This window comes from Maylandia zebra, linkage group LG15, assembly GCF_041146795.1.
Source record: "Maylandia zebra isolate NMK-2024a linkage group LG15, Mzebra_GT3a, whole genome shotgun sequence".
Lineage (NCBI taxonomy): Eukaryota > Metazoa > Chordata > Actinopteri > Cichliformes > Cichlidae > Maylandia > Maylandia zebra.
The window spans coordinates 32887684-32959772 of NC_135181.1; the positions used below are offsets into that span (position 1 = coordinate 32887684).

General features: G+C 40.8%; 1 protein-coding gene across 3 annotated transcripts; it reads left to right on the forward strand.

The window, feature by feature from the left end:
* The first annotated feature begins 31471 nt into the window (after positions 1 to 31471).
* map3k7 (mitogen-activated protein kinase kinase kinase 7) lies at positions 31472 to 59393 on the forward strand. 3 transcript variants are annotated; one of them, XM_004564705.3, is made up of 18 exons: positions 31472 to 31759; positions 32283 to 32402; positions 32521 to 32631; positions 32710 to 32775; positions 32855 to 32900; positions 35326 to 35464; positions 37538 to 37662; positions 38443 to 38571; positions 38898 to 39028; positions 44822 to 44903; positions 48545 to 48675; positions 49035 to 49182; positions 49923 to 50003; positions 54037 to 54104; positions 54693 to 54792; positions 55464 to 55525; positions 57461 to 57576; positions 57829 to 59393. In XM_004564705.3, the coding sequence occupies exons 2-18, from the start codon at positions 32310 to 32312 to the stop codon at positions 58007 to 58009; spliced, it is 1809 nt and encodes a 602-aa protein (XP_004564762.1). In that variant the 5' UTR covers positions 31472 to 31759; positions 32283 to 32309; the 3' UTR covers positions 58010 to 59393. The 3 variants fall into 3 exon arrangements, with proteins under 3 accessions (XP_004564762.1, XP_004564763.1, XP_012778327.1); XM_004564706.3 differs by having other exon boundaries at positions 32332 to 32402; XM_012922873.3 differs by lacking the exon at positions 49923 to 50003.
* The last annotated feature ends 12696 nt before the right edge of the window (positions 59394 to 72089 follow it).

Below are 72089 nucleotides of genomic sequence, written 5' to 3' on the forward strand. Positions count from 1 at the left end.
TCTCCGCGTCCTCTCCAGCGGCTTCTGGAATACCAGAAAATACCAGATTATCACGCATGCTACGAGCTTGTAGATCGATAACTGTTTCTTTTATTTTTTAATTTTCTGTATTGAGCTGGGTAACATTTTCTGTGAGACAATTCACCGACTCCCTTAGCGTGGCATTTTCAGCAGCGAGTGTTTAAATTCTCAGTGAAGAATCTCCACCAAGGACAGCCTTGCGTCGAAACTGGACAATCGTTTGTCGATTGACTCCAGTATGTTGGCAATATCTTTGCCGGCTGGCGATGTTGTGCCGGGGGAATCTGCTGGGTGTTGTCTTTTCGACGACGGCGTCTCAGATTTGGCTGGGGAAGCTGCACTCTGGGCCTTCTTCACCACGAGATCCTGAAAGCACTGATCAATATAATCTTGGAGAGTCTCTAAACTCTCCCCGTTGTTCTCCAGGGTGTTGGAGATTATTTAGACAAATATTGTTAGCTATAAGACAATTGATAACTGTATTTGGTAATACTGAAGCTTAAATGAATTTGTTCAAATCTAAACTACCATTTGCTTTAATTTTCCGCCAAAATCTCCGGCGTCTGACGTCAGTTACAACATGAGTCGCTTACCTTGTCCGTCACTTGATCAAAATCACCACCAGGTGGTGATCAGTTGACAGCTCAGCCCTTCTCTTTACCCGAGTGTCCAGAACAGATGAATCAATATGGCTAGGGTGTCCTGGTGCCACATGCACTTACGGACACTGTTATGTTGGAACATGGTGTTCGTTATGGACAAACTGTGGTTTGCACAGGAGTCCAACAACAAAACACCACTCGGGTTCAGATCCAGGAGGCCATCCTCCCATTCATGACTTTCTAGGCTGCCGAAACAGGCTCCCATTAGCCAACACCACTGCCACACACACACACACACACACACACACACACACACACACACACACACACACACACAGTCACACAGTACCACACCTAGGTACCACCAGTCAATCACACATACACAACAAAGTAGAGATCAAAAGATTTCACGTTTGCACAGCTGTTTTATAAGTACGTAGCCAGAGTGTCTTAAAGAAATATCCACACGCCACAACCAAGGGGGCGGGGGGGTCCTACCCTTTACATATGGAGTATGTAACGGAGCAGAGAGATAGTCTCGATATGATAGAGAACACTTTTGCAGGAAAAGGAAAAAGGTTTACAATGGCAAGGAGCTGGGAAACACTAACTGATTCACATTGAGTCAACGCCACAACCTCATGCTTGCCTGTTGCTGCTTTCAAACTGTTTCACACTCTCCACACAAGTTCCACAGTCCTGAGGAAGTGAAGGAGCTCTCTGTTAGATAGTTGTGTCAAAGCGCTTAGCTGGACACGTAAACACAGCAGGGTCTGAACAACATGTCTCCTCAAATGAGTTCTTTAAATCTGGATGAAGTATGGTGTGCCAGTCTGAGGCCAGTTTGAAACTCAACTTTACTATTTGAGAATGTTTGCCAACATAAAGAAAAAAAAGACTTTGTTCTGATGGCTGTTTTCCTTAAAAATCCCGTGGTCATTTCTGGCACCAACAGGCATCCACCCCTTCTTCTTCTGTGGGCAAAGAGTGTGAAAATGAAGCAGTCAGATAGCAGGTGCTAGATAAGTCACTTTGGTTTGTAAAAGTGTTAAGGGAAAATAAAATTAATGCATCAAACATTTTCTGGAATTCATACTTGGGCACAACTGGGCGTAACTGCGGACAAAAGTTTTGGCCTGTCTCAGTAATCTAAATCCCCCAGCATCCAGCATCAGCATGGAGGAGAGGAAGGGACTCACATCGATTAGTAATGACAACAACATTATCATCCTTCTGGCAAACAAGGGTTGGTGCATGGTTTTGTTAAACCAGAAAGACTATTATGTTTCAGGGGCTCATAAGTATTTTTCTCACTGAGCAGTGACAAAAATTACTTACATGAAACAAGACCCAGGAAGTGGTTACAGGAAGAGAATGACAGATTGTCTGAAGCAGTTAGAACAAGACAATGCTATTGACCGGATATCATACCACAGGCTATACCAAGGGGAAGGTACACCAAGTCTGTGTGGTTTACCGAAGATACATAAACAGGGTTTACCTTTAAGATCAATTGTCTCGATCACCTATAGCATCTCAAAGTTTCTGGTTTCGTCCCTCAGCCCAGTGGTAGGCAGCTCTAAACACCACATCCAGCACACCATGGATTATGGAGAACAAGAACACCTAAAGAAAGAAGTTGGAGGAGAGATTACAGGCACACAGGGTCGTTTTGAGAGGGTTGAGAGATATCTTTGGCCTCCAGAAGAACGGTATGGGTGAAACTGGGGGATGTGCAGAGGGCAAATGAGTGAAACCAGTTTTCAACAGGTTAAACTTCATCTCCCCCTCCTCAAACATCAGAACCCTCAGCTGCCCACCTCACCACACTCACTTCTACTCCCCACCAGCCAAACCCATTACCAGCATCCCATCAGCAGCCCCAGAGACCATCTCACCTGCCATCAGCCAGAACTGCCTGCATATCACACCTATTCAGGTGAGAAGAGAGATGGAGAGGCGCAGACAGCAGAACCCAATGTCATAAGTCCCAGAGTGCTGAAGGCCTGTGCTAGCCAGCTGCGTGGAGTACTCCATCACCTATCCAACCCGAGCCTGCACCTCCGAGAGTCCCAGTGCTATGTACAGTGGAGTACAGAGGACTGATTCATCGCTTTGTGAGGTGGTGTGAGATAAACCACCTGCAGCTGAATATGGCCAAAACAAATGAGCTGGTGAGGTGGTGGACTTTGGCAGAAACAGATCCCAATCCTCCCCTGTCTACATTGGTGGGATTGATGTCGAAATAGTCACATTCTATAAGTATCTGGGAGTCCTGAAAATCCTGAAATCCAGAATCCTGAAAATTAAGAATTACAATAATCTAACCTAAAAGTAATAAATGTGTGAACTGGTTTTTCAATGTCACTCTGAGACAGGATGTTTCTAATTGTATTTGTAAGTCTTTTAGGGCTGAGTACAATAGCCTATGTTTTATCTGAATATAGAAGCAAAAAATAAAAGGTCATCCGGGTTTTTTATGTCTTTAACACATTTCTGCACTTTAACTAATTGGTGTGTGTTACTTAACTTGTCACGGTGGTTTACTGAGTAGACTCAGGTGCGGAGCTCAGAATAAAGACAGTGCATTTATTTACAGTGAAGCAAGGTTGACAACAGTTCGAATGTGCAATAATGATAGTTAGTGCGTCCTTCTTCCCGTGCTCAGCCCGTGCGTGGTAGTGAGTGCCCCTCTCCTCCAAGTGCTTCCTTCTGCCAGTGGATCCTCTGTCCCAATTCCTTGGTGCACACAAACAACAGCAGAGATGAATATGTTGAGCAATCAACACTGAGAGAACGCAAGCGGCTCGTAACACTACCAGGCTTAGTGCAATACTCCAGTGCTGTCTGTCTGCCACACCATTAAATAGCCCTGCCCAAGATGGTAGATGATTGGCAGCAGCTGGTGAATTGATTGCAGGTGCGGCAGCACCGAGCGACAGAACTTCCGGTCGGAGGTCCCCTGTTGCTAGGTTACCTCCGTACACACCACAGCGGAGCAGAAGGGGAAAGACAGAGCGAGAGGAGAGGCACACACATATATACACACCAGCAGGTCAACCGGTTGGGGCACAGTCAGATCCTGACAGTACCCCCCCTCTAATGGGAACCTCCCAGCGACCTACCAAACTTGTCAGGGTGCCGGTGGCGGAATTCTCTCACCATGGCATCATCAAGAATTGCGGACCACGGCACCCAGGAATGTTCTTCTGGACCATACCCATCCCAATTCACCAAAACCTGGAAGCCTTTACTGCAGCGCTGGTGATGGAGTATGCCGGGGCAGCGTTTATAATCCAGGCCGGTGGCGGGGTCCTGGGAGGCAGGCACAGTGGGCTGGTCCGAACAGGTCTCACCTGAGAGACATAAAAAACATTGTGAGTTCGCATATTACGAGGCAGGCTCAACCGAACTGTCACCGGGTTCAACACAGCTTGGATAGGAAACGGGCCAATGAACCGGGGAGCAAGCTTCTTTGATTCAGTTCTGAGGGGAATGTGTTTGGTCGAGAGCCATACCTGTTGGCCCACCTGGTAGTCCGGTTCCGGGGTGCGGCGGCGATCGGCCAGTCTCTTGTTTTGTTCTGCCGTTCTCAAGAGGGCTGCTCTGGCGGCACACCACGCCTTCCGACAGCGCCACAGGTGGAGCTGGACAGATGGGACGGCCAATTCCCTGTCAGTGATGGAAAGCAGCGGGGGTTGATAGCCCAAGGAAGCCTCGAACGGGGATACTTTGGTGGCCACTGACGTGCTGGAGTTGAACGCATATTCCACCCATGCGAGCTGCTTGCTCCAAGTCGACTGATTGGACGAGACGACACAATGCAGCATAGCCTCCAGCGCCTGATTAGCCCGTTCTGTCTGACCGTTGGTTTAACCCTCTGGGGTCGCCGGATGCGCCGGCGCGTCAAAAATCACATGACCACTTTAAGACGACACAGCTACAAGATGCAGCACGTCAGAGTCTCCATTTCAACTTGGTTCGAAAGTGTGGACTTCAAACTATATACCAATTTTTGAATTGTGTCAATGGGCCACGTAAAACCAGAGTTATGATAAAAAATACACGCAATGTTTTTTTCTGAACAAAACAGTGGCGTTTACAGCGGGAAGAACGGTAAAAACGGCGTTTTCTACAGACAGCACTAGCAAACACTCTCCGCTTGCGAGTGAAAAAAAAAAAGAAAAAACACCCCTTCCCTATTGGTGTTAGAGTTTACCATGTCAGCCAATCAAAAATATGATATGGCAACAAGTGACATTTGGTTGTTTAGGGAGAAGGGGAAGGAATGACAAAGTCGGAACATGGAATTCGCATTTCTCGGCCTTCACAGACGATTCTCCAATAGGCGTTGCCGCACAAGCCTCACGTGCTCCACATGTTCCACCTAGCTCTGGGAAAACACGAGAATGTCGTCTAGGTAGACACAGTGGTTAATGAGATCATGCAACACATCATTAATCATAGCCTGGAAAACAGCAGGGGCATTGGTGAGCCCAAAAGTCATCACCAGGTATTCAAAATGCCCAAGGTGAGTGTTGAACACCGTTTTCCATTCATCCCCCTCACGAATCCGCACCAGGTGGTAAGCATTGCAGAGGTCCAGTTTGGAAAAGACCGTGGCGCCCTGAAGGAGCTCAAAGGCAGACGCAAGCAAGGGCAAGGGATACTTGTTCTTGATCGTGATCTTATTCAAACCCCTGAAATCAATGCACGGCCGAAGCATCTTGTCCTTTTTCTCCACAAAGAAAAATCCCCCGCCTAAGGTTGACATGGAGGGTCGAATGATACCGGCCGCCAAAGAATCATTAATGTACCATTCCATCTACTTCCGCTTGGGCTTAGAGATGTTATAAAGCCAACTGGTGGGCAAGGGAGTGCCGGGAATCAAATCAATTCCACAATCGTATGGTCGATGGGGCGGAAGCGAGGAGGCTTTGACTTTGCTGAAAATCTGGGCCAGGTTGTGATACTCAGGCGGGACACCAGAAAAATCAAGGGGTTCAACGGGCTCTACGGGATTAGCAACTGCCGCACCCAGAGTGGCGGAGCGTAAGCACAAGGCATGACACTGACTGCTCCACCCAGAAATACGGCCCTTTGCCCAGTCAATCTGCGGGTTATGTTGCTGCAGCCAGGGATAGCCCAATAGAAGAGGAGCATCAGGAGATTTAAAAAGAAACAGGCTGAGCTGCTCCGAGTGATTGCCAGAGAGGGTGAGTGTGATGGTTTGAGTGCGGTGAGTAACCATAGTCAGCGGGCTGTCATCAAGAGCCGAAACTTGGAGAGGCTCAGGGAAAGGAACAATGGGTAAGGCTAATTTAAGAGCTAGCGATTCATCCACAAAGCTCTGCTCAGCTCCAGAGTCAATTAGCGCAGTACAAGGGTGAGTGAGGGAATGAAAAATCAACTTGGCTGGACAGCTGAGATGAGGGACAGAGTTAGCTGTGGCACTCGCCAGTATTCCCACTGCTACTGGCGGGCGGATTCTTTTACTTGCTCATGTCTCGGCCCAGTGTCCCCTTTTCCCACACACAAAGCACTCACCCGTGCACTGTCTTCTCCTCCGATGAGAAGTACTGAATCGAGCCCAACCCAGCTGCATCAGTTGTACCTCATCCTCCGCTGGTTCTTCTTCTTCCTCTCTCCACTGAGAAGGAAGCAGTCCGATAGGCGCATTAGTGCCCCCTGCCGGTCACCGTCCCTCTCCTGCCTGTCTCCCAAATTCTCTCATATGATTATCAAGCTGAATGCACATATTAATTAAAGCACTAAGAGTGTCGGGTAGCTCTTTTGTAGCTAACTCACGCTTGATTTCTTCATTAAGGCAGTTCAGGAAGGCTCCCCGGAGTGCGTTCTCCGCCCAGCCCGTCTCCTCAGCCAGGATCCAAAAGTCCATGGAGAAATCCGCAACACTCTTACGTCCCTGCTTCAGGGTAAACAAATGGTTAGCGGCACCATCTGTGTCTGTCCCTTTATCAAACACACAGCGGAACTTGGTTAGAAAATCTTGATAGGAGATATTAGGTTGAACATTCAAAACATTCCACCATAAGAGTAATCTTAGCACAATCTGAGCCATAACCCTGTGTCTGTTGTCTGAAGATTAATGAACACTGCATCAGAAAGCCTCTACTCTTAGTTAAGTCCCCATCAAACTTCTCCGAGACTGGTAATGTGTGTTCTCACTTAGGTGGAGGTGGCGGTGAAGGAGGTAGTGGGCAAGCTGCGGCCGCACTTACTGATGGAGTGGGTTGTGGATTTTTAGCTGAAGTCCTGGGGGCAGTGAGTAACATACCTTGGAGGTCTGCTAGCACCTGTCGCATCGCCAATTGTTCTGTCATAATATGCTTCATCATGCTCTCATGGCGGTCCAAAACTTCGCCCTGAACAGAGAGCTCTCGTTGGACAGGATTAGAGTCCGCTGAGTCCATGGCTGGCTGGAGTATTCTGTCACGTTGGTGACAGAATACTCCAGCCAAATGGTTTACTGAGTGGACTCAGGCATGGAGCTCAGAATAAAGACAGTGCATCCTTTTTCCCATGCTCAGACCATGCGTGGTAGTGAGTGCCCCTCTCCTCCAAGTGCTTCCTTTTGCCATTGGATCCTCCATCCCAATTCCTGGGTCCACACAAACAACAGCAGAGATGAATACGTTGAGCAATCAACACTGAGAGAACGCAAGCTCGTAACACTACCAGGCTTAGCAATACTCCAGCGCTGTCTGTTGCTCTGCCACACCATTAAATAGCCCTGCCCAAGATGGTAGATGATTAGCAGCAGCTGGTGAATTGATTGCAGGTGCGGCAGCACCGGGCGACAGCACTTCTGGGTCGTGGGGTCCCCTGTTGCTAGGTTGCCTCCGTACACACCACAGCGGAGCCGGAGGGGAAAGACAGAGCGAGAGGCACACACGCACACACAAATATATACACACCGGCAGGTCGACCGGTCGGGGCACCATCAGATCCTGACATAAATAAATGTGGATATCATCTGCATAGCAAATGATGAAATGTATGCTTCTAAATATACTGCCTAAGGGAAGCATTTATAATGTAAACATAATTGGTTCTAGCTCCGAATAACAACAACGGGTTTTCCCCAGAAAGTTTCCCAGTTATCTATAGAGCCCACATCATTTTTTGGACACAATCCAGACAGCCAGCAATTTAAACACAAGCAGGATAGAACCCTGCTGCTGCATGTTTTTGGCTTTGAAACTGATGGTGCAGCTTCTCTGATATGCCAATAGAGAGAAGCAGTCACACTCCTGGGACACATTGCTGATAAAAAAAAAACAGAAGTGATGTTTTCATTGTAAATGGTTAAAGCTGTACTGAATGCAGAGAAAGTAAGGTAAAAGATTAAATTAAACTTTTCATGATACTGTGAGATATGCAGGAACTGAAAAGGGAGAAATGAAAATGCTGAATCTACTACTGGAGGGAAATACAAAAAAATGTAACTCAGTTATGTTTTTGTAAAGAATGAAATATACATTGATTTGGGATGAAGGAGTTCTGTGTTTAATCCATGTAATCTCATGAGGCTGGCTGAACCCACCACAATGAGATATGTGGTTATATATGGCATAACAGCTTTAACGTAAGCCAATTTACTACACTGAAAACCAAATAAATACAGGTTAATAAGGTGGGTTTATAAAACTTTTTGTGTTTGAAAGGGTTTTATGATGAGTGTAGACTTAGGAAAGGAACATTTTGTTTAAATGTTTTAAATGATAGCGAAAGAGACAAAACCACACCAACTTGAGCAATTGGAAAAAACTTATTACCAAAACAAATAAATAGAATTATTTGATAACATCATTTGTAAATGTTGCATCGCCCTTTGCATTTGCAAAGTGAATTGTTTATTAGATGTCCTTTGTTGTATCATACTGTTGTTTCTGTGTTTAACTGCAGTATAACAGTGATTTCACAGGAAGAGTTCTTTCCATAGAACAGGGCCTGACAAGTTCTGATAAAAGTGCTGATCTACTGCTTGTACATAGGAATAGATGTCTGCTCCTGGCCACAGAGAATACAACATCCCTTTGGAGCTGGAAAATAAGCAATTTTCTACTTGGCTTAGGGCCTCATCCATAAGAAGCATGGATATATGTGACCTCTGCTTGACAGTTTTGCTGATGTGCTGCTGACACTGGCATGTATAAATGATTCTCAATTTCCTTTATTAATTTCAAATGCCACTATAAATTTGCCTCTAACTGGACCTGACCCAACATTTTAGTTCACCATCACACACAAGAGGAGATGACCACACACGCACACACATTTTGGTCATAGTATTGAAAGTATAGAATAGTACTGCAGGTGAGCTTAGAATAGGCACATCTACACCTGTTCTTCACCTGCTGCATGTGGTTAGAGTAATCCTCCAGCTCACAGCAGGTCTCCCAAGCAGAACTCCCATTTCTGGGGAATGCCACAACAGCAACCTGATCAGCCTGGGGGCAGGGAAACATAAACCAGGCAGAGTGCTATGTTTTACCATTCAACAGAACTTTCAAAATAAGAATGTGGGATTCTCTATTAGTAAATTTAAATGTGTCATAACTGCACTGAATTTCCTTTCATTAATAGCGATGATGACCAGCTCATCACTCAGAGCACGAGGGTCTTGTATTTTCAAGCTTTCAGTGACCACTTTTAATCATAGCGCAGTTGCACAGCTGTGTATTTCTGTGTATTTAATATAAGTGTCTTTTATCCTGTCTTCCTTCTCTTTCCCCAACCAGTCGCAGCAGATCACCACCCCTCACTGAGCCTGGTTCTGCTGGAGGTTTCTTCCTTTTAAAGGGGAGTTTTTCCTTCCCACTGTTGCCAAAGTACTTGCTCATAGGGGGTGTGATTGTTGGGTTTTTCTCTCTATGTATTATTGTAGGGTCTACCTTACAATATAAAGCACCTTGAGGCAATTGTTGTTGTGATTTAGCGCTGCATAAATAAAATTGAATTGAATTGAATTGAAAAACAAATTTGCAACTGATAGCAAAAGGTTTGTGATTTTTGCTTATTTATCACAAACAGATTGCAAGTCATCTAATAAGAACTAATGAATGCAGCCTATCAAGTTCATTAGTGTGTATAACAAGCACTTAACTCAGTAATACACAAGTTAACATTTTCTAAAAGACTAGAGACTGAAATCCTTGCCCATTCTTCTTTGCAAAACAGCTCCAGCTCAGTCAGATTAGATGGACAGCGTTTGTGAACAGCAGTTTTCAGGTCTTGCCACAGATTCTCGATTGGATTTAGATCTGGACTTTGACTGGGCCATTCTAACACATGAATATGTTTTATTTTAAACCATTCCATTGTTGCCCTGGCTTTATGTTTAGGGTCGTCGTCCTGCTGGAAGGTGAACCTCCGCCCCAGTCTCAAGTCTTTTGCAGACTCCAAGAGGTTTTCTTCCAAGATTGCTCTGCAATCCATCTTCCCATCAACTCTGACCAGCTTCCCTGTCCCTGCTGAAGAGAAGCACCCCCAGAGCACGATGCTGCCACCACCATATTTGCATCGCTGTGTTCTGGAACCTAAAGGCAACTAGAGCAGCAGCAAGCCCCAGCACAGAACAGTGCATCACTGACAACTAATATTATATTGGTGTAGTGTAGTGTAAATAGGGATGGGTATTGAAAACTGGTTCTTGTTGAGAACCGGTTCCTACTGTTTCAATTCCTTGGAATTGTTTGCCATTTTTGCAAACGATTCCCTTATCGATTCCAGTCGCCCCGAATGACGTCACCACATTGCGGAGCGTCATTTACCTGGCAGGAAACATGGCGACTCAAACGCTAAAAAGTTTGGTTATACTTTACGAGAACGGATGACAACAGGGCAACTTGCAATACTTGCAAAGTGGATATTTCATTTAAGGGAGGAAACACTACGAATATGCAAAAGGATTTGCTCACAAAACACGCGATAACCTTAAATGAATGTTGTGTTTTTAATTCCGCTCCAGACTCGTGAATCTCAACACAGCAGCAGCAGTAACGTTTGCACATCCCGTTAATGCGGCAGGTAAATAATCAACTAACAGTGCATATTATGTTAGCGCTATCTGCCTTATTACAAAACCTGCCATTACTGTGCGCTGCATTTAGGTGACCATGATGAGAGAGACAGACAGAGTCTGGCTCAGATGCTGGCATTTCTCACTGCAGTCTACCGGTAGCGTCTCCTTTCAGGCCAGAATAGATGAATGTCACCGAGCAGTGACTAAGTTTGTGGTAAAAGGCTTGCACCCATTTGCCACAGCAGATGCCCCCGATTATCGGTAAGTGAATGTGTTTAATTGTAGGCAGGGACATTACTGGATATTCTTGTGTAATTGCTACAGAATAATTTATGTTATACTTGTCACGGCGGGGTGCGCCGATGTGTGAGGAAGCAGGACCCAAAAGCAGATGATGGACGAGGAGTTGAAAGTTGTAACAGAAAAGTGATCCTTTATTAATGACGGCACAGGAAACCGAAGCAAACTGACAAAAACACTAAGAAACAAAAACACTAAGAGGGACTGAGACCAAAAACCTATAACTATAACTGTGGTGGAAAATAACAGGCAAAGACTATGACTAAGACTAATGTAGAACTGACAGACGAAAACCATAACTATGACTGAGGGTGAGGAAAACTAACTAAGACTAAGGTCAAAATAAACAGACGACCCGACAATGGCATGCAGAAAACAAAGGGCTTAAATACATACATGAGGTGATCAGGGGAAGTGGAGACACATGGGGGAACAGCTGACTGACATAAACCTAATGACAGGACCAGGAGAGGAAAGCTAAATACAATGAACAAAGAACACATGACACTGTCAGAATAAAACAGGAAATACTAAAACTAAACATGGCAACACAACTTAACAGACCTACGTGATGAATAAATACAAAACCCCAAAACATAGAAAACCAGAAGAACAATAAACAATAACTGCCCAAACTAAAGACAGATAGGAAATGACACAAAACTAATCACATAACAAAATGAGACAAATACAAACATGAACTCAGAGCACTGGGTCAGAGACCCAGCCTGTGACAATACTTTGTTATTGCTACAGAAGAATATTTATTTTATTATTTTACTTTTTTTTTTCCTGGGGACCCTGTGACACCCCATTGAAGAGCCGTAGGCTGGATCTCTTAAGCTCTCACTGTTGGGTTTGTAAGGCCATGTTACTCCTAAATTTCTATCTTGTTCAAATAGAAGATATAAAACAAAGTTTAAGCTATTCGACCTTAGTGTTCTCCTTTTTTTAAAAAAAAACGATAAGAGAATCGATAAAGAGTCGAATCGTTAAACAGAATCAAAAATGGAATCGGAATCGTGAAAATCTTATCAATACCCATCCCTAAGTGTAAATAGCATACTTTATTCAAGAGTTGTCAGTTGAGTGTGCAGAAGCAGACATGGGCTGGTACTGACATCAACCAATGTGTTGGGATTGCTGCTGAGATTAATTTCACGGTCTGTCTGAACTAATGTTTGAATGCATATTTTGACCATTTTTAGCTTGATGAATTTTTGAAAATCAAATGTACATTCTAAAAAAGTTTTAAAACATGCTGTTAGATACATTAGAGGGATTGTTGCATTAATTTTAACATCTTAACTCATTCTACGAGAGATTTGGCCTTGGACTTTTGTTCCCAACAGTTTTTCTTGAAACATTATTGTTTTAAAGTCATCTCTCGTAATTGATCTCTATCTGATATAAGTACAGTATTAAATGTATGCAGTATCTTTTTAGGTTTCTTGAAAGTCCTGCTATCTGTACAAGTGTGTAGATGTTGTGCAGAATTGTGATATGACTGCAGTTTATTTTCAGTGTAGGAAAATATAAACCTGACAGGCAAAGAAATGTCCAGCTCTACTTATGTTCCATAAAGGTGGATATACTGATACATACAGTGATAAAAAACATTAGTTGTAATAGTTTGAACATATCTGAACCACCTGTAAAATAGCAGAAAAATTAGACTTTTCAATTAGGTCAAAGTAGTACTCCAGCTAAGACTGTTTCCTGTTGTCAAAATCACTATGGTCTGGCTTTGAAGCTAGCTTTGGCCTGTTTGATTCATGGAAGGTTGCCCAAAAACAGGATAAGGGTTTGCCTCTTCTGTATAGAGAAAGATTTTTACACATGTAGGAAGAGCCAAGATATTCACTTCTCTCTTGTTTGTTCAGGAAAACTAATACACGGCCGCAGCTTTTCAGCTGCATCCTACACACCACCATAACAGCAACTCTTCCTTTTATGTTCTTTTTATGCAGGGAGGCGTGATTGCCGATGGAGCTCCGGTGAGTTGGCCTCCCCTGCAGCTGCGCCACAAACCACGCCTGCCACAGATGGCATCCATCTTTCAAGCAGCAAACTGCTCATTATTGGCACTTTATTTGACTGGTTGTTCAGACATCAGTTGTCACAGTTTATCAGTGATACCAAGGTAGGGTCAAAATAAGCAATTGCCAAATCCCCTCAGCTGCAAAAGACTTGTGTAGAGAAAATGCTGGCACAGAGCTCTGGAATCTTTCTAAAGCCGCAGTCACTCTGGCATCTTTACAGTTTAACCCCACAGTTGATTATGATTCATGTCACCAAATAGGTAATAATTATTTTTCAGGAAATTGAAAAAGTGGTGCATATGAAGTGTTTAGTGTAAACAAATACATTTACTCTTCTTGCACTTCAACAATGGAGTGCAAGAAGTCAGACAAATTATGTGGTCATTTCCAGTCATACTAATGAAGCAGCTCGCTAGTAATTATTATATATACCGTTTTATAGTACATTTTGTTAACTCTGCTGAATTCAATAAAGACAACTCAGCAACATAGCAGTTCTATCAGCATTGAAAAATTAACCACATCCTTAGTAGTTGATTTAAAATGATTATGAGTATATTGGATTTCAGGAAGGAAATTTTATTTGACTTATTTTAATGCAGTGGGTTGTTTTTACAAAATAAAACTAATGGTCAAGTGTTATATCTTATACACTCTTTTTCATTATTCAACTTTTTGTTGTAACTTTTTTTCATTGGTTTTTGTGCAGGGCTACTTATTTTTATTTTAGTTTATGACCAAATGCTAATTTAGAAAGCCAAGGCAAGACTGAAGACAGGAAAAATGTTGGTCACTTAATATACTGTTTTATAGTTTTTGATTATGGTTGTTTGTTTGTTTTTTCAACATTAATAAGAAAGCTGTTCATTGACACCAACGTCACTGGTCAATGTGAGGTCTGCTATGATAGCTGATAGTAGAGTTGGATTTAAACAGAAAAACTTCCTTGGTGTCAAACTGTATTTTCAAATCGCAACATGGCATGATCTGCCATTGTCTGAATTATAGAGAAGGGATTTATTCCTTGCTGAACTTGAGAGCCACAAAAACATTATCAGTAGTCACTAAAGGCCTGCAGGCTTCGCTTAGTGAACACTGGGATTAAGAGCAACAAGTGAAGAATTGCCTCCATGAACTGATTTTCTTGATAAACCACCTATAGAAATTTGTCAACAGAAAATGACAGCGATAGTCATTTTCTTTCATATTTTTTTCTTGAAATTTGATTCCTGCACTACATTTCAGTGAAAACTGAACTTATGTCAGCTACATCAGTGATCATGCTGTGTGGAGCATTGTACACCACAGACTAAAGGCCTGTGGTCAGACAGAGAAATGGTGCTAAGGGGTGGCCATAATCCTCCTAAATAGGGATGGGTATCGTTTAGGTTTTATCCGATACCGGTGCCAAACCGGTACTTTTGAAATGGTGCCGGTGCTTAAACAGTGCTCAAACCAGTGCTTAAAGAATGGAGAACACAAAGTTGGTCCAAAAACCTTCATGTTCAGCTGTTTTTTTGTAAAAAGATAACAATGTTAGCCTTTTCTGCAGCTATAGGGCATATATGGTATCATTCTTGGCTGGAAGCAGTGCTTAAACAATGGAAAAAACACAAAAATTTTTCCAAAAACCTCTCATGTTTAACTGTTTTCCACTTTTTCTTTGGTCATTTTAGCCTTTTTGGCCAGGGTGAAGGGAGTATCTGCCATCAAACAAGAAGACAGCCGCATGTAGCTATGATGATGTTTGCTAGTTCACCTTACGTGCATTAATGTAATAACGTGGTTAGCCTACTCAACGTAAATTACACACGAACAACATTAAGCTACTCACGCAGAGAAGAACGGCTGCTGCTGCTGCCAACATCATCCGTCATCATTTCTGCTACACTGGCAGGGTTACGGCTACACCCGCAGTAGATGTGCCCGGTGTGAGGTCTCACAGCAAGCTATCAAATACGGCGCATTTCTCGGCTTTAAAAAAAAAACGCTATGCGTCGCCAGGTGTTTCATCGGATTTGAGGAGTTACCTCCTTTGCACAGTATCACCTTAAAGCACTTGTTGCAGGCTGCTGAGTTTGCATATTTTGCTGTGAAGTACAGCCAGACTTTTGACCGCTTCACCTTGGGCATTTTTAATCTGTAGCTCTGCTCTAAAAGAACGTACGTACCTGGACCCGCCTACCATCCTTGGAAACATAAAATGATTGGCTAGAATCTAAAGTGTACCACAGCTCAGGTAAAAAAAAGCACCGAAATGTGCGCTGCTTTTCGGTCTGGTTACTACCGTTTATGTCAGAACTGGTGCCATCATGGCACCGGATACCGGTACCCATCCCTACTCCTAAATCCTTGAAAGGTTGTACAGCTGTCCCAATGGCATTAAAAAAGAAATTAGTTCCTTGTGCTCGAACAATTTCCATGGGTAACTTTAAAATTCTTCCTACTTTTTCATCAGTGTTTCTTTAAAAGCATTCCTGCAGATACTCGGAGCAAAATTCAAAAACAACAAAAATGCCCTTGATCCCGTTGGAGACCTTCACCCACTCTTGAGACTACCACAGTCTGTTCTTCTGTGTTCTCCCCTTGATAATATCACCTGCTCAAGGGTATGGATATTATCCTATCTTGCTCATCCATGTGCTTTGATACACAACACTGATGTGCTCATGTACCAGCTGCTTCCTCAGCAGAATGTTCTGTCTTTATCACAGTCACACATTCTTAAATTGGTGAGTGCTGTCAGAGTGCCAACAGAAAAGTTGCCAGGAATAACTGATTGCATTAACTTGTTTGTTTGTGATGTGGAAAACAGCTGAATGTTTAAAGTATCTTCAACCACTACTTTATAAATCCTATCATTCAGCACTGTTTTTGGATTTACTGTCATTGAGACAGCCATGCAAATTCAAAAGTGTTAAATTTTTTGGTGTTAATAGTCTCCTTGCAAAAGTAGAGTTAATTTTACTCTAAGCAGAGTCACATTCTTTTAATGTAACTCTGAGGTGTAAAATGATAGTAGTTAAAATCGAGTGTTAAAAATGAGTGTTTCTCTGTCAAATCTGGAGGTGTTAAAATGGAAACATTAACTCTTGACCTCTTAACTCTGAACTCCTACAGGGGCTATGACACCAACAGAGTAAATTCACAGACTCCGCCCCCAGCACGGCTCCAATCGAAGCTGAAGTGAAGCCGTTTCAGAACATTTTGCTCTACATATTTGAGTTGTTTGCCATGCTTGGTAAGTCATTTTTTCAAAGATTGTTTCAATTGTTATTAGCTTTTACTTCTGTGGCTCTTTGGAGTTGAGACAAAGCTGTGTGAAAGGCATTAGCCATGTTGCTCGCTGATAGCATAATATTCTGTTTTAGCTAGCTGAAAGGTATTGTTTGCGGGCAAATACCACAGCCTTGAAAAAAAGGCTTTTCAGTCAAACCTTTGGTCAAATACACCTAAAACAATGTCTAGAATGTGAAATGTTGGTATAATGGTGCTACTTGAAGCCTGAAAACGATCGCCCATAAAAAAAATAAAAAAAAACGAGCAAACAGCAGTAGCAGACGTCCTGACTGGGTTCTACGTTAGCATAGATCCCTCCAGAGTTTTGTGCACACGGTTTAGGTAAAAATGAAAAAGGTTGAGGTTTTACATTTAGTTCAGTATTACCTGTTGCCTGTGTCCTTGTCTTTTGGGAAAATACTTTACACAAGTAATGGCTCAAAGAGGATTCCTTCTTACTGTGCTGCAATTGTTTACTGGATTATTTGTGCCATTAATTAGTGTCAACTAATTTTTATTCAATCTCTGCACAGGATATGCTTGTGAAGATGGAATATGGGGGAGAGCAGAAGTGCGTTGAAGTTCCACAAAGGGATGAATGAAGGACATGCATATTGTATTGAAGAAATAAGTGATGAGAATGCTGTTATTTGCATTTACCATGTCAGACCTTTTGATAAACAAAATTCTAATGAAAGTGAGAACATGTATACTGTTACATCTTTCAGAAAATGTTTTGAAATTGTGGTGCACAGTTCAGAATAAATGTTTTTCAAAAACCATTGCATCTTTTTAGTAAATGTTTATTTCCAAAAGAAATTTCTAGAAGTTCAGAACAGTAAAATTCCCGCTTTTTAGAATGAATTAAAAGATAACTCTTACGTAGTTAAACTAAAATACTCTTTGAGAGTTAATATATAAACTCTTAACACCAAGTGTTAAATTATCAACTCCAGACAGATTTGGTGTTTAACACTAAATCAGAGTTAACGTACCAACTCTCCAAAAAGAGTTAAATTAACACTCTCTGGTGTGGACCCATATAGACACTTTAATAGTGTTGAAATCAAATCCGACAGTGTTAATTTGGACATGCTGGATTTGCTGTGTGTAAAAGAGCTTTAGTGAAGGATTCTTTATCAGTGGTACTGTGACAGTATACTTAGATGATGTCACAATGCGATGTGAGCCCTCTGTTAACCTGTTCTGTTTACAATAAAAATATCAAGCTCGACCGTGGCTCAGGGGGTTGGGAATCGCATCTGTAACCGGAAGGTCGCCGGTTCGATCCCTGGGCTCTCTGTCCTGGTCGTTGTGTCCCTGGGCAAGACACTTTACCCTACTTGCCTACCGGTGTTGGCCAGAGGGGCCGATGGCGCGATATGGCAGCCTCGCTTCTGTCAGTCTGCCCCAGGGCAGCTGTGGCTACAACTGTAGCTTGCCTCCACCAGTGTATGAATGTGAGAGTGAATGAATAGTGGTATTGTAAAGCGCTATATAAATCCAATCCATTATTATTATTAAATGAGAGTAAAGCCACTCCTGCTTTGAACAACTGTGTACCAGTGATTTGTTTTCTTAATCATATACTGTATATTGCTACACTCAGCTTAGAAGAATAAATATATGAGAAAACAAACAAGCCAAACAATCACTTGCTAATGGTGGTTATTGTCAGAGTGGTTGGGTTTAATTTGATATATTTTAGAGGGAGATGTACATACACTCATAGAGCAGAACATTAAAACCACCAGTCAATGCAACTAATGGTAAATAGACTGATTCGTATATAATGCTTTTCTACTCTGCTGGAGTACTCAAAGCACTTTATACAACATGCCACATTCACACAAGCACTTACCTAAGATTCACACACATTCACGCACATTTGAGCAAGTTGGGATTAGTATCTTGCCCAAGCATATTTGGCATGCACACTGGGGGAGCCAGGGATCAAACCACCAACCTTTCAATCAGTAGATGACCTGCTCTTTGAGTGCCCCAAAACGGTCGCACGACTGAAAAATCGGCTCAAAATGGGCCCAAAATCGCACAGTGTATGCCCAACTTAACTGTGTACTAATGCATAGTGGCAGGAGAGCCATGTTCAGCATTAAGATATTGTTTTACATTCTTCCTATTTCATGTGCGAACAGTCATTTTCTGAAATGTGACTGAAAAGTCACATTTCTGCTTTTAAGATGTACGAGTGCCAATAATGTTGCAGAGTCTCTGATAACAGCAGTAAACTTTATTCTGTTTTTAGTCAGATATGGTTTTAGCCTTTGGATCATGAAGATATTAACGTATGGTGGAATATGGATTTAATCTACTTTTCCTTTTTACACACCGCCACCATCACCATCACCAAATAAATAAAAATTCTAATTGATACTCACACTGTATGCGTGTGTGTTCTTGCTATCTTTGTGGGGACCAACAACCCTCATGGGGACAAAAATCCTGGTCTCCATGGGGTTGAAGGCATTTTTCACACTCAAAATGTGGTTTTAGTGTCAGGGTCACGGTTAGGTTTAGGGTAAGGGTAAGGGTTAGGCATTCATTTTTGATGGTTAGGATAAGGGGCTAGGGAAACCATTATGTCAATGAGATGTTCCCACGAGGATAGCAAACATGACGCATGCGTGTGTGTGTGTGTGTGTGTGTGTGTGTGTGTGTTTAGCAGTGACTGGTGAAACAAATTCAGATTAACAACAGCTCAGTTCCTCTAAGTGTTAGATTGAGCTGTGACAATGAGCCAACATCCAACACAGCTGACTTCCCCTAAATAAAATGAAGCCATCATTGATAATTAACTTTTCCTACTATGACATGCCAAATATTCTGCTGTGATGCCGGTCAGTCACTATTTATTAATAAGGTTTTAAAATAAAATAAATTTGCTGCTTGTCACTTTATTGATAAACATATTCAATTGTCTTGTTGTTGATTTTATTTGCTCATCAGGAATTCGCCATCTTCACACTGCAGCATGGATCTAAGTTTTTGACCATACTTACTGTGTTATTTTTACATTTTTAGGTGATTGATATATTATCAACCTTCTTATCACTTCCTGTAAAAACATTAAATGAATGAAGCTAGCCTGTCTAAAACTGACTTAGTGCAGTGACGCATTTAGAGAAAAACTTGCTACAACTATTACATGGACATTTATGTCTTTTTAAAAATGAAAACATTCAGCATTTTTAAAAAAAATAAGAAATAAAAGTAAATTAAATTCAGTAGGGCAAATAAAGAAATGTGTAGGGCAGCTGGGTATAATAGTTTTGCCTCATTAAACATAAGAAAAGTGTATTAAGCACCAAGCCCATCACAGATGTATCGCCACAACAACATTAAAAGGGTCTAAAAACTCTCCCAAAAGGTAACATTAGTATTAGTGAATGAAAAGGTTGGCCAGATAAATCTGATCGGGTTCATTACAACACGTGAGAAACTCATCACACAGAATGGAAGGGAGGGTAAGGCAGCATTGTCCCACCTTGCTACTCCTCTCAAGACAGCATATCAACTGTGATACATTGGAGGAACAATGCAGAAAGGTCACTCTCAGCTGGTTATCTGTGGTGGTACTGCCACCACCAACTATGTAGGGCTGCAGCTGTTTTGTCACCCTGTGAACAGGAAGCAGTTAGAGGGGGCGCAATCCAATTAAAATCAACTCTTCAAGTGAGAACAGAAAGACGAGAAATAATACATTCATTTCTGCTTGGGCTCGAAACATACCTTGGCTGTAATAGTCACATTGCTTGACACTTTTACTGGACTTAAGGCATCCTTTCAGGTTTAGCTCTTTGATTCACTCTGCTGAGTATTCAGCCATTTGCACACTGCTTGCTCGTACTAGTACTAATTAGACTGTGGGATTATTTTTTCAGGTTATGTGTTTCACCTGTCAAATAAATTCAGCATAAGTGAAAGAAGGATTTAGATACATTTTTAAATGACTTGGCAGCAGTTCCCAGTGTCTAACCTGTTTACTTGTTGGGGTTGGAGGGAAACTGGCAGCGACAGGAGTTGTTGTATTTGTTTTGTTTGTTTGTTTGGATTGGTTTTTTACCATTCACTCTAATGAAATAATGCAAGTCTTCTCGGGGAAAAGATCTCCATAACACCAAACGGCAGTGGTCGTGGCACTTAAAAGCCATAAACACAAGATAAATGTTCATCAGCTGCATGAGTGAACCACAATCAATCATCCAAGTTGCAAGAGGAAAAAGATTATTTAAAATGTAGCAGAGTGCTGATGGTGACATAAGAATGAGTAAATGAATCCATCCTAATTGTGAGGAATTTCTTTGTAAGTGGCATACAAACAGATGAAATATGCTGGCCTAATATAAGTGGAGAAAAAGAGGGAACTGTGACTGATCGCTATTAGGCTCATCTGAAAGAGAGGCCAGCTGTTGGAAGTACAACAGCAACACCCTGTGGCTGTGATAACTCATAACGCTGACTCCTGACTTTAAACATGGCCCAAATTTCTTCACAGTGAAGGTACATTACAATAATGCATATTGACAGCCAAAACTAAATCAATAAAATCATCTTTGGCTCAGGAGGTAGAGTGGGTTGTCCACCACTTGGAAGGTCAGTGGTTTGATGTCTGTCTTCTCGATTTTGTCAAAATTACCCCAATGTATCCATGCGTGCAAATGTTAGACAAGATGCTATATACAAGACGGTATACTGCACTCTGTATAAATGTGTGTGGATGAGTGAGGCTAGCAGTTAAAAGCGCTCAGTTACAATAGCAAAATAGTTTATAAATATAAAAAGAGTAACTTTAGACTCTAGATTTCTAAAACTTGATGACTGATAATGTTGTGCAGTTTTTGCCTGCTAATGTAGTGGGTTAGATTTTGTAGATGTTCTGTTCATGCATGGGGTCTGTGAACTCAGCATGAACGTTCCACTTCTCTCTTTGCTCTCTAATGCTGGGCAGACACTGTGCGATTTTTTTCAGTCGCGCGATTCAGCTCCTGCTCAAACTGTACGATTGACTCGCAGGGGTTAGAAGTTCATAGGTCACGATGCAGGGTCTCACACTATACGGCCCGATGCTCTGATGCGACCTGAGTGCTCAAACTATGCGTACATAAAATGAAGGTTATAACAGAAATTCTGTCGCTCGCTCTCCCTCTCTGTCTTTCACTCACACAGACACGCACACCACCACCATCAACTTTGCTAAATTGCTCATGAAAAACATTGATCAGGCAGCTGTGATTGAGCAGCAGTGTAGATCCAACTATTTTCAAGGTTGTTGTGTCGTGATAATTTTTTGAGGCCACATCAAAAAGGCTCGGATGAGCTTTCCAAAGTTCTACAAGTTGTGCCTCCATCGCTTGTGTCCAGATCACACGCTGCACTGCCGTGCTGCGCCGTCTTTTTCGCTGACATTTGTGTTTGCGCGTGCGCAGTGTGACAAACTGCGGTGACACCCTCACGACCAAGCGATTGATGATCGGGAGCTCGTTGTGAGGTGTTAATCGCGTCTCGTTACCCCACGTATACTACACGATGCACGACGCACGATGAAGGCCAAAATCGGGCCGATCGCCAAAACGGTCGCACGACTCAAAAATCGGCTCAAAATGGGCCAAAAATCGCACAGTGTAAGCCCAGCATTAGGGAGCGCTAACACAGTCCAAGGATCTACCTCTATAAACAGACTACACAACTACTATCACCACTGTGCAAGACTTAATTTACATGCAATAACCCACACTCTAAATGTATGACACTATTCTTTCCCAGTTTGTATATTTGTACATTTTTTTAAATATATTTTTCATATGTATATAGTGCTTCAGAACTGTGCACCTCACCCCCCTTTCTTTTCCTACATGTTTGCGCTGAGTAGGAGATGCTCTGTATTTCATTGTACATGTGTGTAGTGACAATAAAATGCATTCTATTCTAATCAGAGGCTGGTTATAAGAAGCAGCTGAGTCCTGGCATTTGGCAGTCATTCCTGCCGTAGCTGGCGATGATCACAGCCTGTTATTAAGCATTGCAGATTAGATTCATTTGCCCAGGCAATTGTTAAGCTGTGTACCTGTTAAAGGGTGGTGAGTAGGATCCTCATAGGTTGTCTGCATTTTGACTTATAGTCAGTGTTGGGACTAACGCGTTATTAAGTAACGCGTTACAGTAACTACATTATTATTGTTATTGAGTCGTTTGGTACCGGGCCGCGAGAGTTGAGGCTCAGGTGTGAAATGTATAGTTTTCAGGGTTTTTTAGCGTTATTTTGTTATCGTTTTTATCGTTTCCTCGGTTTTCCTTGGTCTTTTCACGTGTGTTATGAATAAATTTTATTTTTTTCGGTACCGGTACTAGTTTTATTTTGTTGAAAAAGACACAAAGCTGGAGTTATTCTGTCTTTACACTGCAGCTGTTTCTTCTTCTCTCATTCTCTCCCCCTCCCTCTCTCGTTTCTACTTCAATCATGAAACTGATCAATGATCAGCTGATCGGCTTTTCTCTCTTATTTGTTTATCGCCCACTTCGCGCCAGAAAGAGGAAACCAGCGGATGTCGCACTAAACAACAGCTGCACGTTTAAGCTTGATCAGCTGTTGTTAGAATTTATTTAATATTAATTTCTAGTATCAGCTGGTGTTTGCTGGAGCCACAGCTGTAAAAGCTGCTGCTCATGATGTCGGTTTGGATATGTGGTGAGAGGGAAACATGAAGATGAAACCTGGAGATGTCCTTACTGAATCATCAGAGCTCAACAGGTGATGGAAAAACTGGTTTACCTTTTACCTGACATTAATGAGTTGAAGGGAAGTTATGAACTGTTTATGAGAGACAAATAACACCAGCATCCTTTTTTTTAACGTAGCTGACAGCTGGTAACTGTGCGGAGGCAGGTCTAGCAAAGTTTTGCCAGGAGGGCCAGGTAGGGCATTAACAGGGAAAGGGGGCACAAAGAAATACTTTTCTTTCTTATTCTCATTTAAAATGTCTAGCTTTTATTAAATAATTATCTAAATCTTACAACAAACAATTGATAGATTGATACATATATACCATCAAGACAGTGAACATCACTGTCACAATAGCGTTTTTTTTTTTCATTCAAAGGCTTTATGATTTTTCCTATAATGGCGGGCCGGTCTCTAGTCAAAATGCCCGGGACGATTTTTTGTCCCAGTCCAGCTCTGTATGCAGCTCATCTGCAGTCTGGTGTTACCTACATCTTCCTATTCAGAAGGCAGAATTTCCGAGTTCTGAGTACAATCAAAGGACCACAACTGCAGTTTTGGTGTTGGATGTAAAAAGCGCACATGACGCTGTGACGTAGGCTAGAATCATGGCAGCGGTCAACGACGGTCCAGGTGTGGGATTTCTCTCGTGGAAATATGCACATTATTTTTTTCCTTTCTATTGGTAGGTGGCACAGTGCACTTGTGGCAAGTAAGCAAGCTAGAAGACTGGCAATCTTGCTGGGTATCCAATTACAGAAGCAACACATTAACAAGAGAATTCTGAGTAAAACCAAAGTTACTTTCCCTAGTAACTAGTTACTTTGAAACTAACGAGTAACTTGAAGTAACTGAGTTACTTTTGATAAAAGTAACTAGTAATGTAACTAAGTTACTAATTTAAAGTAACTTACCCAACACTGCTTATAGTAGGGTGGACCCCAGATAATTGTTCTTCTCTTCCTTGTTACAGGCCTACTCTGCTGCTATCTTGTTGAAGGCTGATTGTTGCTTTGTTGTGTTGTGTTGTGTTGTGTTGTGTTGTGTTGACTTGCATGTCACTGTGTGTGTGTGTGTGTGTGTGTGTGTGTGTGTGTAGACAAACTATTGTATAAATGGGTACATGTGGCTAGCAGTAAAAGGTTCTTAGTGTTCAGATGGAGTACGAAAAGTGCTATCTGAGGTGCCAGTCCACTTTGCTTTATTTGGGACGTAAAAATGTAGTTTAAAGAGTGGATATCACCATTTATAACACAAAATCTTGATTCTTTGCTGGTAAGAATATACTTCTTTCTTCAGGCATGGATGCAACATGCAGTCATGTAGTTCAAAATTTGCCAAATTTAGATCAGTTGTAATTTTGGATTATTATTGGTGGAATCCCAAAATTTTATCAACACACCTCATGCAGCACTGATGCTGATAAAATAGGGCCACAGTGGCTCTCTGATATAGGCGGGTGCACATGCACAGCTTAAAAGCTTCACTGAGGTGAAAATAATTTTTTCCATATCACTCCCACCATCAGGATGTCATTAGATAACTGGAGAAGCTCTTTCCCCGGAGTATAGAGACCAGAGAGAAATGTATCAAGAAACCTAGCACATCTTAGGGAACTGAAGGTTGCTTGTAAGTATGAGCCTTGTGAATTTAATGTCAAGGATTTTTAAATTAATCATCCAGCCCTGAAGACAGATCAATTGTCCTTTTAAAAATCTCAGTAAATACCATCCCTAGCTACTACATGAAACTTTGACATTGCAAGGGACTACTCAACTTCTATTGTGATGCTGCTGGATGATGACACATGAATTCAAGGACATATCTTTTGTAAACAACACAAGTCTCCTGCGCACAAGTTGTGGAGGAATCACTCTTGAAAAGATTTTAGGCAACATGCACCGAAATTTTGACTGTGCTCTCAAACCATATGTCTATTGAGGTAGGTCTAAAAAAAAACCTTCCAGGTGAGACCATTCTAATCACCTTTGAAATGAGTGATTAGAATAATTATTTCAGGCTAGAGGGATGGCTCCTGCTATTAACAACCCTCTGTTCAATATCACAACAAATTAGTTCATGCTCATTAGTATGAGTTGTGCTTGCTTAGTGGTTTGGAAAGCCTCCATTGGGAACATGCTTTATTACTCCCTGTGTGTAGAGCATGTAATTAACATTCATCAAATGCTGTGTTTATATAACGTCCCTCCTCAAAAATGTAATTTTGACATTATGTAAGTGTTATTTTCCTTATCAAGGAGGGTCTTACTGCTAAATTTGCTAAATTGTTGCATCAACGATCAGCAGAATCTGCATCTGTAGATACAGGGAGTGCAGAATTATTAGGCAAATGAGTATTTTGTCCACATCATCCTCTTCATGCATGTTGTCTTACTCCAAGCTGTATAGGCTCGAAAGCCTACTACCAATTAAGCATATTAGGTGATGTGCATCTCTGTAATGAGAAGGGGTGTGGTCTAATGACATCAACACCCTATATCAGGTGTGCATAATTATTAGGCAACGTCCTTTCCTTTGGCAAAATGGGTCAAAAGAAGGACTTGACAGGCTCAGAAAAGTCAAAAATAGTGAGATATCTTGCAGAGGGATGCAGCAGTCTCAAAATTGCAAAGCTTCTGAAGCGTGATCATCGAACAATCAAGCGTTTCATTCAAAATAGTCAACAGGGTCGCAAGAAGCGTGTGGAAAAACCAAGGCGCAAAATAACTGCCCATGAACTGAGAAAAGTCAAGCGTGCAGCTGCCAAGATGCCACTTGCCACCAGTTTGGCCATATTTCAGAGCTGCAACATCACTGGAGTGCCCAAAAGCACAAGGTGTGCAATACTCAGAGACATGGCCAAGGTAAGAAAGGCTGAAAGACGACCACCACTGAACAAGACACACAAGCTGAAACGTCAAGACTGGGCCAAGAAATATCTCAAGACTGATTTTTCTAAGGTTTTATAGACTGATGAAATGAGAGTGAGTCTTGATGGGCCAGATGGATGGGCCCGTGGCTGGATTGGTAAAGGGCAGAGAGCTCCAGTCCGACTCAGACGCCAGCAAGGTGGAGGTGGAGTACTGGTTTGGGCTGGTATCATCAAAGATGAGCTTGTGGGGCCTTTTCGGGTTGAGGATGGAGTCAAGCTCAACTCCCAGTCCTACTGCCAGTTTCTGGAAGACACCTTCTTCAAGCAGTGGTACAGGAAGAAGTCTGCATCCTTCAAGAAAAACATGCCTAATAATTCTGCACTCCCTGTAGAAGCTAGCAAAGATACTTTAAACTAAAACACTCTATTTGACACAAAGTTGCATCAAAATCCAAGCAAACACTGGCAAAAAGTATTCAGATATTTAGTTTTGCAGACAATTGTGAGCAAAATACAATCACAGTATTTGTTCAATAGCTTTTCAGAAATTCTGGGTGAGTTTATGGCAACTATTACAGGGAGTGCAGAATTATTAGGCAAGTTGTATTTTTGAGGAATAATTTTATTATTGAACAACAACCATGTTCTCAATGAACCCAAAAAACTCATTAATATCAAAGCTGAATGTTTTTGGAAGTAGTTTTTAGTTTGTTTTTAGTTTTAGCTATTTTAGTGGGATATCTGTGTGTGCAGGTGACTATTACTGTGCATAATTATTAGGCAACTTAACAAAAAACAAATATATACCCATTTCAATTATTTATTTTTACCAGTGAAACCAATATAACATCTCCACATTCACAAATATACATTTCTGACATTCAAAAACAAAACAAAAACAAATCAGCGACCAATATAGCCACCTTTCTTTGCAAGGACACTCAAAAGCCTGCCATCCATGGATTCTGTCAGTGTTTTGATCTGTTCACCATCAACATTGCGTGCAGCAGCAACCACAGCCTCCCAGACACTGTTCAGAGAGGTGTACTGTTTTCCCTCCTTGTAAATCTCACATTTGATGATGGACCACAGGTTCTCAATGGGGTTCAGATCAGGTGAACAAGGTGGCCATGTCATTAGTTTTTCTTCTTTTATACCCTTTCTTGCCAGCCACGCTGTGGAGTACTTGGACACGTGTGATGGAGCATTGTCCTGCATGAAAATCATGTTTTTCTTGAAGGATGCAGACTTCTTCCTGTACCACTGCTTGAAGAAGGTGTCTTCCAGAAACTGGCAGTAGGACTGGGAGTTGAGCTTGACTCTATCCTCAACCCGAAAAGGCCCCACAAGCTCATCTTTGATGATACCAGCCCAAACCAGTACTCCACCTCCACCTTGCTGGCGTCTGAGTCGGACTGGAGCTCTCTGCCCTTTACCAATCCAGCCACGGGCCCATCCATCTGGTCCATCAAGGCTCACTCTCATTTCATTAGTCCATAAAACCTTAGAAAAATCAGTCTTGAGATATTTCTTGGCCCAGTCTTGATGTTTCAGCTTGTGTGTCTTGTTCAGTGGTGGTCGTCTTTCAGCCTAATAATTCTGCACTCCCTGTAGACGAACCTTCTTGCTATGAGACAACAGTACTAACCCCAAAACAAAAGACAAAATTACAGAGACATTAAAGAATGTTACAAATAGTATAAAATAGTAAAAGAAAAGAAAAGAAATGACAGGTTTAATTTATTTTCTTCTTGAAGAATGTGGACTTCTTCAAGATTTTAATGGTAAATGAGAAGAGGAGCACCATAGGGGGAGAAAAGTGTTGATGATTCTAAGGGCCCATGACTGACAGGGTCCCTAGAAAACAGTAGAAGAGTCAACTAGTCTATTTTTTATAACTATAAACTACAGCATATACCATATTTTATTTTGTGTTTGGTAAAAAACAAGTGGTCCAAGTGCACACGCTCCTAGCTGATGCTGAGTGCTAGAGCTGTAGATAGTAAAGTGGTTTTATAGTCCTGCAAATGTGTCTGTCAGCATGCAGCAGTGCTGTGTGATACTGCAAATTTGGGCATTGATCCAATACCCAATAAATATCAGTATCAGTATTGGCAATACCAATACTGATACTGATATTTTTTTAATTTCTAAGGGCAACTTATGTAGGTGAGAGCATTGCGATTTTTGCTTTCCGTAGTAATTAGTTAACACAACAAGACACACCTTTCAGCTATTCATGCATTTTGAAACTGGGTTTTTTGGAGACCTGGAATGTAACTGTGCCTATTGTTAAAGCACTTTGGGTCAGCATGTGTTGTTTAAATGTGATATAGGCTGGGGAAAAAAATAGACGTGTAGTCAAAACAAACAGGTTCAGATATTTTTCATTATGCATATTCTTCTCATTTCCAAATAACAAATTAATTTAGTTGGGCCAAATACTGAACTTGGAGGACAGAAAAAAATATTGATCCTATATTGCTAATATCGATCTGATATCAGTACCACCATTGGTATTGATACTATTGACATTTGGACCGATCCACCCACCTTTACCATACAGTTTTCATTTGGACAGAGGAGGGAGAGGGGTTTTCTCTTCAATCCATCAAGATCCTATAGCTGCGCGTTGCTGGAAGCAGATAACGTATGGACTGCCTAATGTTGATTGGTTATAACGGAATAACGGAGCTCTCTGGGAAAGATGGAACAGTGAAAAACACCAAAGATCACAAAATAAAGCATCAAAAGCACTGACAGTGGCTGCAGTGAGGCTTTTCATTGTCTTTAACACTCAGTTTCACTACAGCTCTGTGCATGTTATAACTTTGCTCTCCTCCATGGTCCAATGGCACATCATGAAGATCTTGGAACAAATGATTTTACACCAAGACTGTCCTTTACAGGTGTCACCGAGCCCTAACTCATCTGGAGGAATCTGGCCCTTATGTGAGAGTTTTGTTCTTTGATTTTTTTTAAGTGGTTTCAATACCATTCAATCAAATATACTCAAAGACAAGCTCACCATGATTCCTCCTTTGTTTCCTGGATCGCAAACTACCTGACAGAAAGGACACAGTTTGTCAGGTTGGGGAACTGTGTTTCTAGGAAATTAATCAGCAGCACGGGGGCTTGACAGGGGACTGGCTCAATTCCTTTTCATTGTATACAGCAGAAATAGAAATGCTTGGACGACACTGCCATTGTAGCGTGTATCAGGAATAGACCAGAATCTTAATATGGGAATATTGTAAAAGCCTTCAGTGACTGGAGTCACAAAAACTACCTCATATTGAACAACTATAAGGCAAAGGAAATGAGAGTAGATTTCTCAAGACTCCCAGACCCCCTGTTACGACTGATCGTAATCATATGTAAATTTGAGTGTCCAGGTGCTCCTCTGGGATTGGTGCATCCAGGGTGGATGGCTCACACCGATTGGCTGAGGACCGGGAGGCAGCGGATATGAAGAGACCGCCGGCGACTGCCACTTCATTCATCCTCGGCCCAACCCAACCGGCAGACCGTTCACTGTGTCACGATGTTACCATGTTGGTTAATGTAAGAGCATGTAGGGGTGGACCGCCTTTTTGTTTGATCAGTTTTCTCCTGTTTTTGTTAGGCAGGGAGGAAAGTGATTGTCGTTTGGTTTAGTTCCTTTGAGTAGGTAAGTTGTGTTTATTCCTGAGATAGCCTACCTTTTGTTTGTTGTTTTGGCCTTGGGTTCACCCTGAAGTTATGATATGCTCCCTTCCTTTGTTTAACTGCACTTATTGTAAATAAATCACTGTCACAAAATATTAAGTGTGTGACGTGCTGCTTGGGGTTGGACGGGGATGGATCACCCTTTATGTTGTGGTCTGGCCGTGCCTAGACGGGCCATAACACCCCCTCTTCAGCCTGTGAAAGTTTGTGGGATGGACATAGAGATGGTAACAAAATACAAATATCTAGAAAACACCTAGATAACAATCTAAATGCGTCCCTGAATACCAACCTATACAAAAAGTGGCAAAGTTACCTCTTTTTGTTAAGAAAACTAAAATCTCTTGATCTGCAGTAAAATATTAAAGATGTTCTATCAGTCTATGGTGGCAATTGTCCTGTTCTATGCTGCAGTCTACTGGGGAGGCAGCATGAGTAACAAGGATGCAAGGAGACTGGACAAACTAGTGAGAAAAGCTGGCTTTGTAATTGGTGCCAGACTGGAGATGCTGGGGAAGGATGCACATTAAAGACATTAGAAGCCATCCTGAATAACGCTGATCACCCACTTTATAAAATCTTTATGGAACAAAAGGCATCAGTACTGGAAGACTGCTCTCTCTCTGTTGTAAAACAGAGTGATATAAGAAATCAAATACACCCACAGCTATCAGGCTTTTCTCATACAAATAGCAGATGAACAATTTCAGACAGGAGTTTTTCTATTTCTTAAATAAAGCTTAGAACAGACACCAAGGGTGTGTTCCAATAGCCCGATTTACTTAGTAAGGTTTCTAAACTTAATAGGTCTTCCAATTCTCCAAATACTAACAGAAAGAGCTTCAATGATTTCTTTTTGCTTCCTTTAGCATAGGATACACTGGAACATCCTTATGAAAGGGGAGGTGAAAACGATGATATAATGATATAACCCTGATATAGACCTGCTTATATATTTCAAGTTTTAAACAACAGCCTGTTAAATTCACAGCTGAACTTTGAACCTCTCACTTGCTTTCCATGAAGAATGCAGAATCCTGTATAAGCCCAAGATTATGATGTATAAGTGATAAAAGCTGCACTTAAGCTTCTGTATTATCATTGTTCATTACTAATGTTCCTTTTCTGAATTGCAGTATTTATATTTTTTTTTTCTTTTGTACGAGTAAGCTGGGATAAGTGATAGACAGAGGGAATTTCACAGAAATACCAAACAGAAGGGAGGAAATGAGCTGCCCTGGATCACAGCAGGTAAATGTAAGAAAACAAGATGTATTTAATCTTATATTCTGCCAGCCCTAAAAATAAAAGACTGTACAGATGTTGAGTCAATATTCTGCTTAGATAAACGGAATTTTTTGCTTTCATGCAAGATTGACGACATGTGCAAGACACATTATTACATTTACATGTTTTTAATGAAAACATTCTTTTTTATTTTTATTTTTTATATTGATTGGTACCTTACACTAAGGACAAATACAAAATATATGTTATCTTGGAAGTAAATTTAAATTCTAATCTGTAAAATGGCATAGAAGTATTTTTACTGCTTCAACATTTTTATTTATAATATTAAGTATCGGAAATTTTCAGAAAATAACTGAAATAATAATTTTTCAAACAAACTAAACAACCAAACAACTGTCTTTGTCCTGAGACCTAGTTTAGGACTTGTTCTAGAAACATCTTTACAACAAAGAAATATTCCACACGAAAACAAATTTCTTACTTTTTCTTTGTGTGTTATATCCGAACTAATTATGTCATTTACGGGGGAAAAAATGCTTCATTTTCTGAAGCTAATGCATTACGCTTCCGTACCTTTTTTGGGTTTCGGGGGACAGAATTACAATACGCACACACTTCCTGGTGGAGCTCCCCCTCTCCCCTGCGAAGAATCAAAATACATTCCTAGCAAGCCAGCTACACAAGTTGTCAAAAAGTTATGCTTGTTTGTCAAGTGGATAGACAAAACAGTTTTTTATAAAAATGGACGTTATTCCAGGTTTTTTTTTACATGAATAGTAGAAAATATCCCCATGTCCACATAACCGGCACTGGTGACAAGTCATCTACGAAGAGTTGGATTGTTGAAGCTAAGAAAGTCCTGGTAGCTAGCGTTACCAACCGGGCCAGCCAGCTAACGTAAGCTGCTATTTTAACAGGCCTCGAATTGCTTGTCTTTTTTAAGGTTGTGTTGTGACAGTGTCAGACTCTGGTGAGGAATGGTGTAGTCTTATTCTGTCGTCCCAGATCTTTAATTATGCAAAAAGCTAACTTTAAACACTTATTTTCTCCAGTAGTTTTTCGTAGCAGCTGCATAACTGAGCTAGTTATGCTATGCGGTTAGCCTTGACTGCATCAAGGGAACTGACAGTAGGTAGGCAAACGCCGATCCGTTTTTCGGTGCTTGACAGCCGGCCAAAGAATGACAATTTGCCATTTTTGAAGGCTGTAACGTGTTTGTTTTATTGAGTAGCCATGTCTCCTTACGGCATCAGTCATAATTACGCAGTTACGGTAAAAAAAAATAAAAAAAATAAAAAAAAATACGACTGCGTAATTGCAATTGATGTCTTGAAACCTATCTAAGTATCCTTGTGCTGATTTATTTATTATTTATTAATATTGAGCTTTTTACCTATGTGTTGTTTGCTCGTTTTCATAGTAAGTTACTAGCTGACCTAAGCTAGTAATGTCTCTATCGTTACCACCAGCGGAAATGCTTGAAACACCACCTGGGTATCCCTTTGAAGAAATCAATTATGAGGACATTGAAGTTGAGGAGGTAACTTGGGATTATTTTTGCTGTTTTTCGTGTCACTAGCGCATGACAACAGTTAGTGTCAGCTCGATGAAGCTCTTACCTAGTGAGTGTAACTTTGATGCTAACTACCTGTTCTCAGGTGGTGGGGAGAGGAGCTTTTGGGGTCGTCTGCAAAGCAAAATGGAAAGGAAAAGATGTTGCAATCAAGACTATTGAGAGTGAATCAGAGAGGAAAGCCTTTATTGTTGAGGTATTTTTTCGTTATTGAAATATTCTCAAGATTAGTTCAACAGCCTGCCTGTGTGTAACCTTTCCTTTTCATCTCCAGCTCAGACAACTTTCACGTGTGAATCACCCCAACATTGTGAAACTGTATGGCTCTTGCAATAGTCCAGTAAGTTCACTAGGATAACAATGACTATTTGGTCTATTTGGTTGATTTTGAGTTTTTGATGGTGTTCTTTCCACCGCAGGTTTGCCTTGTGATGGAATATGCAGAAGGTGGATCATTATATAATGGTGAGTCAATATGTTTTAATAGAAAACACTATGGTTGTGTTACATGTTACACCATTTATTTTGCTTTGCTAGTAATGAACACTGCTTTAGACAGACACAGCCCTGTTGAGTTGATCCTCCAGTTGTTTGCATGTTCAGCCACTTTTCTGATTCGTTAGAAGTCCATGTTTGCACAGCGACATGCAGTCCTTACATGCACATACCTAAATATTCAGATAAACCTGGGAACTGGTGGGGTATAAAATTGATCAGTAATAAAATAATTTGTGTGCGTACAGTTAAGACAGTTAAATTAACATTTTCAGTAAGAATGAAAATTGAGTATTTGAACCTTCTGCAAATAAATTACATACATATATTTCTTACAGCCTTATTTTCAAATAAGTTAAAAGACTTATCCTATGTATATCTAGGCTTGTTGTTTCTTATGTTTACCATGAGTGCTTTTATAAGCAATTTGTTGTCATGTAGCAGCAGAGTCTGGGATTACTGGATGTCAGATAGGTGCAGGTTTATTTGAATTTTTCCGCCTAATGATGGCCTCCCTTTCTTGCGAAATCTCTTTCCCCCTAACTTTCAAACCATGAAAAGCAAATTCAACACTTCAGAAATGAAATATCATGAAATAAGAGGGGAGCAGCCCTCACCTGGCCCAGCTGGCCAGGTGAGGGCCAGTTTCCTGGCCAGGTGAGGGCTTTTCCTCTGCAAAAGGGGGACAAATTTAAATCTCTGACCTCAACTAAAAGGTCAAGGTCAGAGGTCAAGTTTTTGAAAATCTTGTGAATGTGATAACTCAAGAAGGATGCCATTTTTTTGTTTTAAAAAAATTGAATTAAAGCTGTCTCCACTTCAGTCACAACTGTTTTATATATAATTCATTTTGGGTAGCATTCAGAGACAAAACATCAAAAACTTGTGTCTTAAACATTATGGAGGGCACTGTTAGTACTAATTTGTATCATGTTCATAAAATATTCTGTGCTCAGTTGTACTTAAAATTTGCCAGAATTGTTATGGGGCAAATTTCGCTGAATTTCAGTGAGTTTGGGGTTTTCCCCTTGTAGCTATCAGGTTTACTTGAATGAGGTTTTGGGACAAAGTAGTTTGCTGTTCTTAGTGGTTTGCTTATAATACATTTTCATAAACTACATTTTTGGACATAGTTTTGTGGGACATTGCGGGCAGTGAAGCAAATATAACAAATGCTGAGAACTATCGAAAAGTCCTGTTGTTCTTGATGATATTGCGTGTGTTTGTGCGCAAATGGAATTCCTGGTCTCTGGCTTTGGCTGGCAATTGTTGTGATGATGGAAATATGCTTACACCAATGGCATCATGGTGGACATGATAGTGTAAAAATGACTGTGTGAAGATGAGTTTGAAATTAGTTTTGCGGAATAAATTTGGACAAAATGAAGTGTAAAGTGAGTTTTTCTAACAAGGCTGCAGATAGCTCAGTTTGTGTTGTGATTACATTTCATGGTGAAATATGCTGACACTTTGAAATCCAGTCATAAGATATTGTTGAAACAATGCTTTTGGATGTCTACAAATTTAGAGTTTGAACCTCAACCTCTTTTCCACTGCAAATGAGACTCTAGGCAGTTTAGTCTTACTACAGAGTCAGGTCACGTGTATATGGTTGAATGAGAAAATACACATTATTTTATATCAGTTACTCAAAATTAATGTCATTAATATTATAATTTTTTCTTAAAAATATATATGCTGTTAGAGGGTCATTGTGGGTATTTAATGTGCATATATGTTTCTTCGTGTGCTTAGGCCTTGTATCTGTTAGCTGTTCTGGCGAACATTTTTGGTTGACAGAATGTTTATTAAGGGTCACCCTTTATTGATAATCAGTAATGATAATATCCCCAATGAGTTTGAAATTTTATGTTGACAAACACTCATTTTTATTTTTATTTTGATTGGTGAACTAATATACACTCCTGGGATGTCTTGTAATACTCGATTGAATTTCAAATTAACCTAGTAAGTTGTAAGATATTTCTCCAGCATTTTTAAACATGCTGCTGTCATTTAAAAAAAAAAACATTAATATGAATTATATTTTTAAATATGATTGTATAATAATGATCATTATTTACAGGTATTCTGTTCCTCCTGGTGTCAAAAATACTAAATTATGTCTTGGAAGCTGTTAATGTAACACTCTTCTCCTTGTGAAAATAACACCAGGCTGTTTCAAATTTATAACATAGGTGCATCTGCTGGGACACTGAGGGCTAGTAATAGCTTTTTGTCAGTACTCTTAAAGAAGCTATAGTGAAAATGCACATGGGTGTTTCAGTCCATATGACAGTGTCATAATTACTATAGGGACCCCACACTTTGCCTAGTTGGTTTGAAGGTATGCTGTCTGTGGTCGCTGTTTGAGACTGTGTTTTCTTGTCCACAGTACTGCATGGTGCTGAACCCCTCCCCTATTACACTGCTTCCCATGCTATGAGCTGGTGTTTACAGTGTTCCCAGGGTGTGGCCTATCTCCATGGCATGAAACCAAAGGCTCTCATTCACAGGGACCTCAAACCACCCAAGTATGCACCTTTTCACCTCACACACTCCTTTATGTTTCCAGCAAATTATTTCTTTAAAGTAGTTTGATTCAGTTTGTACTATATTGTGTTCTTGTTAAAATATCTGGTATCTTTTGAGAAACATGTAGAGGCTTTTTTTTTTTTTTGGCATGGCATTGTAAGCCACTTAGTTGAAAGTTACTCAAGATATTAACTAGGGCTGCCACAAACGATTATTTTGATGTCGACTTGTCACCAATTATTTTTGCGATTAGTCGACTAATCAGATCATGCATCCATTGGACGTAAAACGTACAGCTTATTGCACCAGCACGCATCTGCTCTTGTATAACTAACTCATTAGCTTACAGTTTGAAGTGTTTATGGTATGTGCTAACTAAAAATAAAGACAAGATGATAGTTTATTAAATTTTAATTAAATCTGCAGGTTGTTTCAGTGAAGTTTAAATAAACTCAGCCGCCTGCTCCTTGCTATCTAAAATATAACAAGACACCGGAGTATATTCTCGAGCATCTCACACTTCTGATAATCAGTTGTTTGCTTGACGTTTATTCAGCTGTGTAAAAACTATAACTTTATTTCTCAGCCAAACCGATTTACTCAGGAACAAATAAAATACTAAAAAAGCCAAACAATAACATTTTTAAGTTCTCTAAGTGACTTATATTACATGTTTAACCTGAGTAGTGAAAGACGGCGGTGGGTTTGAAAACGATTTGCCGGGAGTCCGGTGTTCTCACAGGCTCTAATGAGCCTTGAACCCCGGCTAACTATCGAGCTGGTGAGACGTATGTTACCCACTAGCTATCGAGCTAGTGGGTAACGCACGTCTCCGAAAACGTCAGAGCGCTTTTGAAAATATGTGGTGTCTTGATAAACTGAGCAGATATTTGAGGTTTACACAGCTACATTCTCACCTGAAAATATGTTAAACTTTATTTTGTGACCCAAAAAGAATAATAAGAGTAATATTAAAACTAACTAGCTGCCGCCATTGTTGACTACTGCGCTGGGCCGCGCTATGAATTCTGGGGCACAGCTTCTTCTTCTTCGGGGTTTAACGGCACCTGGCATCCTTGTACATGCAGTGCTGCCATCTTCTGTTTCAGTCCGTTATTACACTCTTAAATCCTACTACTTATTCCTGCGTCTTTTGTGATCTTACAAAGCTTCAAACGACGCGTCGAGTATTAAATCAGTCGTCGACGATTTTACTAGTTGACTAATCGTGACTAGTTGACTAATGACTAATGAAAATGAAAAGCAGTGGTTGCAATTCAATCTGGCAGCTTCAGGATTCAGGGAATGGCATTACATGCCAGCAATGTAAAATCCTGATCAAAGGAAGTGGTAAATACCATGAAGAAAACCTGTGTTATCAGCATATAGAGTTACTCGCATCTTCTTTATAACAGCTGGATCAGACTAACACACCCTCTATAAATGCCAACTCTTGCAGGGCATCCACACAGGATGGAAATCTCATTATTATGTGAAGACTGTCTTTATTCTTATTGCATGGTCATTTCCTCTGTGGAAACCCTTTAAATGTGTTGCACTAAAAAAAAGAAAACGTGGAAATACAGAATAGTGGTAGATTTGATGTAATTGTTTACTGCTATATAGGATGCAGTAATTAATGAAATATGTTGTGATATCTGGATTATATTCCATTGTCTCAGAAGGACCAGAGGCAACACTTCCAGCATTAATTAAAAAAAAAAAAAAGCAAGAAAACTAACCTATTACTAGTAAGTATTCTGTAGGAAGAGAGGACCAGCTTACCTGTTCTGTGTAGATCATTTGGAGAGTTTATAGAATTAATGAAGCCTCTCATAGTCACAAATTGTCACCTATCCAATATTGTACAGGAATTTATTTCCTGCATTATTACTATAGAATTTCCTTTGTCTCAAACAGTCGTAAGAGCCGAGCACTGTCATTCCTCTAGTACTTTTTAAAAAGAAACATTTTAAACCAAACCGGGCTGAAGTTAGTTACAGTTAGTCCTATGTTGTTTAGTTCAAGGCACTTTTTTGCTGCTAACAGGATGTATGTCTTCCTTGTTTCAGTCTACTTCTGGTGGCAGGAGGCACTGTGCTGAAGATTTGTGACTTTGGAACAGCATGTGACATTCAGACACACATGACCAACAACAAAGGAAGTGCAGCATGGATGGCCCCAGAAGTATTTGAAGGCAAATATGAGTAGTATTACAGCTGTTTGAAATGTTTTCCTATTTTTTGACCAAGAAAAACTGAGATGTGTTTTTCTAATTACCTCAGCCTCATCATCTTTGTCATGTTTCATCTAATTGGAGATGGGTCCTGCTATTATTATTATTATGATTATTATTATTATACTATATATTACTTCCACCATACTCTTATTTATTGATAGTAGCTACCGAACCAGTGACAGTGAGATGATGAATGGAGTCATGCTGTACTGGCTTTTCTTCTGTAAACGCAGAATTTTTGTTCTTACACAACCAAGAGCCTAATGTAAGTCTACAATAAGAGACTGTTTAGAGGATGTCACAGGGAAAGATGAATTACTCCTAGTCATTGCCTTGTTTTTGGATGCATGTTGCAAGACTCCAGTGCAATTAAACAAGCCGCTTTTGCCCCCTCAGTGAACCCTTCACAACTAATTTGCATCAGTGTGGAATGTTATCAGAAAAACCCAGCGCAGCAAGTTTGAAATAGGTGTATGATGTGCACTTTAATTCTTCAATAACAGGCTCCATAATTAAGCAACACAGGAGCCGTTCCTTGGTGAAAATGGCTCCCTTATTTTCATCCTCCTCCCCACTGAAAGCAAGAGAAAAGCTGCTGCCTTTGCCAGGCACATTCCTCGCTCTCTTGTCAAATGTTCCGCAGAGAATTTCCTTTATCAGTCAGTGATGTCAGACTGAGCCTTTTCCCCCTCTTTGAAAAGGACCTAAGTGTTGCTGTGGGTTTCTTTCTACTCACAGGCAGCAATTACAGCGAGAAGTGTGATGTGTTCAGCTGGGGAATCATTCTTTGGGAGGTGATCACCCGCAGGAAGCCCTTCGATGAAATCGGAGGGCCAGCTTTTCGCATTATGTGGGCTGTGCACAATGGTGAGTCACTCTTCCTGTCTGACTGTGTGGGTCTGTGTGTTTGTTTGTGGTGGGTGATGCAGAGGTCACATCCAGCTGTCGGCCACTAAGAGTGCTCAGGCATGCATGCTAGAAGATTGTCAAAATAAAGATGTTGGCAGAGGGGGTAAAAGACATGTTGACCTTTTCAGCTCTCCTTGCAGTTTATTGCATCCTGGATGCAGCACTACTGACTCAAAAAATGGGAGGCAGTAATATATAATATTTATTTCTCTTGTGTTGTGTGATGCAGATATGTCTTTCCCTGTAACTGCGTGTGACCAGTTATTTCTTTTTATTGTATTCAGGCACAAGACCACCTTTAATCAAGAATTTGCCCAAGCCCATTGAAAGCCTAATGACTCGCTGTTGGTCCAAAGACCCCTCTCAGCGGCCTTCCATGGAAGAGATAGTGAAGATCATGACTCATCTAATGAAGGTATTCTGCCTTGTGTACTTTTAGTAAATTGAAGTAAATGAATCAAAAAACTGCAGTCTCCGGGGGTCTCATCAGTTTGTTAAAATTAGGGATGTACACCTCTAGCTGACAGCAATGTTTAATCATTGCTGTCCTTGCTTGTCGGCACCAGAAAAAGTAGCTGGTCGAATATATTCTAAACATATTAGTTTATAAATGGCAGTTACCAGTCCAGAGATGTTATGACTAGGGATGGGTATCGTTTAGGTTTTATCCGATACCGGTGGCAAACCGGTACTTTTGAAACGGTGCCGGTGCTTAAAAAATGGAAAACACATACTTTGTCCAAAAACCTCTCATGTTTATCTGTTTTTTTGTAAAAAGATAACAATGTTAGCCTTTTATGCAGCTATAGGTCATATATGGTATCACTTTTGGCTGGAAGCAGTGCTTAAACAATGGAAAAAACACAAATTTTGTCCAAAAACCTCTCATGTTTAACTGTTTTCCAATTTTTCTTTGGTCATTTTAGCCTTTTTGGCCAGGGTGAAGGGAGTATCTGCCATCAAACAAGAAGACAGCCGCATGTAACTACGACGGTGTTTTCTAGTTTACCTTACATGCATTAATGTACAATTACACACGAACAACATTAAGCTACTCACGCAGAGAAGAACGGCTGCTGCTGCCATCATCATCAGTCATCATTTCTGCTACACTGGCAGGGCTAGGGGCCAGGGCTCTCCTCTTCCGTTTCTTGGGGGATGTTGATAACTCCGGGTCCGATAACAGGCACCACACACGGAGTAGGTACGGTGCATTTCTCGGCTTTAAAAAAAGCGGTATGCGTCGCCAGGTGTTTCATCAGATTCAAGGTGTTACCTCCTTTGCACAGTATCACCTTAAAGCACTTGTTGCAGGCTGCTGAGTTTGCATCTTTTGCTGTGAAGTACAGCCAGACTTTTGACTGCTTCACCTTGGGCATTTTTAATCTGTAGCTCTGCTCTAAAAGAACGTACGTACCTGGGCCCACCTACTATCCTTGGAAACATAAAATGATTGGCTAGAATCTGAAGTGTATCAAATCTCAGGGGAAAAAAGCACCGAAATAAAGCACCGAAATGTGCGCTGCTTTTCGGTCTGGTTACTACCGTTTATGTCAGAACCGGTGCCACCGGTACCCATCCCTAGTTATGACACCACTATCCATCTCTCCCTCTATCTCTCCGGTCAAAGGGGAAGTAAACAGGCGACGAGTATTAAATGGTGAAGTTGTGCAGATTTTTGTGCTTTTTCAAAAAAAAATTGAGCAGCTGTATTTTTGCCGTTCAAAATTAATAATTTCATTAAAACCAAGCAACCAAATTTTGCACCAGGGTGTGGACACTAGCATGAAAGAAAACAGTTTAGTCTGTTTTGCATTTGGGCTGATATATACACCATTTGTGAAAGAATGGGGCACTCTCAGGAGCTCGGTGTATTCCAATATGGTATCGCGATAGGGTTCCGAGTGTGCAACAAAAATGTCCTTGCTACTAAATATTACACAGTCAACTGTTAGTGGTATCATAACAAAGTGGAACCGATTAGGAATAAACCTTGTGGAAATTCTTCCTAAAGGAGTTGAAGCTGTTATAGCTACAGGAGTAGGGCTGCACGATATTAGGAAAACCTGCGATGTGCAATAACTTTGATCAATATTGCGATAACGATATGACTTGCGATAAAATAAATAGCAAAAAAAAAATGAAATGAATACATAATTTCCATAATGGAAAAATACATAATTTCCATTTTACTGCAACAGTTTATTTAAAGAAAGCTGCTGTATGAGCAGTGTATGAGCAGTGTAACAACAAAGTGCACTTTAACATTGAAACATTACCCCCATAAAAAAAAGACATCCTTCCCGGTCTCTATCATTAGTTTTAAATAAACATAACTTAAATTATACTGCAAATGATCTCAATGCAGTTGTTCATCATTTTACCACTCACCAAGTAGTTATGATGTAAGTCAAAACTGGAGAGGAAACTTTACTGTAGTGCTTGCGTAGTTTTCAGCTTGGCTTAGTTCAAACATGACGGTCTTGCAGCATGTTTCGTACATTTGTGGAATGGCGACATGGGAAATGTAGTTTCGTGAGGGGATGCGGTATCTCCGGTCCACTTTATGTATTAGACTGGTGAAGCCCTCTCTGCTAACTGTATTTATAGGCATCATGTCTTTAGCCAAAAAATGTGTAATGGCCTCTGTTATTTCTTTATACCGCTTCGACGTTTTCTCATAAGGAGTTCCACTTGAAAAATCTGATACAGAGACTGCTGTTGGATTGCTGTGCTCTTTGTCTTAACATTAGCAACCTTTGTTTGGCTAGCCCTATCTTTCTGGAACTCTTCAAACAGTTCTCTGTGGTTGTATTGAAGATGATGGTGGAGATTAGTCGTGATTCCTCTGGTGGTTGCCACAAGTGTTCAGGAAGTTTTGCAGAGTACCTGTGTTTAGAGAACGTCGTCTTTATCAAATCCAAAGTACCTCCAATTAAGCGAGGTACTATTATTATTATTATTATTATTATTATTATTATTATTATTTATTTATTTTTTTTTTTTAAGCCACGAGTTCATAGTCAGTAGCATTCTTGTCATGTGTCTCGCTCTCAGCCATTACAACTCTGACTCGTTGCTGCAGTGTTGTTCACTCCCCACCTCTAATCCATGTGATTGGTTAATGCCGTGAAGGGCTCTATTCGACTGATCAAATGTGTAAAGGGGTTTCTTTTATTGGTAAATTCTTTAAAGCACGTGTGTAAACATTTTAAGGTACCCAATTATCGCCGTTTACGCCGTCTTTTGCGATGGGCCCATCGCACAGGCTGATATCGCGATGACAATAAATTTTCGATTTATTGTGCAGGCCTATACAGGAGGCAGGCCAACATAATTTTAAACGCTATTAATTAAGAATGGGACGTTTATATACGTGTGAACTAAGCCTGGGCAATATGAGGAAAATCTAATGTCACAATATTTTTTTGATTATATCATGATACACAATATATATCACGATATGTTTAAATAACCTCCAAAAAACAAAAATTGTTTTCAACCATACAGTGCCTAAATTTGCACTGGTATGCTCATTCAATATTTATTTTTCTGCTTTGAATACAAGAAATCTGAATGAATTAAAATGTTTTATTTAAACCATTTTTTTTAACCATCAGTTGCACGCAGAGGTTTTTGACCAATGACAATACTGTCACAGCAGGTGGTCAACACTAGACCTTTAAAAAGCAAACAAAAGATCATAACGAAAAAGGACATCGAGTAATAATAAAACAATTGAAATTGTTCTTTTGTGCTTATAATATATAAAAATAGTAAAATTAAAATGTGATGACCCCAAATTACAGAAAAAAAAGTCTAGACGGTGACTATAAAAACGATTGACAAAGAATCAGGTATCACAGCTGTTTTATTTAACATTTTCTTTGGTGTGTGGGAAGATGTTGACATGCAGAGTTTAAAACATTCTTCATTTTGCAGTGGATGACTTTTCGGCTGTTGGAATACATTTGTGCTACTGCTTCCCGTTTGCGGCAATAGTTTTACGGCACATTTTAACCATTTAACACCATTTTAACAGTCTTACATTGATACCAAACGTGTATACTAAGAGGTTTGAGGGGTAGCACTGGTGGCCAACAGTATTTTTGAACATTGATGTAATTATGCAAATTATAGATAGTCTTGTGTATTATTTTATAACACTTCTAAAATACATCATTCATATGTTTGAAAAACCATTATACTATTCTAAACAAACCACATCTTTATTCATATACAGTGGGGCAAAAAAAAGTATTTAGTCAGCCACCGATTGTGCAAGTTCCCCCACTTAAAATGATGACAGAGGTCAGTAATTTGCACCAGAGGTACACTTCAACTGTGAGAGACAGAATGTGAAAAAAAAAAAAGCCATGAATTCACATGGTAGGATTTGTAAAGAATTTATTCGTAAATCAGGGTGGAAAATAAGTATTTGGTCACCTCAAACAAGGAAAATCTCTGGCTCTCACAGACCTGTAACGTCTTCTGTAAGAAGCTTTTCTGTCCCCCACTCGTTACCTGTATGAATGGCACCTGTTTGAACTCATCATCTGTATAAAAGACACCTGTCCACAGCCTCAAACAGTCAGACTCCAAACTCCGCCATGGCCAAGACCAAAGAGCTTTCGAAGGACACCAGGAAAAGTATTGTAGACCTGCACCAGACTGGGAAGAGTGAATCTACAATAGGCAAGCAGCTTGGTGTGAAAAAATCAACTGTGGGAGCAATCATCAGAAAATGGAAGACATACAAGACCACTGATCATCTCCCTCGATCTGGGGCTCCACGCAAGATCTCATCCCGTGGGGTCAAAATGATCATGAGAACGGTGAGCAAAGATCCCAGAACCACACGGGGGGACCTGGTGAATGACCTGCAGAGAGCTGGGACCAAAGTAACAAAGGTCACCATCAGTAACACACTACAACGGCAGGGAATCAAATCCCGCAGTGCCAGACGTGTTCCGCTGCTGAAGCCAGTGCATGTCCAGGCCCGTCTGAAGTTTGCCAGAGAGCACATGGATGATACAGCAGAGGATTGGGAGAATGTCATGTGGTCAGATGAAACCAAAGTACAACTTTTTGGTATAAACTCAACTCGTCGTGTTTGGAGGAAGAAGAATACTGAGTTGCATCCCAAGAACACCATACCTACTGTGAAGCATGGGGGTGGAAACATCATGCTATGGGGCTGTTTTTCTGCCAAGGGGACAGGACGACTGATCCGTGTTAAGGACAGAATGAATGGGGCCATGTATCGTGAGATTTTGAGCCAAAACCTCCTTCCATCAGTGAGAACTTTGAAGATGAAACGAGGCTGGGTCTTCCAACATGACAATGATCCAAAACACACCGCCCGGGCAACAAAGGAGTGGCTCCGTAAGAAGCATTTGAAAGTCCTGGAGTGGCCTAGCCAGTCTCCAGACCTCAACCCCATAGAAAATCTGTGGCGGGAGTTGAAAGTCCGTGTTGCTCGGCGACAGCCCCAAGACATCACTGCTCTCGAGAAGATCTGCATGGAGGAATGGTCCAAAATACCAGCTACTGTGTGTGCAAACCTGGTAAAGACCTATAGTAAACGTTTGACCTCTGTTATTGCCAACAAAGGTTATGTTACAAATTATTGAGTTGTATTTTTGTTATTGACCAAATACTTATTTTCCACCCTGATTTACGAATAAATTCTTTACAAATCCTACCATGTGGATTCATGGATTTTTTTTTTTTTTCACATTCTGTCTCTCACAGTTGCAGTGTACCTCTGGTGCAAATTACTGACCTCTGTCATCATTTTAGGTGGGGGAACTTGCACAATCGGTGGCTGACTAAATACTTTTTTGCCCCACTGTATACTGTGCTATATAGTGTCAGAACTATAGTAAACGAAGGTCACTTAGCAGTTGACCAACCCTATCTCTTTTCTGCAAGGTAAATATGGCTTTGTGTCAGTGATCTCTGGTAGATTCATTCTTGGTGTTCTCTTAGTGTTTGAGGTTGTAACATTAAGCCAAATATAGCTTAAACTTTCCATATATTATTTATTATATATATTACATATATATACATAATACATATATTATGTCTCAAAATATCACCAAGTCCTACTCTCCTGAATTAATTATACTAATAGGATTTTTTTCATTCATAGTAAGCCTGAGTTGAGAACTCCCAACATTATGTGTTGTTTTCATTCTTTTTGCAGTACTTCCCAGGGTCTGATGAACCCCTTCAGTATCCATACCAGTATTCAGATGAGGGACAGAGCAACTCTGCAACTAGTACAGGTACATCTCATGTTAAGGTCGTGTGAAGATGATGCTCTAGATTATGTTTAAATAATTATAGTTCCTCTTACTGCTGCTAATTGCTTTTCTTTACAGAAAAACTATTATGTGCGTCGTTAACTTGCTTCTTCTACCACATAGGATTTTTTTCCTTTGTTAATTCAAACTGTTTTCTCTGCCTGCACAAATACCATGGATGTTTACAAAGGTGTACCATGAGCAGCATGTTGTTGACCAGCACAGCAACTCCAGTGTATCCTGGTATCTATACAGTTGCCCAGTACTGAGCTCAAGGTCACATGTGTTTTAGAAGTTCTCAGAATAATATACCTTCAAAAGAAAGCAGCCTTGGCTTAAGTTTGTGGGCAAATGATTGCAGTAAAATTCAGGCCAGTACACATAACATTAGCAGCTGGATTAACATTAACATGAAGCAGTAAGATAGATGTTCCTAAGTACATAAGTACTGGAGTACACCAAAACATCCTCAAAAGCCAGACATCATTCCGCGATCCAAGAAAATTCAGGAACAAATGACAAACTAAATAAAGCCATATCTAATTCAATTCAATTCAACTCAAATTCTTTGTTGTCCCAAAAGGGAAATTAGTTTAGCAACAGGATAAAAGTAAACGCAACAATAATATAAAATTACAATAATAGTAATAGAAAAGCTCTGGGACTCCAGAAAGCCACAGTGAAAGCCATTATCCACAAATGGGGAAAACATGTAAGAGTGGTGAACCCTCCCAGGAGTGGCCACATGACCAAAATTACCCCAAAAGTGCAGTGACGACTCATCCAAGAGGTCCCAAAAGACCCCAGAAGGACATCAGAAGAACTGTATGCCTCAGTTAAGGCCGGTATTCATGACTCCACCAGAAGAAAGAGACGACAAAAGGAACATAAAGGCTCTTCTCAGTTTTGCTGGAGAACATCTTGATGATCCCCAAGACTTTTGGACAAAAGTGTGTGTCCCCTTGCATCTTGCATTACTATAACACAGCATTTCAGAAAAGGAACATCATACCAACAGTAAAATATGGTGGTAGTAGTATGATGGTGTGGAGCTGTTTTGTTGACTTGCTATAGTAAATGGAACCATGAATTCTGTTGTCTACCAAATCATCCTTGAAGGAGAATGTCCAGCCATCAAGCCGAAGTTCACTTGGGTTCTGCAGCAGGACAATGATCCGAAACACACCAGCAAGTCCACCTGTGAATGATATAAGAAAAACCAAATGAAGACTTTGGAGTGGCCTAGTCAAAGCTTTGAACTGAATTTGATTGCCATTCTGTGGTATGACCTAAAAAGCCGGTTCATGCTCAAACTCTCCAGTGAGGCTGAATTACAACAATTCTACAAAGATGAGTGGGCCAAGATTTCTCCACAGCGCTGTAAAAGACTCATTGCCAGTCATCACAAATGCTTCAGTGCAGTTGAGGGTGCAGTGACAGTAACACTGAACAGAGTACACAGAAGTGTGGCATTTTTGTGAATTTATAGGACCAGCACTGAATCAGTGTGGCATACAGTCAGGTCCATAAATATTGGGACATCGACACAATTCCAACAAATGAAACAAACAAGATGTGCTTTAACTGCAGACTGTCAGATTTTATTAGAGGGTTATTACATCAAAATCGGGTGTAGGAATTAAAACAGTTTGCATATGTGCCTCCCACTTGTTAAGGGACCAAAAGCAATGGGACAATTGGCTTCTTGGCTGTTCCATGGCCAGGTGTGTGATATCCCCTCATCCCAATTGCAATGAGCAGATAAAAGGTCCAGAGTTCATTTCAAGTGTGCTATTTGCATTTGGAATCTGTTGCTGTCAACTGCCAAGATGAGATCCAAAGAGCTGTCACTATCAGTGAAGCAAGCCATCATTAGGCTGAAAAAACAAAACAAACCCATCAGAAAGATGGCAAAAACATTAGGCGTGGTCAAAACAACTGTTTGAAACATTCTCATGAAGAAGGAATGCACCGGTGAGCTCAGCAACACCGAAAGACCCAGAAGACCACAGAAAACAACTGTGGTGGATGACCGAAGAATCCTTACCCTGGTGAAGAAAACACCCTTCTCAACAGTTGGCCAGATAAAAAACACACTCCAGGAGGTAGGTGTATGTATGTCAAAGTCAGCAATCAAGAGAAGACTCCACCAGTGTGAATACAGAGGGTTCACCACAAGATGTAAACCATTGGTGAGCCCCAAAAACAGGAAGGCCAGATTAGAGTTTGCCAAACGACATCTAAAAAAAACCTTCACAGTTCTGGAACAACATCCTATGGACAGGTGAGACCAAGATCAACTTGTACCAGAGTGATGGGAAGAGAAGAGTATGGAGAAGGAAAGGAACTGCTCATGATCCTAAGCATACCACCTCATCAGTAAAGTATGTTGGTGGAAGTGTCATGGCGTGGGCATGTATGGCTGCCAGTGGAACTGGCTCTCTTGTATTCATTGATGATGTGACTGCTGAGAAAAGCAGCACGATGAATTCTGAAGTGTTTCGGGCAATAATATCTGCTCATATTCAGCCAAATGCTTCAGAACTCATTGGACGGCGCTTCACAGTGCAGATGGACATTGACCCAAAGCATACTGCAAAAGCAACCAAAGAGTTTTTGAATGGAAAGAAGTGGACTGTTTTGCAATGGCCAAGTCAATCACCTGAACTGAATCAGATTGAGCATGCATTTCACTTGCTGGAGACAAGACTGAGGGGAAAATGCCCCAAGAACAAGCAGTAACTGAAGACGGTTGCAGTAGAGGCCTGGCAGAGCATCACCAGGGATGAAACCCAGCGTCTGGTAATGTCTGTGTTCCAGACTTCCGGCTGTGATTAACTGCAAAGGATTTGCAACCAAGAATTAAAAAGTGAAAGTTTGATTTGTGGTTCTTATTCTGTCCCATTACTTTTGGTCCCTTAACAAGTGGGAGGCACACATGCAAACTGTTGTTATTCCTACACCATTCACCTGATTTGGATGTAAATACCCTCTAATAAAATCTGACAGTCTGCAGTTAAAGCACATCTTGTTCATTTCATTTGGAAACCATTGTGGTGGTGTATAGAGCCAAAAATGTTAGAATTGTGTCGATGTCCCAATATTTATGGTCCTGACTGTAAGTACACGTGAGCCTCCCACCTCTCCCAGGAGCCACAGATGCTCTGCCCCCACCCAACTCCTCCATAGAGATGGCCGTGGCAAGACGATTCAAATACAGCCTCAACTCAAATGAGACAACCACCTAAGTTTAAGCATATAACTAAGCAGAGGAAAATGCATTGTAGTAATATTTTCAGTCTATTTCAGATTTCTATATTTGTCTGTTACTTCTTTATTTTCATTATTTGATTTTTTTTCAGTGTTTTGAAAACTCAAAGACAACAAAAATCCACAAAGTTAATGTAAAGATGCAATACCGGTGAAAGTGTATATTTAAAAAAATATTGAAACTGTCTCTGTGCCAGTATAAATTTGAGCAGATAGCCCTTGTGCCAAAAATTTACTGCAGTCTTGTTCTCGATCGCTCCTTTCCTGCCTGCCTGCTTTGCTGTCCTGATATTAAAACTGATAAATAAATTTAACTTCTGTCCTGTCCTGTCCTGTGTCTATTGAAATGACAGGTTCATATGTAGACTACACTGGTAACAGCACAAGCTACAGAAGTGATGCGAACATGGAGCACAGTGATTCTCAAGGGAGCAATGACACTATTAAGATTACGCCTCAGTTTGCACCTCATTTCAAGCCAAAGGTAAGACCATATTAAAAAGGGACGTTTTTACTGTACATGTAATGATTTATCTTTTTTTTTTTGTCTTCTGTTGACAACTCTGCTGGTTTCTGTGTTGTGGTGTTTTTTTTAACATAGTTTTTACATAGTTTGGATTCATCATAATGCATATGTCAATGAACAATGAAACAAACATAAAGGTCCTTAAAGGACAATTTTTTATATTAGCTGTTATATTGACTGGTAAAAAAATGTATATCCCAGGTTTGCAGAACACTGAAAACCCAGAGTCAGCCATGAAGTTGCACTGATAAGCACTTAATCCTCATTTGTAATACAGTCTTCTGTGGTTCAGTAAAAGTTTCGTGTTTGTCTTTCAGGGAGACACATTAAGGAATGTGTCTCTTTCCAGAGGGGGCAGCGTTGAGAGTCTGTCAGCACGAACACAGTGCCTGTCTTCTTCTGACAGCAAAAGAATGAGTGCTGACCTGTCAGAGTTGGAGCCCAAGATGCAGTTTGCACCTGCAGGTAATGCCAGACAAAACTTGGCACAAATCAATACATCAAATACATTTAAGAAAAGAAAAAAAAGACCAGCTTAACAAAGCATATTGGCCTGATCATGCCATTACTTCAAATTTTAAAAAAAAAAAAGGGGGGGAGTGCATGCAGTATTAATATTGAGGCAGTCTTTGCTGGTCCAGTCTGGAAGCTTCTTTTTGGCACCTAGGTCGCCCTTTTATGTGATTTCATCACTTTGAATTGAAGATTGATTCCTCATTAAAAGTGTCAATATGTCTCTGAAGATAGGGCCTCTCGAAACCAGCTGTCGCTAATCTCCTTTCAGCAGATGTACTCGTGCTGTCATAGAGAAACTAAATCAAGAACTCCTCTGGTGTAGTTTCGATTTCAATGTGAATGTCTGTCAGTTTTCTTTCTTGTTTGTTTGTTTGTTTTAAATGTTGTTCACAATTAAATATAGCTTCAGTGGTTGGGGTTTCTAACATTTAATTATTGAAAACTCTGTTCTCAGATCACCTTGTTGAACTTTTCCAAAAAACAAAATGCCTGCTCTTGTCTGTGCTGAGGAAGGTAGTGCATTCTCTGCTGACTGTCTATGCAGTACTGATTCACAGCTCCTGGAATGAATGGTGCATGTTTCCTCTGCATGCACAGCTATGTTCTGCATGTGTATGACCCACATTTGCAGTCCAGCTGTGAGCATGCTTGTCCTGTATGCAGCTATATGTGTATATGTGTTTTTGCAGCAAACCCCCCGTATAAGCGAGGCCACCGTAAAACTGCATCATTCGGAACCATACTGGATGTCCCCAAGATCGTCGTTACAGGTATCACTGGACTACTGGTCTTTCCGGTGACACGGTGGAACTGGCTTGAATGAGCCTGTGGGTTACTGTCATCAGACATGGCTTTTTGTTGTGTGTCACTCCATATGATCCCCTCAAGAATGCAGATAATGTTCATAACATTTAAAATTTTTTCGAATTTGCCCTCTGATTTAAAAACACAAACCAAAAATTTAAAATTTAAAAAAACAACAACACAGAAGTCCTTGAAGCTGATTTTGGAGTTACATACATCATAGCTGTGTCATGTCCTGTTTTCTGTTTTTTCTTTGTTTGTTTTTCGTAAAATATTGAAGTTTTCTCATCTGTTATCAACACATTTGTTGGAGCTGTGTGCATATTTGTCCACTAAAAGCAAGTGGTTGTTAATCAGTACGTTATAGTCAGTATTTTGACATAGATGAGATAACTTTCCTAAGTCCTGGCCCTCTCCTGTCTCGTATATCCCTGGCTTGGCTGCAGCAAATCACGGGTAGCAGTAGTAAATTAGTGCATTTGAGCTTGTCCTTGACTTTCATGCTTAGAGGACATTGAGAAAGCATGGCTATTTTTTTTTTCCCCATTTCTCACTCACTTTCCATCCATCCACATCCACTTTGAAAAAAGTCATTTTGATTAATTTCCCTCACAGTGAGGGTCAGAGCTATTATTATAAGTTGAGATATGGATCAAAGGGAATGGGGACAACTCTGCCTGTCAGAAATACTTCTATTTTGAAGATATATGAGAGACATTGAGTAAGTGTTTCATTTAATCAAGTGGTGCAGGGAGTCTGCATGGAATTGTTATAGATGGTAAGGCACGCACCTTTGGATCTGCAAACCTGTACAAGGAAAAAAAATAACCAATTTATGTAATGAGTGTCAGTAAAATGTGGTCTGATCTTCATCGAGTCACTTTTCCATGATCCCTCCAGATCACCGCTGACTCACCACCAAACCAATCACGTTGGTGGTGAGTGAGCGACCCGACCGTGGGGTGTGCTTTGATCTGTGAAACGTTACATGTGTAACACTGTCTATGTGACTACATTTAAGAAGTGCTTAAAATATTTGAAAAATGTTTAGTGTCATCTTGTCAGTACAGAACATGACATCATCAGGTTGGTTGTTTGCAGTCAATAGGTTTATATTAGTGTATGTTATCTAACTAGTAATAGAACCAATAACTCTAAAACTAAAAATTTGTCTTAATAGGATCACTTTTCATGGATGTAAATTAGAAATTTGGGGAATGTCCTGACTATAGAAGAATCCCTTTTCCAAGTGGGTGGTGTTAAAGTTGATATCGCTTATTTTATTTATTTGTTTGTTTGTTTGTTTTAGGCGTCAGTTAATTGTGAATCACACAGGCCTAGAGATCAGTCAAATCCACCAAAATAAGTCTGCACTGGTCGTGACTTGCGACCAGTTGCAAATGGTTGCTGTGAGACTCATTGCTATAGAGCCATCCACGGAGACCTAAAGACTTCATTGACCACTGACCCCCGTGACCTGTTTGGCAGGCGATTGCTGGATGTTGCGGCCAGTCTTTCATGTGATATTAGTTGCAAAGATGTATACAGTGCTACACCAAAAGCTTCCTGGGGATTTCTTTGGTAACTAGCAGGTCGCCAACAGTTTGCATAGAAGATGCTGACCAGTCTGCAAACTACTTGCCAAGCAGTTGTGCGTTTTTAAAATGTGTTGGTTGCAACATGTCATTGCTGGTTGGTGAAAAGTTTATGCAAAATGTCACATTTTTAATCGTTAATTGCATTGTTTGCCATAACTTTGATTACAAGTATTGCTTTTTTCAGTCCATTATGAATGTATTATTATTTAGAGGCCCTGTCACACTGTCCTAGAGATTAGATAACAAACACCAGCAACCGCAATTTTAACAGGAGGACATTTTATCTTAGACTGTCCCAGTTCCCATTTAACATTGCCATTTCAGAGATTGTGACCATATATAATACAGATTAATGGTATGTTGGTAAAATGTCAAAAGTCTGATGTCTTGAATAATATTTAGCATTTTTGGGAGTCCTAAAAAGTTTAATTCCATTCAAAGCTTAGTTGATTTTGGTGTGAAGCCCAGAGGGACCTGCCTGCTAATAAAATATCATTTTAGGTTAGTACCTGTGGCTAATTGTCATGTTGTTGCTCCAACTGTCAACTCTTAGCTTCAGAGTGACTGTTATTCCTAAAGACAGATATGTAAATTATTAGTGCTATTATGAGGAGTGGTAGTAGTATTACTCCATGTACTATTGGTTGCACTCGTGTTTTGGTGCTAGTTTGTGACTCTGTGTAACATATAGGGATGGATATCGTTTAGGTTTTATCCGATACCAGTACTAAACCGGTACTTTTGAAACGGTGCCGGTGCTTAAACGGTGCTCGAATCGGTGATTAAAGAATGGAGAACACAAAATTGGTCCAAAAACCTCTCATGTTTAGCTGTTTTTATGTAAAAAGATAACAATGTTAGCCTTTTATGCAGCTATGGGGGATTTATGGTATCACTCTTGGCTGGAAGCAGTGCTTAAACAATGAAAAAAACAAAACACAAACTTTGTCCAAAAACCTCTCATGTTTAGCTGTTTTCCACTTTTTCTTTGGTCATTTTAGCCTTTTTGGCCAGGGTGAAGGGAGTATCTGCCATCAAACAAGAAGACAGCCACATGTAACTACGATGGTGTTTGCTAGTTCACCTTACAGGCATTAATTTAATAACGTGGTTAAGCCTACTCAACGTAAATTACACACGAACAACATTAAGCTACTCACACAGAGAAGAACGGCTGCTGCTGCCATCATCCGTCATCATTTCTGCTACACTGGCAGGGCTAGGGGCCAGGACTCTCCTCTTTGGGTTTTTGTGGGATGTTGCTAACTCCGGGTCTGATAACAGGCACCACACCCACAGTAGATGTGCTCGGTGTGAGGTCTCGCAGTAAGCTATCAAATACGCCGCATTTTTCGGCTTTTAACAAAATGCTGTACGTCGCCAGGTGTTTCATCAGATTCGAGGTGTTGCCTCCTTTGCACAGTATCATCTTAAAGCACTTGTTGCAGGCTGCTGAGTTTGCATCTTTTGCTGTGAAGTACAGCCAGACTTTTGACTGCTTCACCTTGGGCATTTTTAATCTGTAGCACTGCTCTAAAAGAACGTACGTACCTGGGCCCGCCTACTACGCTTGCAAAGGTAAAATGATTGGCTAGAATCCAAAGTGTATGACATCTCAGGAAAAAAAAAAGCACCGAAATAAAGCACCGAAATGTGCGCTGCTTTTCAGTCTATGGCACCAGTTCTGACATAATACCGGTACCCATCCCTAGTAACATGTGTGGAGAAAACACTGGAATTCTGTCAGAACTTGAAATTGCATGCAACTGAAGAGTCTTGTAGTTCCTGCAAGGTGATCGAGCTGATGTTCTGATTGCACCTAATGTCATCCTGGCATAGTGTTAACCTGACCAGCAGATGAATTGCTGATTACTAGAATGAGTACTGTGACATTTTGTGTTTTTGTCTGAGCCGCCCCCAACAACCTTTTTTGTATTTTTGTCTGGAGTGGTGGTTTGTGTGTATGCTGTGTTCTCTGTCAATGGCGGTTACTTATAGCCCCGCTGTTTTTGTTCTCTTCTACCCATCCCTGAGTCTGATTCTGCTGCAGGTGTCTTTATGTTAAAACAGAGTTTTTCCTTCGCACTGTTGCCAAGTGCTTGCTAGGGGGATTGTTACAGGGAGTTGGGTGATTGTTTGGGTTTCTTTCTAATATTGTTGGGTCTTTACATTTCAATATTGTGAACCTTGAACAAGTGGCACAACATAAATAGAATTGAATGGATTGGTTATGTTCCCGCCACACCACAACTTATGATGGTTAAGTAAGTGCAACTGTTACAGTATGGGTCTGGATCCCCGTCAAGCCACAAGCAAACACAGGGATTAGTCCCCCAGTACCACTATCCATAGTACTTGAGGTCTCACTCTTTCTCTTGTCTGTCCTTTACGCTTTTCACAGCCACATGTGAGTCTCAGAGACGTCGGTCTGTACAGGATCTGCCAGGCATCTGCACAGAATCCAGCCAGGTAAGACATGTGCAGAGGACCTGTGAGGTTTTAGCTTTTTGATGATTAGTGACTTTAGGGATTGAGCGTTTAAAGAGATCTAACTTAAATCACATTTTTTAGTTTGAAAGATAACAGTTAGCTTTTCTAGTTTCACGCTCTTTATGGTGTGCCCAGAATTATAGCTTCACTGTTCAGTCCTTAGCAGTTCAACAAAACCATATTCACAGATCACGTCACAGCATAATGCGATTGTCTAGTATACCATTAAAGTATCAATGCATTAGATTCATTAGTAAACTTAAAACCTGCACAATCAGAGTGCACAGTACTTTCGTGTCAAGCTTAAAGCATAACAGCCACATTGTGGGACACAAATGTGACAGAACTGCTTAAAGTGGCTGTTAAATGGTGCGCTCATTATTCTTCACTATTGCTGCTAACAAAACACTGTGGAGCATCTTCAAAGACATGACATTACTAAAAATGTCTCCATGTTGTCTACAATGAGTGCACTATTTTGCTCATATTTTGGTCCAGATGTCATTTTCTCACTCTGAGACTTGGAGGGTATTATTGACTTTTTGGCTTCTTTTGTAACCTTTGCAGGGGAGTAGGAACAGCAGTCGATCTTCCAGTCCAAGTGTGAGAATGATGCCGCCTGACAAGACAAGTGGCAGGGGCTATTTCTCCCCCGATGACCCCACAGGTAATGACAACTGCACAAATTCCACTACAGTTAACTACTGTTTACTACATTGGGTAGTGCCACCCAATGTACAGCCACAATTGAGAAGGGAATCACTGTTGAAAAGTTTTTGTAAGCTATTTGTTTGAAATTATGAGCAACAGTACAGAAATTATTATATAATTATTGTAAGTATTAAGTCTCAAACTGCCACATTGGGAAAGTATTATTAGGACTGAACATATGAGTCATATCATGTGCAGTAACAGCTGGGAACTCCTGGCATCTCAGTTTCTGATGAAAACTGCTAATTGGTAATCCTCAAAAAGCTCTCCTCTTCCAAATCCATGACAGTCTAAGTGAATTGAAACAAATCCTTTCTGGACCATATCAAAAAGTTTAGTTGCGAAGAACTTCTTGTCAGCTGTTCCCACTGAGGTATCCATGTCAAATGTCAGAGTGAAAAATTGTACCCCTCAGTGATTTATTACACATCTATTAAACACAATGACTATACCACCATCAATATCACTGTGGCCCAACTTTATAACTCATTCAGGCTACCTTTATAAATGTTAATGATTTTTCTGTTTTTTGGCCAAAGATGTGTTTAGGACGTGTGTTGCTAATTTCTGACATTTCTGTTTCTATGAAGTCCCAAAACAGCCTGTTATATATCTTTCTCCCCTCAGATACAAATGGCTCAGACAACTCCATTCCCATGGCTTATCTCACCCTAGACCATCAGCTGCAGGTACACCATCCTATCAGGCACTTGTACACAATGCACTGATGTGTAAATAATAGGGGCGCAACGATACACAAAATTCACGATTCGGTTCGATACTTTGGTGTCACGGTTCGATATTTTTTCGATACAAAAAAATGTTCATTCCTTTTTAATTTGTCATTTATTAAAATTATAAATATATATTTTAACTCAAAAGTACAGTTTTTAAATGTAATGTTGCTGAAACAACAAAATAATTTAAAAAAAAAAAATCTTATCTGGTCGAGAAATCACTCATCTTTGGAAAAGAGTTTATTTCAGAGAAATGGCTCTTTCCAAAATAAAAGCTATACTATACGCTTCTTCTGGGCTATATTCTCAGCAGCATATTAAACATATCAGGTCCCCATAAGGAGAATCATGTGCTAACGGCTGTCTAGTTTGTAGCATACGTACTTGTTGTTTTTGTCTGCTTCCACTTGTCTTTGCACTAGGATGATGTCGGCGTAAATGTGCAGTCATATTCGTTGTGTTCCCACTAGTGCTGTCAGCGTTAATCTCGTTAAAATTGACATTAACGCCATAACGCGGCAAATCTCCGTTAACGAGTTACTGCGGATCGCCCCGTGTGTGGGGCTGGACGGCGTCAACACGTTAACGAGCTAACTGTGCTAACGCACTAATTCCCAACAATGTAATTGAGCATTGTGTGGCACATCTAACATACTGTTTTACTTTTGTCCATGACGCGCTTACCTTCAGGGTCATACTTCACATGAAGACCAAAATAGTTCCAAACGCCAGATCTGAATGAGGGTGGGGGAGGTTCAATTTTGGCTAGCGTTGAGGAAGTTGCCATGTTGCAACGAGCTTAACATCTGTCTCGCTAGCTTGCGCTGAGCTCAGTGGATCTACGCTCGACAGTGCAGCCTAGACGGAGTAGTTGAACGCAGATACACTGAGCTCTCAACACAGACAGCATCATCAGAAGAAAAGTTGATAAAATAAATTAAAAATTTTGTATTGTTCGATACATATGCGTACCGAACCGAAAGCACTGTATCGAACGGTTCAATATCGATACGAGTATTGCTGCACCCCTAGTTAATAACCCTTCCTTCCCACTGTCACCAAAAGTGCTTGCTCATAGTGGGTCATATGAATGTTGGGTTTTTCTCTGTATGTATTATTGTAGGGTATTCCTTACAATATAAAGCGCCTTGAGGCGACTGTTGTTGTGATTTGGCCCTGTGTAAATAAAATTGAATTGAATTGAATTATGCTTTGTAATGTAAATGCTGTATTGAATCTGATGCGGCTCAGCTGCACTGGTATCAATTCAAGTTCACTGAGTTTTATTTTTAGAGTGCCAAATCACAACAACAGTTGCCTCGAGGCACTTAGCTATGAGGCGACTGAGGCCATGGGACATCAGCCATCTCATTATTATTATTATTTGTAGAATCCCAGTAGAGCACTACGATCTTCCAATCAGATGCTCCTAGCACAACCTAGGTGTCGACTGAAGTCCAGAGGTGACCGGGCCTTTGCAACCGTGGCACCTAGACTCTGGAATAACCTCCGTGTTCATATTCGGACCGCCGAGTCTATCCAGTCTTTTAAATCATGTCTTAAAACCCATCTTTTTACTTTGGCTTTTGATTCTAACTAGTTGGCTGTTATCTGGCTTGTTGTATTGTCACCTATTGTTTCCTGCCCTGTTTTCTTACCGTTTTGTTTTAATTGCCTCATGCTTTTACTGACTGTGAAACACTATTGTCAACTTTGTTGTTTTTAATATGTGCTATATAAATAAATTTTGATTAGATTAGATTATTATTATTATTATCCCTGAGGACATGATGCTCTGTAAACAGAGTAATGTAAATTTAAATACGCACTAGCTGATACTAATGCCTGAGCAGAATATTTTTAAACAGCGTCCATTTTCATTTCCAGCCCCTTGCTCCCTGTCCCAACTCCAAAGAGTCCATGGCTGTTTTTGAGCAACACTGCAAGATGGCCCAAGAATACCTGAAAGTGCAAACTGAGATTGCCTTGCTAATCCAAAGGAAGTAAGTGTAGTGACTAAAGTCAAGTGTTGCTTAATTATTTTTCTTAAATTCACTTTCATTCAAAGACCTCACATAAACCCCAGTGGAAGATGCTTATTCATTGTGTCTTAACTGCCAAATCTCACAGCTGTAATGTGTGAATGTTTAAAATTTTAATTGCATAAAAGCTACCAAAGCTGCATGCATAATCTCGTAACATAATGTTGAAAATGACATGCCTAAAAACGCAGCCCCCCCTGACTATCTGCACAGGAAGGAGCTCATTGCTGAACTGGACCAAGACGAAAAGGACCAGCAGAACACGTCCCGTCTGGTGCAGGAGCACAAAAAGCTGCTGGAGGAGAATAAGAGTCTGTCCACATACTACCAGAAGTGTAAAAAACAGCTGGAGCTGATCCGGGTTCAGCAACAGAAGAGACAGGGCACGTCATGATGAGACACAAACTCTGCCACTCCCCCTCCTCACCCACCCCCCCCCCCCCCCCCCCCCCCCTCGTCACCTCCACCCTCCTGCGCTCCTCAACATTGCACACCAACACTACCCGTCATCTGCTCTGCACATACACTGCTCCCAGTCCAGCTTTGGAAAGAGACCTCTATTCTACTGTCTGCTGCATGTTGCATTGTAGACCCAACAGGAAGACCTTTGTCTCCTGTACATACATTTGCACATCCTCACAGTGTCTTCTGTGAGCGCAGACCAAACAATCACTGGTCCTCCATTCAGATGAGCCCAGACACTGCTGCTGCCGCCACTGCGCTTCAGGACGGAGCGAGGTGGCTGACGTCTATGACCGAGACAACTTGCTGATGAGACGCAGGTTGTGTTTTCTCTGTGTTTGCTCTCAGGGCCTGTGGGCTAACCAGTCAGTGTCTGTTTGCGCTCCTCAGTGGTTAATGGCCACACCATCCTCCTCAGAATGTGAAACTCAAAACAAAGGCTTTGAAGCAGAATGTGCAAAAAAATCTTTCTGCAGTGCGTGCTAGGAATCCCTGTTATCCAAATCATAGCCCCTTTTTAAATTCACCCATTATCTCTACCTTTTTAATTGTGAGCATGAGCCTCTCCATAGACCTCCAGTCAGATGTGTCAGCAGAAGGAAGAGCTTCACATTAAAATACACATTAAAAAGTGGGCTAGCTTCCAGAGTAAATACAAGGAGCTGTGGTATCCCTTCTTATTTGACCTCAGTGTTGTTTTGCGTTTTGTCTTTTCTATTCAGTAGTTCACTTTGTGTCATTTGTTTGCAATAGGACATATTTTATCTGGTCTGTGAATGGCCTAACGGACAAAATAGAGGAGGGTCACCTCCCTATACAGTAGAAGTTGTTTTTAGTTCACATGTTGCCTTAGAAGTTGCCTGCATTTTAAGTGCTTGTGTTATGTGATATTTAGTGGGGATAAAAAAATTTTTTTTTTTTAAAGATATTTTTGATCTACTGAACATGAATGAAATAATAACGGAAAGAAGAGAGATAGATGTGTATCATTGAACTGATAATGTAAATGTCTGCCAGCAGCTTTATTCCCAGGACTATGAAATGTACGTTTTTTTTTCTTGGTGTCTCACATCTCGTAAGTATTTTTGCACAGTTGCTATTTAATCAGGTTATATTCAAATTGTATTTCTCATTATACTGGTTCTGGTTTTAAACATCCAAGACTTAACAACATCTTTCTTTTTAAGTCCTCCTGTTGAGATTGAATTATAACACACACACACCTCTTTTTCGAAATGTTTCATAAGTTATTGGGAAGGGGGTGCAGCATATGACATCAAGGAAGGCATTATGAAATAAACAAAATGGTGAAACGATGTGATGTGTGTGTTATTATGGAGGATGAAACTACAGAGACTAAAACCAATAGAATATACTTTTTAAGGCTATACAGTTAGACATTTTAACATGGGGGGGTCATCTTTCAAGGTGGACATTTTATTCAGATTATTATTTTTTTTATGACAAATCTAACAAATTTAAAAATGTAACAAACCCACATACAGATTCAAAAAACACAACCAACCTGTACAATCATGTCCAACATACTCAAGATTCCTTTTTCATTCCTGGCTTCTCTTACTTTAGTAACAACAGTCCTGCTACAGTAAGAGAGATTTCAACCCAATAAGTCGACTCAGGGTGACATAAAAGGCAGTACTGGCAGCCAATAGTCAATCTTAAACACAGACAGGTCAGTTGGCTGCTGTCTAAAACTATAATATATGATAAATAATATATGATATCTAAACATAATAATCCAAAGAGGCTATAATGCAAACCAAAAGCTACAACGATGCTGCAGCCACTGAATCACTAAAATTGGAGGAATGCTGCGTAAATAAAGTCCCATAAGTGCTCTTGAGGCAACCTGTCAGCCAGCAGACAGTGTCATTGTCTCATCATTAAAACACAAGGAGCTCAGACTGTGCCTTTTTTCGTTTGTTTGTTTTTATCTTCACTTACAATTTTAGATGTATTTCTTTAGTCAGTAGGGAGAAAGTGTCTGCATGTTAAGACAGACACTCCAGTTAATAGAATAATCAACAAACTCTAAAGCTTTTATCAAAGAAAATTTATGTTTACTTAGGGAATAATATGTCTTGTTGGTGCAGAGTGGGGAATATTTCTGCACACTCAAACTAATAGATCTATCATTTATTCATGTATCCAGTAAAACAATTCAAATATTCTGTCATTGTAGTTCATAACATGAGGAAAAACAAGACATTACAGACATTTTAAACAGCAGAATTTTGAGCCCAAATCTGAATCTCTGCTGCAGTGCCTCCAGGCAGACAGCAGGTGGTACTAAACACACAGTCTTTGTAATGGAGCCACATAGCTGTGGATCTATTCTTCCTCAGATAAAGAACCATACATGCTCTGCCTACTGATTGCCACAATGAGTGTGAATGCCTATTTTCACACGCTACACTATATCAATTTTGTGCAATGTGCGCTCTTTTGAGTGGAGCAAATTTGGCCACCAAATCTGTCTCACATAAGACGCATCTGGCCATTGACAGTAAGGAGCACCACCCCCCCCCCCCCCCCCCCCCTCCAACCACCCCCCTGGCTGCTGGTCTAGATTTCAGCTCCAAATTCTGACAAAGGGGTTTTTTTTGGTGGAGGGGCATTTGTGAGGGTGCTGCTTGTGTTTGAAGTTGAAAGCTAAATAGGGAACAATGACTCACTTTATTGTAGAGAAGTGATGTCATCTTCCTTCTCTTGCCAGGTATTCTGTGTGTGTGTGTGTGTGTGTGTGTGTGTGTGTGTGTGTGTGTGTGTGTGTGTGTAAGCTACTCCTCACTGAACTGGTAAACACAAGGAAGACAGAAGGTTGTTGCCAGCTTTGTCCAGCTCTCTTTTGTCTCAGAAGGCCATGTAAGGTTTGGCCAGCTGTAGGAAATCCAGTTTGATGGTTTATTTGTGTGTGCAAACAAGGAAGGAAGGCTTCTGTCCACAGGGCTTGTGTGTCATTGGCTGAATTGTATTTTGTAATTATGATGTTTTATTTTCACAAGGAAACCTTCATGTCTGCAACTGGTTAGGACTTAAATTTAAAAAATAAAACAGCATGTAGCTGGAAAATAGTTTGTATATTCTTTAGTAACACAACTGATACCAAACCTGAACTCTGGTCACAAACCAATTTTGGTAAAGTTAAGTGCAAAAACATAGCAATATATGTCATCAAACTAAAAAAAAACAATATTAAAGTAATAGGGCACCTGGCACGTGATTGATTTTGATTCTAGTGCCGGTACATTTAATTTCATTGCACTTGAAAGGACTTTGCTTCAGCTGACATCAACATTTTGTTACCAAAAAGCTGTTCTAGGTCCTTTGTAAGGTTTGACACCCAACCTTAGCTCAGTAGTTTCTACATCTGTTTAACTGTGACCACACAATTATAAAATGTGTTCTTTCAGAATAGGCTTGTTTAAGCTCTCACATTTTCCAATATGCTAGCACAATTCCCAAGTTTTTGCACAGAAGATTCCATAGTTGTACAAACACAACTATAGAGAAAACATGTTAATGTAAGATATCTGCAAAAGTGCTCTAGGTCACATTTTGATTTGTTAAATGCTTGCACGCAGGTTGAGGTTCAGTAATACTTGTATAATATTTTAGTTTTATTGTTGCAATTCAAGTGTAGTGTATGTTTTTGTTCTGCCTTCTCAAACCTAAACCAAATCAGAATGCAAATTATGTTCTCTTATTCATATATATGATGATGTAATACGCAATCCTGAATTGTCTTTGTTGAAGCGCAGTACTGAATGCAGCGGAGTAATGTCATCCCTCTCCTCACTGGAAGGGAAAGTTGAGGTTGCATTGGAAAACTGTGTGTGCTTTATGTTTTATCTATGGCATGGTAGCCATGGAAACTGGATGACATAAATAGGCTAGCAGTGGCAGAGAGAGGGATGTTGCAGTTTTTAATAATGGACAGAATTTGGGTCATGATATCTTGCTTGATCTGATCTTGTTAGATCCATAAATTGCATCATGTGCCACTTAAAATTTCATTAATTTGCATGAATCCCTGCTTGGTCTTCAAATCAGCTGCAGGCAGTCATTTAAGAACTGAGTGATGTCTCCTTGCAATCATTAAAGCAATGTTAGAGGAGGAAAAAGCCACATGTTCTTACACCAATTTTTTTTCTTTGTTTACTTCATGTCTTATGTAATTACATACTGCAATTCAGCGACATTAACAGCTTAAGCATGGTAATTGAGATCATGAATCACTTTGCTATTTGGAATAGCACTCAACACAATTATTTCCCATTCATAATTTCACTGCAGGTTTATTTAGAGGGGCACTAATAAGAGTGAGGGAGGGAAAGAACAGTAGCTGCTCTAGTTTCTGATGCAGAATTGCAAGGAAAAGCTCTGACAAATTTTCTGTGATTATTAGCATATCAGTGGTTTGTTTCTGTTTAATTAATTTTCATGGAAGAGCATCTGAGAAACGTCTATGGGATTTTATAGTGGCAGAAAAAGGTCAAAGTCTGTGCAGCATGCTGGAATATACAAACTATGGTTCCTTAATGACAAGACGCTGCTAACAAGCCAGCAAGCAAAGCAGACTTAAAAGCATCTATTATGTGTCTTGTGCAAGCTCAGCCAACACTGATGTTAAGGTACAGACCATGGAATACATTTCAAAATCACAGCAAAGAGATGGGTGATAACCTAAACAACTAATCAAATTATTTTAATTAAATTGGTATTTAAGAATCAATAGAAGAAAATACTGAAAGAAAGTTTCATTAACACAGGAGAAAGTACTGATATGAGCTGAAGTTAGTGTTAGTAAACACACAAGTACTGAATTCAAGTAAGGGCTGGAAGTAGTTGAAGTCTCATATGAAGCCAGTGCTGAAAGTTAAATGCGTAAATGATCTGAAGTGTTCATTGAAAAGTCCCAAAATGAGTTAACTTTCTAAAAGAGGTTATTGTGTCAGTGAAAACACCAGTGTAGTCAAAGGCAAGTGCTGAACGCAACTGCTGTTTCTTTATTTAGGTTCCCTTTTGCTATCACCTGCTAAACTGTTACTTTTTCTGGTGTTGCTAGGAGGGGAAAAAGACTGCAGCAGCATGATAATCCTAGTAATAAATACATAAAAAAGGAGCTCTGTGGTAACTGGCAGTCTGTTGCAGCAACTGTTGTGTTTCTTGCTGTTTTTCATCACTTCTGAAAAATGAGGTTGAGTAGCTCATCTACTAATCGGAAGGAATATATATACATATATATATGTGTGTGTCAGTAAACGCTACCATCAAACTGACTAATTTCTGCCTAACAGGCCACAATATGTGAGACTGGGCAGTGCTCTGTCTGATTTGGAGATGAACATGTCAGGAGCTCCTTATGGCTGTCTTCCTGTTCAACTTGTATGCCCCTAGACCTTCAGTACAACTCATTCCAACTACAAAAATACTCTGATTCTGCAGTGGTTGAGAACAGAGCACTAATGTTTTGTTTTGTTTTTAAAAAATTCACTTCTGAAGGTGAATAAATCAGAGAAAAGCTAATGGACTTCACATTGAAGAGAACACCTACATGGCTCCCGCCTGGGGGTTTCCTCCTCCTCATGGTGGGATGGACGTGCGGTTGTCATCAGGATGTGAGGCCTCAGGGGGGGCTGCAGTTGGCCCGGATCTCCTGGATCTATCTGTGTCTGCCTCTGGCTCCTGGGGACATTATTGTGCTTTCCCACCCTTTTTATCAAGTACAATTTATGGCAAAGGCACATACAGAGACACTTGCTCACTTCTTACAGCTGCAGCAGTTTGTGATACATTGTGCTTTTCTATTTGTGCTCTATCCCTTTATTATATTTTCTCATATTTTTTACCCCCTTCATTCTTTTTTTTCTTCCTCCTGCCTGTCAGCTTAGACATGGTCATACTACATATATAATGTAATAACTGAAGCCTAAATGCATCTGACATAAGACGCATCTGGCCACTGAGAGTAAGACTGCTCCTCCCAGGCTGCTGGTTTACATTTCGGCTCCAAATTCTAAAAAAACAAAAAACAAAAAAAAAAACGCATGAATATGAGGAGCTTATAGAGCTCATCTTAGAAAGAACTAATTCAGGCTCTAATAACTGTAACAAAGGCTCTGGCCACTACATTGAAAACATATACCAGAGAAACAGAGGCCAAGACAATAAATAGCCTGTTCTCCAAAGATCCATCCAGCATGTACCGGGGGAATAGGGTAGACTTACCCAGAGCTGAAACTGGAAGAATATCAGGAAACAAGAAGCTTTAAATAACACCAGTGCCAAGTGGCTGGTAAAGCCACAATCAGACCATAGCAACCTCCCAGAGCTATATACACCACCAAGACAGACATCCAACAACAAGTCTCCAGAATGAAGAGCTGTGCAGCACCAGGACGTGACATGATCCGTGCCTACTGGCTGAAGAAGCTATTCTAATCTGGGATCACCTGGCAGCACAAATAAGGGGTCTGCTAACAGAAGGTACTCCTCCAACTAACACAGAGCAGAACAATCCTGGTAATGAAGGATCTCATAACATCAGCCTATTGCCTTTCTTTCCATGACATAGAAGCTCCTATCAGACATCATAGCAACCAAACTGAGTAGGCACATGAGTGAATACATGAGCACAGCTCAGAAAGGAATTGGAAATAACACCAGAGAGCCAAAACACCAGTTCCTGGTCAATAGAGCAGTATACCAGGGCTAAGACCTGGCAGGCAGATCTGAGCAAGGCCTGAAAATTGCCCCACACATGGCACAGGTGGAGGCCCTAAGCATCAGATCCAGAGAGGCAGCAGTCTACCACAGGCAACAGGACCCAAGTTGCAGATTGGTGCCCTAGGCAAGGCAAGGCAAGTTTATTTGTATAGCACAATTCAACAACAAGGCGATTCAAAGTGCTTTACAGAGACATTAGAAACAAGAACAAATAAAAAGCATGATTTAAAATTGATTAAAACAAGCAAATAAACTAACTAACTAATTAACAAACAAACAAACAAACAACAGTATATAAAATCAAAACAGATAAAATCAGAACAGTAGATAAAATCAGTAGTTAAATGTAAGTTTTGAAATTTAAGCTTAAAGTGTGGATTTGGTGCTTTATTCAAATGCAGCTGAGAACAGGTGAGTCTTCAACCTGGATTTAAATAAACTGAGTGTTTCAGCTGATCTGAGGCTTTCTGGGAGTTTGTTCCAGATATAAGGAGCATAAAAGCTGAATGCAGCTTCTCCGTGTCTGGTTCTGACTCTGGGAACTGATAAAAGACCGGATCCAGATGACCTGAGGGATCTGGAAGGTTCATACTGGGTCAGGAGGTCACTGATGTATTTTGGTCCTAAACCATTCAGAGCTTTATAGGCCAGCATCAGAACTTTAAAGTCTATCCTCTGACGGACAGGCAGCCAGTGTAAAGACCTCAGAGCTGGACTGATGTGGTCCACTTTTTTGGTCTTAGTGAGGACTCGAGCAGCAGAGTTCTGAATGAGCTGTAGTTGTCTGACTGATTTTTTAGGTAGACCTGTAAAGATGCTGTTACAGTAATCAAGCCTACTAAAGATGAATGCATGGACTAGTTTTTCCAGGGCCTGTTGAGACATCAGATCTTTTATCCTTGAAATATTCTTGAGGTGATAGTAAGCTGACTTTGTTATTGTCTTAATGTGTTTTTCTAAGTTTAGGTCTGCATCCATCACTACACCCAAATTTCTCGCCTGGTTTGTGGTTTTTAGATGTATAGATTGAAGTTCTCTGGTGACCTGTAATCGTTTTTCTTTGGCGCCAAAGACTATTACCTCAGTTTTGTTTTTGTATAGAGACTGTACAGCACATAGTAGCTGTGTGTGAAATGCAAGCTAAGAGAGCGTACACTTAGAAGAAAATCCAGGTGGCCGGGATAGTGTACAGGAACATCTGTGCTCCATATGGACTAGAAGTCCCCAAAGAGACTCCACCAAAGGGGGTGGGGAACAAGAGGGCAAAGGTCCTGTGGGACTTCAAGTCCCAAACAAGCCAGACATAGTGGTGCAGTTGTGGTAGATGTGGTAATCATGATTTTAAAGATGAGAAAATAGAGAAGTACCAGAAGGAAGAGCTGGAGCAAATAAAGATAAGATAAAGAAAAAGCAAAAGATAAAGTTCAAAATGGTCCCAATGATAATAGGAGAATTAGGAGCTGTAACCTTGAAACTGGGATAGTGTATAGATTCAATAGATTCAAGCCACGGCACCAGAGGTCTCTGCCCAGAACAGAGCGCTTTCTTCTTGTATCCTCTTTTCTTGCTCCCCACAAAGACACATCTGACCTTAGAGGTGACTGAACATTCTCACATGGTTTGTAGTGACACATTTTGGTTCGCTGGGAGCTCACCTGGCTTTTTCTCTATGTGAAAACAAACCAAACCAAGGGGGAAAGCTGCAAGCTCACAAACTCGTCAACCAATTCGGACAAGGGTAAACTACGTATAGGTGGGAAAACGCCCTAAGATACTGTGCAGAACCCTCAAACTGCCTTTGGAAGTGGACCCGAGCATAAGGAACACACACATATCGTGTGTGTCTGTGTGTGTGTGTGTGTGTGTGTGTGTGTGTGTGTGTGTGTGTATATATATATATATGTATATATATATATATATATATATACATACATACATACATACATACATACATACATACATACATACATACATACATACATACATACATACATACATACATACATACATTTATATGGTAAGGAGCTTTATATATATGCATGGTAAGAAAGCTCCTTACCATGCATGGACGGCTTCACCCCAAGTCCAGCACCCTGAGGCTGTACGCTAAGCGCAAGGAAGGGGGCCGGGGACTGGTGAGTGTCAGCACCACAGTCCAGGATGAGACAACGAACATCCAAGAATACATTGGGAAGATGGCCCCAACTGACCGAGTGCTCAGTGAATACCTCAGGCAGCAGAAACCCAAGAAAGAGGAGGGAGACGAGGAACCATCATGGAAGGACAGACCCCTGCACGGTATGTACCACCGGCAGATAGAGGAGGTGGCTGATATCCAGAAATCCTACCAGTGGCTGGACAAAGCTGGACTGAAAGACAGCACAGAGGCACTAATCATGGCAGCACAAGAACAAGCTCTGAGCACAAGATCCATAGAGGCTGGGGTCTATCACACCAGGCAAGACCCCAGGTGCAGGCTGTGTAAAGATGCCCCAGAGACAATCCAGCACATAACAGCAGGGTGCAAGATGCTAGCAGGCAAGGCATACATGGAACGCCATAACCAAGTGGCCGGCATAGTGTACAGGAACATCTGTGCCGAGTATAATCTGGAAGTCCCGAGGTCAAAATGGGAGATGCCCCCAAGGGTGGTGGAGAATGACCGAGCTAAGATCCTGTGGGACTTCCAGATACAGACGGACAAAATGGTGGTGGCTAACCAAGCAGACATAGTGGTGGTAGACAAACAGAAGAAGACGGCCGTAGTGATCGATGTAGCGGTTCCGGATGACAGCAATATCAGGAAGAAGGAATGAGAGAAGCTGGAGAAATACCAAGGGCTCAGAGAAGAGCTCGAGAGGATGTGGAGGGTGAAGGTAACGGTGGTCCCCGTGGTAATCGGAGCACTAGGTGTGGTGACTCCCAAGCTAGGCGAGTGGCTCCAGCAGATCCCGGGAATAACATCGGAGATCTCTGTCCAGAAGAGCGCAGTCCTGGGAACAGCTAAGATACTGCGCAGGACCCTCAAGCTCCCAGGCCTCTGGTAGAGGACCCGAGCTTGATGGATAAACCGCCCGCAGGGGCGTGCTGGGTGTTTTTTATATATATATATATACACATACAACCTTTAATATTAATTTGTTTTGGCCACAATAAGTCTAGATAAAATTCAATATGGTGAAACCCTTCACATGATGGCCCTGCTTTGTTTCAGATCACCTCTGCTGAGACTCAGTAGGATCCCAATGATGCTGTAATAATACAGCTGACAGGCTACTGCTGCGTCATGCTGGAAAGAGATGCACGAGTTAGTGGTGAGGGATTTGTGTGTTACTGTAAGAAGAGCATCTTGTTCCCTCATGCCCTCTGGTTCACGAAGCAGGAACAGACAAGAGTAGGGCTATAAAGGAAAATGAAATAACAACAGCAAATATTCCTGAATACATGATCACTACAACATCTTTTTGCCCGTTGCACACATTTGATTGACACAGTGCACAAGCTTATTCATAATTTAAGCTTGCTCAACATAAAGCTGGGATGCAGTAATATGCTCACATTTTACCTTCCTTCTCCACTGACATTGTGACTATAACATTTCAGTACAGAGCATCTGTTTGGTGGCAGATGAAACTAAATGTAGGAGACAGGCCATGGAGTTCAAAGTGAACTTTTGCCATGTAAACACAAAACCTCACAGTTTTCCAAAAGCAGAGGTCTAGGAAAAATAGAAACAAGCAGTCAAATGTGAAGAGGGCTTTATTCACCAGTAGGTTTGCTGTGACGCATGATATGCACATGTATGCAATGTGACATGTTGATATGTAAATATATGTACAGAAAGGCAAGCAAAGACAATTAACCCCCAGTACAGATTTCATGTTGCATATTTAGATTTCAGATTTATTTATTTATTGTCAATAGTTGCTTTGTGGGGATAGGTCAATTGAAAAATCTAAATTGCCCACAGGTGTGAATGTGGGAGTGAATGTGAGTGCAAATGGTTGTCTGTCCCTGTGTGTTGGTCCTGCGACAGACTGACGACCTGTCCAGGGTGTACCCCACCTCTCGCCCTATGACAGCTGGGATAGGCTCCAGCAACCCTGAAAAGGATAAGGGGATGCGAATGGATGGATGGATGGATGTTGCTAGAACATAACAAAAATTACAGTGGTGCCCTCTGTGATAAAGAAAATACAAAAAAAAAAAAAAAGATGCAGCTGCTGTACCACAGTCGTACTGTGGCAGAGGATGTTCTCGATTGCAGCTCTGTAAAAGTTCTGAGCAACTGGGGGGAGAGTCCAGCCCTCTTCAGTTTCCTGAAGAAGAAGAGTCTTTGTGGAAGCTTCCTCACCAGAAAGGAGGTGTTCAGTGGCCAAGTCAGATCTGGAATTTGATGTTATCCACACACTCCACCACCTCCCCTTGGATGAGGTGAGGTGGCTGCTCTGTCCTCCTGAACCTTCTGTAGTCTACTGGCCTTGCTGGTGTTAAGCAGCAGATTGTTCAGTAAACACCACTGGGGCAGGTGCTGGATCTCCTCCCTGTGGAGGATTTCATCATTGTTTTTTATAAGACTGACTATAGTGGTGTTGTCTGGAAACTTCAGAGCGGTTTTTGATGAGCAGATAGCTGTGCAGTCGTTAGTGAATAGTGTGAAAAGAGTACTGTATTCAGGACCAGAGTGGATGATGTTCTGTCTCTTATTCTCTCATCTTAGCCGCTATTGTGCCTGATATATGACCCCTATTAGCAAGCACTTTGGCAACAGCGGGAAGGAAAAGCTCCCTTTTAACAGGAAGAAACCTCCAGCAGAACCAGGCTCAGGGAGGGGCGGCCATCTGCCACGACCAGTTGGGGTGAGAGAAGGAAGACAGGATAAAAGACATGCTGTTTTATACAAGTTTTATACAAGTTTTTACTAAAGCATGTCAGTGATGCATGCTAAGATACAATATATGTTGATATCTCACTGAGATATCAACATAATACCAAAGAACTTGTCCAGGACTATTACACTGTCCCATGAAGCTGTAGTCCAAAAATGTAAATTTCAGTCTTCTGGGAATGTTTGCATTTCTGATAGTAGGGATCAGTTCATTAGAAATGGTAGTGTTACTTACTACAATTTATTTTCCAGAAAAAAATGCACAGAAACATTTAAAGCTGCAGTAAGGTAGATGTTTTATTTCTGTCTGGGTGTAAAGTTGGTATAGTAGTGCAACAAAATTCACTCTACTTTTTGCTGTTTGTTTCCACCAATTCTTGAGAAAGTCATCTGACATTTTAAAATAATGAAGAAAAAAAAAGATCAAATAAAACTGCTGGACCGCTCCGTGAATTCATTGTTTTAAGCAACATATCATGTATCCACTGGTTGTCTAAAAAGGTTGATTACTGTAGTTTTTAAAATATATAGCGAGGTTAAAATTAGGTAGTGAGTTAATTTAAAACTGTGTATTGGTTCATATTTCCAACATGTAGTCAGATTTTCAGTAAGACTGATTTCAAATGTAGAATGACTACTTTTAGGATGCGTACAGTGTGAGCGCTCTCAGTGGTGCACACATATGTGCGTGTTTGTGTGTGTTCGGGGGGGGCGTGTTGGGCTGAGCTGCAGAGTGCTGGCAACAGCCTGTTATTACAGTCCATGTGACTGACAGTGTGTGGGCGAGAAGGTAATTGCTGGAGTATGCCTGTGGTGACGAGGGCCTTCAGGGGAGCGGATGTTGAGCAGACTGAGGCACACAGAACGCACAGAGAAGGTGCAGGCAGCCCAGAACTGATGACTCATCTCTCACAAACCATTCCCTCTTGTTTGTTTACTCTGCTCTTCTGCAGCCTGAGTAAGAGTGCTGACAGACAAGGGACTGTCACCCAGTGACTGGGCCGTCTTAAAGGATTTCACCTGTTTAGACTTCAGGACAAGCGGCTTATTTAGATCCAGGTCCGCTTCCCGTGTAAACAGCCTCCAGAATTGGCAGACTCTAAGCTTCTATTTACTGCACTGAGAAAGAGAGTCAGTCGTGTCTGCATCTACTAACCGGGCTCCTAAAATAAACTGCCAGATGCTAAGCTTTTTATTCATTGTGGATACTATACTGTTAAAAGTATATGCATTGCTTTCAATTAATGAACTGGCACTACGATGGACACCCCTAAGAAGTGTCCCCTCATTTTTAATCTATCCTCAATAAAGACACTGTTCATAATAAGAGCAATAATAATTATCATTATCATCATCATCTTGTAGCTCCTTCCTTTAGGTTTCACAGTAGATTATCTGCCTCTTCTTTCACACCAACCGTCTATGTCTTTCTTCACTGCATCCATGACCTCCTCTGAGGTCTTCCCGTTTTCCTCTTGGCAGCTCCATCTTCAGCATGTTTTCTCATTGATATCCACTATCCACATGTCACTGATATGTGCAGAAAAGATACAGTGACATGTCACAGTGTTACATGTCACATGTCAATCTTAACCTTGTCCCTCTAGCTTTGTCTTCAAACCACTCAACCTAAGTTGTCTCTCTCCAGGTCAGCATCCTGTTTTTTGTTTGTTTGTTTGTTTGTGTTTTTGCATTATACTATCCTTCTGTCACAAATCACTTCTGGCACTTATCTCCTGCTACTCCACCCTGCCTCCCCTCACTTCTTTACTTGTCTTGTATGTGTCCGTTGCTTTGGATGGTTGACACCATGTATTTAAACTCTCTGCTGTTTGTATGTTCATATTTCCACCTGTCTCCCTCTCATGCACACACAGATATTCTGTCTTGGTTCTAGTGACTTTCCTTCCTACTCTCCAGGACATACCTCCACCTCTCCAGACTCTTCCACCTGCTCCCCAGTTCAGTTTCAGTTTTATCATTTTTATTTGTCATATGCAAGTTAACACAGGGTCAACATTGCAATGAAATGTATTTGAAGAGCAGAAGACAGTCACTCAGCAGTATAGTAGGGTGACGGAGGGAGGGTGGGGCACGTAAACGAGAATGAACAGCTTGCAGAACTGGGACAACCAGAAGGAGTGTGGTTGGAGGTGTGGTCCTGCTCCTGAAATTCCGATACATAATCTCCAATACTTTTGTCATCTAACACCATCACAAAAAAAGGGAGTCAGAGCCGATCCCTATATAATCCCACCCCAGTGCAACCCCTTCTGGCTTTCTCTGATTCTAATATACAGATCTTTTCTACTCTCCCCGAGTACTCAAAGCACTTAATACATCATACCACATTCACCCACTGACACAAGCACTT

What these genes read in the sequence shown, in the direction of transcription:
- map3k7 (XM_004564705.3), top strand. Translation starts at nt 32,310, where the DNA reads ATGTCTCTATCGTTACCACCAGCGGAAATGCTTGAAACACCACCTGGG. An exon ending in AGGACATTGAAGTTGAGGAG is followed by an intron (nt 32,403 to 32,520) that starts GTAACTTGGGAT and finishes ACCTGTTCTCAG; the next exon opens with GTGGTGGGGAGAGGAGCTTT. An exon ending in GCCTTGCTAATCCAAAGGAA is followed by an intron (nt 57,577 to 57,828) that starts GTAAGTGTAGTG and finishes CTATCTGCACAG; the next exon opens with GAAGGAGCTCATTGCTGAAC.